At 49.0% G+C, this 59136-nt stretch overlaps 1 protein-coding gene across 1 annotated transcript; it reads right to left on the reverse strand.

Annotated features, from left to right (window-relative positions):
• Nucleotides 1–7411: 7411 nt before the first annotated feature.
• On the reverse strand, nucleotides 7412–54277 carry ZMAT4 (zinc finger matrin-type 4). The gene is made up of 7 exons (XM_063420108.1): nucleotides 54109–54277; nucleotides 39558–39659; nucleotides 28635–28724; nucleotides 24424–24580; nucleotides 18860–19087; nucleotides 13376–13472; nucleotides 7412–8330 (listed from the first exon to the last, which is right to left on the reverse strand). The coding sequence occupies exons 2-7, from the start codon at nucleotides 39657–39659 to the stop codon at nucleotides 8315–8317; spliced, it is 690 nt and encodes a 229-aa protein (XP_063276178.1). The 5' UTR covers nucleotides 54109–54277; the 3' UTR covers nucleotides 7412–8314.
• Nucleotides 54278–59136: the final 4859 nt, after the last annotated feature.

Consider the following 59136-nt stretch of genomic DNA (forward strand, 5'->3'; position numbering starts at 1 on the left):
TTAAGGTTTTCACTTAGGTCTTGAAAACCCCTTCCCCTACAGAAGGCAGCACACTTCCAACTCAAAGGCATCTCTTTTGAGATAACTTTGTTTACTACACAAAAATATAAACTATCCCAGAAAGCTGCTCGGGGTGATGTTTAAGGGTTTTTTACCTGTCAAGCAGGTTTCTTGGAAGGATTTCACTATGTGGATGAAAGACTGTTTCCTCCACATATTATTTGGAATTTATCCCTGTGCTTGCGCCGTGGAGAACTAGCAGATTTCCAAAAAGTGAACAGCTTAAATGCTACTGACAACACAAACACAATAATTTAATTTCAATGAGCTGCCAATTTAAAAAATGAAGTGGCATGAAGTACAGCAGGAGGGAGTCTGGCCTCAGCAGGGTGGACAGGGAGATTTTCCTGTTAACTGGAGTCCTTCCCACAGCCTGGAGGGAGGTGGCATCTTGAGTTATTTTTAATCTGCTCAAATACACTATTTAAATGCTGTGAACTTTAGGTAAAACAGGAGCATCTTATAAACATTAGAAAAACATGCAAAAGGCAGCTGCTGCAGGCAGATGAAACCATATTCTGGAGATTACCAGCACCTGAACTTTTGAAAAGCTGCAGTCAGAATGGCCATTGAGCAGTTGTTCCAGGCTGTGCTGCCTTGTACCTTGTTTTCTGTTGCCTGAGCGGCCAAGTCAGGCTTTAAATAGGTGTTTAATCGGTTGGTAAATGGGGCAGTTTATTACCTTCCTGCAATTCTGCCTTTCACCTGCACTGCAGCAGAGCAGCACGGCTGCTGTAGCACAGACCCTCTGCACCTACAGCACCTCCTGGAGCAATGCCCAGGAGAACGGGGCAGGGACCACCCTGGGCACCCTCACTTTTCTCTCATTAACTTGGGACTCCTCCACTTTGCTGAAGCAGTCACCCAGAGTGATGCCCCACCCCATCACAGCGTTTTGCCCACACTCCAGTTTGACTGATCCACACAGGACCCCCCAGATGCTCTGGGAGAAGCTCCCCAAAGCAAAGGGAAGGCTCCCAAACCTCCAGGTCCCACCACAGTGGGACACAGCCACAGCCTCCTGCCCGGGCCTTCCTCGCTGCTGGTGATGCCAAGGGCATGGGCAGTGCCTGGAGAACAGGCAGCTCTCCAGACTGGATTCTCATCAGGAAGGTGTGGTTCATTAACACAGGAGGTTAATTAGCTGATATTTCTAAGGAGCTCTGAGAGCCTGGGGTGAAGGATCCAGACAGGTGTAAAATGTTCCTGTGCTTCAGGTTCATCACCGAGCGCTCCCCTCTCCCTGGGGTGGGGATCTCCCCTCCTGCCCAGCCCTGCTCCTGCCCCAGATTCCATCTCCCTGCAGGGAGGGTGGCACAGCCTGGCGCTGGCACAGCCCCCCATGGGCAGGGACAGGGCTGGGGCTGAGCGGCTCTGGGAGCTCTGGGGGCACCGCAGCGGGCACTGACACCGCCAGCAGCCTTTGCACTCCGGTACCCCTGATCTCCGGGCTGCTTTTAGTATGTGCTGAAGCCACGGGGAGCTTTTAAGGCAAACTCACCCAGTTTATCTCATGATGGGAAGCATTGGTTCCTCCCACGCTTCCTCCCAGCTCCCGCCCGGTTGGGCTTTGCTGAGCCCACTCGTCTGTTCAGGACTCATCGGGCTTGGCAGGAGGAAAACAAAGGTAAGGGGCTTTCCACACGGCAGGGAGAGGCACCTGGGAGGAACAGGGAGCGTGAGCTTTCATGGATTGAAGGGGCACAGAGCAAACCAGGCTGCAGAAACTCATTTTGCTGTGTGGACAAGTTTTAGACTGTAGATTTACAAATTTGGATGCCTAAAAACCAGTAAGCATTAATGTTGCTTTCTCACACCCCAGCCATTCCCTAATTCCTCTGTAACTAACTCCAGGTGTTGTCACTGGTGCTCTCCTGCCCGAGCCAGTGCCTGGCTGCAGTTCTGTGGCAGCGAATTATGGCGAGGATAGACAAGAAACACTCCATACACGAGTTCCCAGAGGGCAGGTTCTCTTTCTAGCAAAAGCCCAGCAGAATTGCCTGTGCCAACGGGAACCTCCAAGCGCCTGGCAGGCACCCTGTGCTGCCCATTCAGGGGGATAAGCCAGTTAATGAGAATTTCTTTGTACAGTCGTGACCAACGTGGCACCCCCTGAGAGTGCTGTGCTCTCACTCCTGAGTGACAGCAGAGACTGACTTCACAAGGCCACCACACACAACAGGTCTGGCAGAGATTTTGGCTGATTTGGATTGTAAATACCATTGCAGCTATTACAGCAGTGTTAAACATGCAAAATAATTTTCACAGTTTTAAAGCAGGAGCTGCTGGGGTGGTCTGTGCATGGAGGCTGCATGCTTGAGTCACTTGTGCTGTGCCGTGTCACCGGTCCAGGCTGGGGCACTCTGTGCTGGGTGCACTCACACAAACGCTGCACTCTCACCCAGCACAGCCAGAATGCAGGGCAAGGAAAGCCCCCCAAGAGGCAGGGAGAGGACCCCTGCTCTGCCCCTACAGCTACTGCAGCCCAGTCTCCTCTAGACAACAGGAACAGGAATGTTTTGAGCTGATGAGCAGGAGACTGCTGAGTATCCCCAAAGTCTGCTATTTTTGGCTGAGGCATGGTTAAACACTAGCACAGACAGCACATAAAACCCAGCACATTTTGCTCTCTGGATTCATTCTCTGGCTGTTTTCTCCACACAAGTCACCCAAGCTGGTATGCAGGAGGCCAAGAAAAATGAGGAAAAGTTTGTGGGGAGAAGGCCTGGGAGATATTTAATCTCCCAGACTGACAGTCTGGCCCAGCTCCAGCCCTCAGGGGTGCCCTGCTCAGCAGTGGCACGGGCAGAGCCACATCATCCGTGCTCTGCCACAAGAATAAATCTTCCCAAGGGGCCAAATGACTTAATAAGCCGTGGGTCCTTCTCAGCAGGGAAGGGGAGGGACTTGCTCTGGGGACCAGCATCAGCACCAAGGGCACTGCTGAAGCCATTGCCAGCTGATTGCTCAGCAAGGAGACAGCAGGACCCTGGTGACACATGGAGGGGCAGAGGAGCCACAGAGCATCCCTCTGCAAACTGTATATATTCTTTAACTGCATGTTTAATTAAACAGAATGCTCGTGTTTTATATTAAACTCACACAGCAGCTGATTATTTAAAACACACATATTGAAGCCCGCCAATAGGGAATGGCTCCAGAGCTGTTCTCTAGACTGACTTCCAAGAGAAAATTCTGCTTAATGTCTCTGAGGCCTTTCCAAATACCCCTCCTGGGACAGGAGCCTGGTGTTGCTATGCAGAGAGATGGGTCTGAACCATTGGGTTTGAATTTAAAATATTACTTTATTACTCACCGTGAATATGCTGAGGTAACTGGCAGAGGGGAGGCAGGGCTGGGTGGGCTGTCAGCACGTCTGTCTGCCACGGTGCTCTCAGCTCTGAGAGGTGGTGGAGCATTTCCTGAGCTCCATTTGCTGTTCCCAGCACTGCTGTCCCCTGTCCCCTCGCAGGGACACGCTGCCCTGGGCTCTGCTCTGGCCAGCCCTGTGCAGGTCCTGCCACAGCCCCCACTCCCCCAGAGCTGGCACAGGGGATTTGGGCTCCTGTCCTAAGAGGAAACCTCAGAGAGAAGCAGGTGGGAGAGGGAAAGACTGGTGTGACCCAAACAAGCATCCTGCTGTGCCAGAGCCTCTCTGAGGTGAACAGGGTTTGGCTGGGGGAAAAGAGATGCAACTGAAATAAATCCTCAAAAACCCAAAATTAATCCAACTATATAGCACAGTCTTAAATAATTTATTTTTAACATTCCTTTTGCAATGCACGTCTGTGTTTGTGCTTGCTTTAGAACTGGCACAGACAGAAATATCCTGTTCTCAGAACAGAAATCACCACGTTGGGCATTTTCACATACAAGTGCACTGAATGGCAACAGAGGGTTGAACAAGCCCCCAAACACAACCCTCAACATGTGCAATTACAGCTGGTAACTGGCAGTTCCAGCTTTCTATCCAATGCAAAACAACAAATTAATTTCAACCCCTGTGAAATTAGGTGATGATTATAACACTATTTAAACCTCCCAATTCTGAAATAATAAATTGGGTACTAGTTAATTTTACAGGGACTTACTACCTTTTCCCCCCACACTGATTTGTTGCCATAATTACATTAAATTGAAGCTGAATTTTTTTCTAGTCTAGATTTAGCTGGAAGCTTGTTGTTCCTGTTCCAGATCCAAAGAAGAATCTGTTGCCCTAAAGCCCGTCTGGTTTCTGAATCTACTGGATACTCTAATTTCATTATAAACCTTATTATCCTATAGCCTTAGATCCTCACTACTACAACACTGACATTAGATTACCTAGAACTAATTATAAGGGTGAAATAACCACTTGAGATGTGCCAGAGAGAGGAAAACAACCTTTGGGCACAAGACCAGAGGCTGATTTTGCTTTCTTGTTTCCAGAGCCTGTAGGCACTCACTGGTCAGTGGCTCAGGCCAAGAGAGCAGGGGGGAATTGTTTGAGTTTTATAATTAGCTTTGCCTTTTTACTGATCCATTTTAATGCATCACTGCACTACTGAACTAAATATCTGCATTAGAAAGTGAGTCATGGTGGGAGCAATCGAGACATCACTCCCGTGGTTTAGAGGTGCACGATGTGAGCTGGACTCCGGCCAGACCTTTCCAAATTTGCAGCTGCCTAAACCTGCAGGAACAGCCAAAAGCATCGCCTGAGCAGCCTGTGCCACTCCTGAGGGCAAAAAGAATCCACAGTGGTTCCTGCTACAACCAGAGCCCTGCTCCTGGCAGCCCCAAACGCCCAGGGGCACAAACCTCTCCATCTTTGTGCTCCACAAGGCCAAACACAACGGCAGCATCCTCACAGCCCCCACCCAAGGGTCCCACTCATCCCTGACACTGCACCATCGTGGTTTTGGCACTAGCCAACACCTGTGGAGCTGTGAAAGGCTGGAGCTGTCACAACAGGCACAAAATCCCATCCTAGTCTCTTGTTAAATGAGCCTTGTTTTAAGGGTAAAAAAGAACTTTAATGAATGCATCCATATGAGCCATTAAGAGCAAAATAAATGCAGAGATAAAGGAAGATAGAGACAAAGAATGGACAATCCTCAGACATGTTTTCTGCCAGTGTCATTCTTTACATAATAGATGCAGTTTCTTTCTTTCCTCAGATGGGAAGATGGGCTTGACACCATCTCATCAACAGCAGCTGTAATAACAGCTCCTTGCTATTAATATGCAAATTGAAATGCACACACTGATTAAAAACATGTTAGACAAAGGCTTTTGTCAGAGACCTGCAAGTGGGTGACAGGGCTCAATTAGGGAGCAGTGGCCCACTACAAAATTTTTCACAAAGTCTCACACTTGAGCCCAGTGCAGTAACTTCAGCAGAACACACTGCAGGGTTAATGGACATTTGCTCTCTCTCGAGCTCTCAAACCCTCAAAGTGGGTCCTGCTTGTCTCCTGACCTGCTCCAGCCCTGGGGGCTCCCCACAGCCTCTTGCAGTGGGAGCAGGCTGGCAGCTGGTCGGGTCAGTGACCTCAGACAGGGGCAGGAAGCTGCCAGTACAGCCCAGAGGAAGAATCAGACTTCCACATACTTAATTTGAAGATTATGGAAGGTGGTTTTAAAGGTCAGGACTAGCTAATTAAGTTGATGCAATAGGAACTTAACAAAAGAAGCACCACTTACGTTCCAGGAGCATTCTTCTCCCCTGATTAATCTCTGTATGGAGCTGCATGTCTCAGGACAGCCCCACGTTACACCCTGTTCCCACAGAGCTCCACTGCCTCCACATAAGGAGCCAGACAAAAACATTATTTGTATTGAGCTATGTCTGAGCATAAAACACCACAGAAAGTCAGTGTCCTGCCCCTGAAACACAACCTGACACACACACACACACACCAGAATCTGGAGAGCTGCATTAGTGTGGGCTACAAACTCTTATGGAACCCGTCTAAAACATCCCAGTTCCAGTGCAGGCAGTCACGCTTGCAGCTGTCTCCCACTGCCACCTGTATTCCAGTTAGCACTGACTGTAAAGTGAGTCTGGGGACAGACCCAACCAGACTGACGATAAATTCTTGAGATTTACTTTCTTTACAGATTGTCTTGCACAGAATTTTAAACCAGTAAAACATTTGGCCAGAAGAGACAAAATTAAATAGTTACGTACAGATGTTCTGCATGAAAAATGCTGAGTGTGTTTATGGGTTTTTTTTAATGAAGAAAATATATGCAAATGTTTTCACTCTTCAGTTGAAAGTAACCTAGGGGGACGCAGTGGTTGTGCTGAACCATTTTCAAAGCTCTCTAATACATCCTCTCACACATTTCAGCCTGGGGCCATTGGACCAGACTTGACATCAGAGATCTGGCAGTACTTCTACAGGGATCACTGACTTACCATGAGGAGATTTGTCTTTTTATGTCTTGCTTTGAAGGCCTAATGAACTTAGGAAAAGCAAGAGATTAAAAGGATTTAGGGACCAAAGCCTGACTGACTGGACCTGGACAATACTGGCAACAAATACTGCACTGCTGTGTCACTGCAGGCAGAGGCTGGGGAGACAGGGGTGTGATGGGGCACCTCACCTGCCTCCCACTCACCTGGGCTGGGCTGTGGGGATCCCATCAGCACTGCTGACCCTGCTGCTCTGCAGTGCCACTACATCCACCCAAGAGCTGCCAGAGTGACACCAGCTCCAGGCCAGGCTGGACACCCAGGGGAGAACAGCCAGCCCAGCACAGGCTGGGAGTGGAGCCTGGGTCCAACCCAGCTCACTGCAGAGCTGTCTCCACACCTGCCTGGGGAAAGAAATTGTGTTTGTGCTGTAATTAATTTGCTGCTATTAGCTTGTAGTGATTACTAGAGCACACAGATTTTTGGGTTTGTCTCCTGACAAAAACGCCTCTGCAGCACCCTGGATGCTGCTTGGGGGAGGGCTCCTTTGGGGAAAGAAGGCTTGGAAAAGTCAGGCTTGAACCCACATGACTGATGTGCCCTATTTCTGTAAATCATTCTCTCTGTAAAGAGGCAGTTTAGCTCCAGGAACACTGACGGCTTGTGTTATTACCCAAAACACAATAAATGAAACCGCCCCACAGCTATGAAACCCAAGGAGATGTTTACTCATCTGTGAAAAACCCATTCTCCTCCACACATGAAAGGCATCGATGCAAGAGCACAAATTAATCACACACAGCTTCTGCAGTGGCTCTGAGTGTCCCCACAGAGTGAAGGAGGTGATGCTGCAGCGCACCCGACCTGTCCCTGCACAGCGCTGGAGGCTCAGGTCCAGCCCAGGGGGCTGAGGCTGCTGAGCAGCAGAGCCCTGGGCAGCCCCTGGGGTGCAGAACAGTGAAGGTCTCTCCTCCGACTCGGCTGCTTCTCTCTGCTCACATTCCCAAAGCAGGCAGAGGGAATGAGCTGCTGCTGGCTGGAGCAGAGCTGCAGCAGTGCAGGGTACCTGTGTCTCCACTGCCTCCCTGCAGGGGCACAGTACCAGCCTTACCTGGGGTGGGATGGCCTGGCCAGCTCAGCCCGTGCCAGGCTCTGGTGCCTCCTGTGGCTCCCGGGACGGCCGGAGGGCACAGCAGTACCCGGACAAGGGCTTGCAGCAAAATCAATGAAGCAAACAGCTTCTCTTGAGCCTGCAGGAATCCTACCAGCAGGAAAAGGAATTCACACTTTTTTTTCAGTGTTCTTTACTCATGGAACCATTTGTTTCTCTAGAGACAAAGAGGGAAGGAAGAAATTCATCCATTACACAATCCCCACGATTCACTGCTGGTGCTCTGTATGTGTTGACACAAACCATGCTGGAGAAGGTGAAGAGAGTGTGTTTATTTCTGATTGAAGACTGATTACATCACTATCATGGATCATGTAGTAGAATAATCTTATACTCTTGGGAGAAATCTAGGAATAAATATGAAAAAGTAAAATAGTTTGTTTCCACTGTCCCTGAAGATGACTGATGAGTAAGTGCTGTATTTACAGGATAGTTATCATACTCTAGACTCTGTGCTGAATAAATATTGTCTTGAAAGGGTAAAAAAATCCATCGAAATATTTTAACTCACCACAAAATTAAAAAAAAAAAAAATCCATGTATTTGTCCAAAGCGAAGGTTAGTTACATGTTAATTATTGAATCCACATGGGATTACTGTCCAAGAAAGCCTCCTCTTCTGCTGACCCGCTCCCCTCCACAGAAGCAGCGTTAGTGCTTGTCCTCTTCTCCACTGACGAGCTACTATTGGTTCTTCAGGCTGCCAGAGAGAAACAGAGCCCAAGTCACGCACCATCCTGGTGTATTTTATGAAAGAAAACCACCACAGCAAATTGGGAAAAGTCTCCTTTCTTTAGATCCTAAATTTGAATTTAAGAGCCTCACAAATCCTGCCCAACTTGCCTCCTCTATGGCCCAGCACAGCTCATGTGTGGCATTCCTCAAGATGAGGAATTCCTCATTGCAAATGGTGTTGGCAAGCTGAGGTTTGTGCTTTGAGCAATTAACCCAGTGCTTGGGTTTTATTTACATAAAAATAATTAATCTGTACACTCAACACCACAACACAGAGCTGTATGGGCTGGTCTGGGGCTTTCAAATTATGATCAAAACAGAAGATATCAGAGATATCTTTATTTTCACTTACATTAAAAGGGAAGGGAGACAAGTTAGATCTATAATGAGGGGAAGTATTACATTCTCTTTCTTCACAGGCAGTGTAATTATTCATCGGCTCCCTTGAACTGAAACTATGACAAATTAAAAAGCCTATCAATTCCATCTACCTTTTGTAACTATTCATCTTCTGGAGTTGTTACTGCTCTAAAGGCTTCTTTCTGCATAAGCCACTATATATTACAAAAAGCACACAGAAATGCTACTATTACCAAGTGTTACTGTTACTGTAGCCACCAAGGTAGACCAAAATCATTTGGCTTGGGTGTAAAGTGCACAATACAACTCATTTACTCTAATTTCCAGAAAGTTACTGGAAATCTTCTATCAGAGAACACCTTCATTCTGAGTGAGGATGTGTGGAAGGAGCCCAACCTTCTGGCACCAGGGACAGGGCTGGAAACACCCAGGAGAAACAGAAACACCATTTGGCACTAAATCTGACTCGAGTGGAGCCGGGCCAGGCAGCCCCAGAGCTCCCCAAGGGTTGGCTGTGCCAGACACGCAGACCCTGGGCCAGGCTTCAGCCACAACAGGCTGTCAATATTTGTTCACACCTTTTACATAGATGGGAAAAGTGATGTAAACGAAACCATGGGAAAGGGTGACATTTCTCCAGGCATGATATTAACAATATTTTGATTAGCTCATTCCTGAATAGCCAAGCAGCTTATGTTGATAAATACCCTGTTCCAACTAGACATCTGTGCTCTCAGCCTGAAAATAAAAAAAGAAAAGAGGAAAGAGCCCACCCAGGCCCAAGCCTGCTGTCTCTGCTCCTCAGCAGGACATCAACCATCTGGGCTTCCACAGGGCACAGCCCAAAGTCAAGGCTAAGAGTTGTGCAGGAAGGGCTGCAGAGCCATCTCCCCTACAAAACATGACCATTCTTAACCCCTCAGAATTAATTTTGACCATTGAATTGGTTTTACCTCAATGATGGCTGCAGGATTGGGTCCCCTCTCTGCAAAAATCCTGATATTAACCAGGAAGCCTGAGTCTGAAAGGGAAACCCTTACATGTATTAGCATCTATGAAAGTGTAAATGAGTGATTATAAAACCCTGGAATACATTTGTGAGCTCTAGATGTGGCAGAGAGGTCTGGCTGATCAAAGAGACGAAATGAAGGCGAGAAGACAAAATTCTTCTTTATGGAAGTGGGAATCGTTATCCCCCCACAGTCAGACGCTTAATTACTAGGGCTGGATCCCAGCCTTTGGTGGCTGACAGCCTGAGCAGTGGAGCACAGCTCTCAGCTCTCACTCTCCAGTGCATTTACTGCGGCGTGTGACAGACCCACAGCTGGCCCAGGGGTGACTCCTACCCCCAGTCTGGGCTCTCTGCTCTGCAAAAAGCTCCTCTGATCCTTCCACTCACATGCCCAGAGGAGGTGCCTCACACCCAGATCCAGGCGCTCTGGACTATCCTCCCTAAAGGCAGCTATTTTCTCCAGGCTGTGGTGATGCCCCAGCCTGTTCCCAACCCCTCCCCAGGTAGTGCTTTTTGCCAAGCCCCAGGATAACATTCTGCACAAGCATTGTTTTGACCCCAGACACTGAATATCCTCTGTCTCCTTTCATAACTATCTGGGACTATAACCCCTGTTGTTTGTTGCAAAACACTTTGAGCAGTGATTTTTCATCTTCACAGTTTCATCTTCACATAAAGCAGAAAAGAGGGAGGTTTTGTTTCTGCCAGCCCATGGAGGAGCGAGGCTGGCGTGTGCCTCCCTCCCAGTCTGTCAGAAGTAACATTCACAACTGGGATTCTGGCTGCTGCAGGTCCCCACAGGAAGGGGCTGTTGGTGCCCACCATGGTTCAGCCAAGGCGGGCACTGGCCCCTGCCTGGCACCCTGCCCAGCACTGCTCTGTGCTTCATGGGGGGAGGAGAAAAGGAGAGAGGAGATTAAAACAAACCCCATCTATTTCTGGAAAGCAAGTCAAACAATGACTCAATCATCTCTACACAGTTCATAAATCCCTAATTAAAGGTTTAGTGCTCCTCCCCGCTGCAGATGTTCCAGAGTCCACATTCCAAAACTTGCTCTGTGCCAGCACGTGCCCACAGCCAGCAGCATCACCCACCAGAGCCTGAGCTGAGCCCTGCACTCCCCACACATCAATGTGGCATTTAACCTTAATTTTCAAATTAAGCTCAAGTACCTGCACCCTGGAGAAAAAAAATGGAGCTGGCAGATATAAATGCTTTGCATATGTATGGGCTGGAGGGATAAGCACCAGCTCAGTATTAGCTCCCTCTTCCTGCATCTTTTATTCAGCACCAAAATACCAGCCAAGATACTTCCAGCTTCCTTCCTAAGCCCTATTTCCCCCCTCTTTTGGTCAAACAAATGCAGTCAGAAGCACTTGAAGTAGACCCTGAAGTTCCCATGAATGGTTCGTCTCTCCTGGCCAGACCACTCAAGGAAGAGTAGCTCAGCTGCAGGGTACCAGATTTAAATTGTGTGCTGCCCAGGGAGCCCCAGGATGCCCAGCCCTCCACAGGGCAGTGCCAGGGCCCTGGTCAAGCTCATGGTGTGTATGGTGTGTATGGTTATTTAAGGCAGCTCTAACTGGGGCTCTCAGCATGCTGCTCTCTGCAGAGCTCTCAAGAACAGCAATAAATAACCACAGCACAGCTCATTCCTCATAGAAGTTCCTCTCTCCTGAGCTCCTGAAGCAGCTTTCCAGGAAATTCATCTGCCTGGTATCTTTTGGGTGGTATTAGCTTCCATCCTGCAATCACTGTTCCCTGTTTTGCTCCTTGTCCCAGAGAAAAACCCCTGTATCCCTTCAACCCTGTCCTTCACAAACTGCCCCTTTCTTCAGGTTTGTTTAGTCTTTAACTATATGAAGTATGACAGCTACATAAAATGTTTTGTTGCCTTGGCAACTGCAGTCCAGTGGCTTCAGCCTGAGTTACGAGGCACAGGACAGCCTTGACATTAACCAACAATAATGAGAACAGCAGAAACCAGTGGGGGAACACTGGCTGAGGAACGAGTAGGGGACAATCCTCACCTGCCCCCAGCATGGGGCACACCTGGGGGCCGTGGCGCTGCAATGACCCAGGGGGACATCACGGCTGTGGAAACTCGGCACAGGACCAGGTCTGCATTTCCAAAGTCCCTTTCTTTGTATAGAAGAGGTAATTGCTTGGAAAAGCTAGAGAGACACAGATGTAGCCCTGCCAAAATCTGTTTGTGCTGCCCAGCACATTCCTTTGCACTGAGAACAGGCTGAGCCCAGGGCACGCGTGTCATCCGTCACTCCTACCACAGTCAAAGCACGAATAAGTTCCCAAGGTGTCCATTCACAGCACCAGAAATTTAGATTTCTTAATCTCTACTAATTGTAGGAGACTGCACAACAGAGCAGAAGGTGTGGGGATAACCCAGAGGACCAGGCACCCTTCTGGTGTGGGGAATTGGTGACACATCTTTCTGCACATCTCTGTCTCCCATCCATGAAGCTGCTCTGGTTTGAGATAGACTCCTTTATCCTTCACAATAATACCAACAGCAACCACAGCAGTAATCACACAGACTTAGAAGGACTGGCAAGGGAAGGATGAATTACAGCTCTGGGCCAGGACAGCATAGCACAGATGCTGTCATTCCAGGTTTCCAAGAGGAAGAGCTCTCAGCTCTGTTTCCCAGCAGTGGGAATTTGTTGCACTGGGTACGGATCCCAACCCCGTTCCAGCTGTTCCCATATAACGTGGCTGGGCAGGGATCCCCTGTCAGGGAGATTTGCTGAAGAGCAGGAGATGCAGGCAGTGAAGGTCACAGCTTGCTCAAAGCCACGGCTGGCTCCCTCACTTGGCCCCAGCCCACTCCTCACAACACACCTGCACTGGCAGGTGTGCTGGATCACTGCATTTGGAAGACATTCAAATGCTCCCTGAATAAATAGGACAGAGCTAAAATGAATACCAGGAACCTGTGACAGTCTGACTTCAGCTGGGGAAGGGCTGGGTTTATCCTTTACTGGCTTAAGCACAATGAGCTATTAGTACTCATTGCTAGTTCTGCTCATCCTGTTCGCTTTTCAGACTACCCTCAAAGCTACCTGAAGCACTCCAGGTACATCCCTTTATATTCCACTGCTAATCTGGGCAGTTCCAAGTCATTCAGCCTGAAATGGTTCCCAAAGCTCACATTCAAGTGCATTAACAGCAATTAGTTCATTAATCTAGTCTCTGGTATTATCTATCTCCATCACTTCATTTTAATAATTTGTAGTAATTGACAGAGCAGACTCCTCCCAGTTCTCATAGCTGGGTAACACATAATTACTCCAAATCACAGCAAAAACTGTTTCACTGGGAAACACCTAATCCCCTTAGGCTCATGGTGTCTCTTCTGAGGTTTCACATACGAAAGAAGCTGCAAACTCAGTGTCATTATCCACAAGTCAGTGGGACTCCAGCAAGCTCATGAGGGTTCAGCCCTGCATTCCTCAACCTGGAGGTGCCTCTGGTACCTGTGTTTTCACAGCACCCAGAGCACAGCTTGGTCCCTGGAGCACAGCCCCCAGGGCTCCTCAGCTGACAGGGAGTGCCAGGCACTGTCACAGACTGTTCCATCTTGGCAGACACACACTGGGAGATGCACCATGATACTCACTTGGTCTGGTGTTTGGAGCCCTTCAGGTGTGCGTGGTACTGCTCTATGGAGTTCAGGGTGACGTTGCAGATGTTGCAGGTGTAGCTGCGCTTCAGGCCTGTGAAGAAAACCCAGAGTTAATGAACCCCTGGCTCCGGCCATGCTGCAGAGTGAGGGCAGCACAGGGCTGCGCCAGGGGAAACACTCCTGTGCCTGGGCTGTAGACTATTCAGAGTCAAAATGGCAGCTAGAAAGTACAAATAACTGAAAATGACTGAAGAAAGAGGGAGAAATAGAAAAAAAAATAGTAACCTATGCTCCAAGCAAACTTCTAGTTAATTAGAAGGTACTTGGATCCCACATTTCATTTCCAGTTTCACAGACATTTCTCTTTACAGTGACCCATCTATTTACTTTTCCAGTCCAGGGTATCCAAGCATTAAAGAAAGCTAAAGGAATATTTTTAGATCGGAGCAGAAGAAAGCCAGGTTCAAAGGCTAATCCCTCCTGAGAGTGTGGTGCATCTCTCCTGTGCCCTCCTCAGGGCATCATCACTGTGCTCACACTAACAAGCATTCAAGGCATCATTTATCCCTCTGGTTTTTGGTAGTGATCACAATTCAGAGCAATTCCCTGTTAGTACATTCAGCAGCCAGATCACTTAGGAACTCCTTTTTTCCCCAGAGGGATCCACTCTGATTTATCCACCCCAGTGAACCAGCCAAGCACAGATGCTGGTCTCTGGCAGCCTACACTCGGCAGCCTCTGGCTGAAGGTCAAGGCTGGCAGACTGCAGGGGCACCAGGCAGCCCCCCAAAGCCAAAGCAGGAGCTCTCTCACCTGTTGGGTTGTCTCTAGGCTATGGTACAGACTGTCTCCAGCAGAACTAAGGGCTGTGTTTAAAACCACTGGATGCCTAGCAGGGACTGCTGTGCTCCTTAGGAACAGTTCTGATGTTCCTTGTAACAATCTATTCTGGCTTTCTACAGTATTATTTCTTTGTCAAAATTGTTATAACAACTCCTTTAGAACAAATAATGTGTTTAATTCTCAAATTCGATCAGTCCATGCTCACCATAATTAACTGCACAGGTAATAAACGCACTGACTCCTCCCCAGCTGGACCTACAGGCTCTCAAAATATCCCTTGTCTTGTTTTGCACTCTAGACACCAGCTACACCAACAGCCTCACTTTTCTCAAGCACTTCATAATATCTCTCACCCAGGAATTTGGCACAACATGAAAATCATCTTTAAATAATATTTCAAAATTATTCAGATGAGTGCTTGAAAACAACAACCCAGCAACTGCAGAGGTATTTAAGTAGTTTCTGTATTTCTATGTCACGATGTGGTACAGAACAAAAAAATCAATTTGCAAATGTGCATTTAGGTTTTCTCCTTACAGAATTTATTCTTGACGGAGCAGTGATGGTTTTACAGTCACGCCCTTTGTTCACTGCTGGCAGCTCCTGTTTCCTTTATTAAACCAACAGGCATCAGAAGCCACTTGAGTCTACCAGAAAGCAGGTGAAGGAATGGGAAGGGAAGGAATGGGAAGGGCAGCACATGGCTGGCATGGTGTGTCAGCACATTGCAGCAGACTGAGAACTTGGACCTCACCAGGATCTCCACATGGCAGAGAGAGATTGGGGAACTAAGAAACAGGTAATACTTTAATTTAAGGTAATAAGGTTCTGCTGCTCAGCCAATTTAGCAGCAAGTTAACAGCAGCCTCAGTGAATCTTAATTACTGGTGTAGGTGGAAACGCCTTCAGCGAATGCAGCTCCTAACTGGGGATGATGATTTTCTCCCTCAGCATGTCAAGGCTACTCAGTGATGAACCAGAGGGAACCCTGTTCCCCCTCCCTGTGTTCTGTGTAGGGAACTCAGTGCTGTTCCCTGATGCAGCTCTTACCACAGGCTGGAACATGTAGCCACAGACTGGGCTGATTCCATGAACTGGGATGGAGATGGAGAGAGAAAACTAGCCTCAAATGAATAGCAGGATGAGACCCCAGGCAATAATCACTTCCAGGATATAAAAATTACCAGAATCTGACCTCACTGGAGCTCATCAAAGCTGTTACTTGGCTGAAACTGGTTTCCTAAAACTCCCCAACCAATGTGCTGGGGTTGAGCTCAGCCCCACAGGCCATCTGTGATGGGAAGGTGGTCCCAGCCTGAGCAGTCCACACTGGCAGCTGTTGGGCTCTGGCTGGATTCACATCCCCTTCTGCATCCTCAAGACATATCAGCATTGCCTCCCCTGCAGCATGACATGCATTCATGTAAAATTGAATGTCCTCCTATCCCCATTCAATAAAATATTAACAAGTCAAGTTATTAATGTCATCCTGCATAAAATGCATTTAAACCCATTCCAGGGGAGTTCTTGTTAAACTGCTTCTTACTAACCATAAGCGACAGCACAGAATGAGAAGTATTTATAAGGCATACAAAGAAATTAGGAGCTGAGATGAAAAAGGAAACACAGCTCTTTGCCTGATTCTGGAAGAAAGCATCTGCAGCACCACCAATTTACCTGAGAACACAAAGGCTCCAAGTGACATCATCTCCATGCCCTTGTCCATCTGTACTGCAGTGGCTGCTGTGCTTTATTTTAGAGATTCTGCACCTGTTGCAGGGTTTGGCTCAGCTCCAGCACCAGGCAGAGCCCATTACCAACCACCTGCCACTGCAGAGCCCACCTGCCTGGGAGAGGGAGCTGCAGAGCTGGGCCACCGGGGACACCAGACATGAACTAAAACTGCTGAGATGTGACTTGGAGGACAGCTGACATTCCTCCTTGCTGTGCCTGGTACAGGCTGGGGAGGGTGAGAGCTGTCAGATGGAGCCACCTGGCTGCCTCCAGTCGAGCTGTGGCCACTCCATGCTGCTGAACAGGCACAAGTTGTCCGAGCAGAGCCTGGAATCTGGGGGTTGGTACCCACCAGGTTTTGTCTTCCTGTGATCTGTGCCAGGGTGGAAGGGCAGCCAGAGGAGGCAGCTCTGCAGGAAGAAAATTCCCAATTTCTTCCTCTTTCAGGGTGTGTTCCCATGCTTCCCTGCCCAGCAGGAGCAGCAGGGTTCCAGGTCAGCCACAGAGTGGGGTAGGTCCCAAAGCAGCTCTGCCACAGCTGGAAAGCCACACAGAACTGCTCTGACAGTGGGCTGGGCACTGCACTCTATTGGCCAGGGAAAAGGGATCTGTGTGTCCTGTGCTGCAGCTTTAACTGAACACAGACTGCAGAAACAATGCTCATTTCTCCTTTTTTGTTTTTCCTCTCCTCGTTCTTATTTCTGAGAAGAAAATAAGACTTCAAAATTGCGGGATGAGCACTTGGTGAGAAGAATCAATGTTTTTGTTTCCTATAAATATCAATTGTCCAAAAATATATCTCTATTCTTATTTCTCCAAATATACATTCATATTTATCAATAAATATTTTATTACAGCCATTATCAAAACATCAAAGGCTGCTGAAATGTTGTACTTCAACTGACACTGCCTATTCCAGGCTCACACAATGCATCAAATGTTCATCTCCCACACTAGTCAAAATAGAATTAATATTTAAGCTGTGATGGGAGAAGCCACCAGGGATGCAAAGGAAGGAGGTGACTTTGCAATCCAGAGAAAACTGAGGCAGGAAAGACAGTGTGGAGCAGGGAGAGTGTTTGATGTTGTCCCCACCGCAGCCATGTCCTGCTGCCACTGTTACCTTGCAGGCAGACATGATGTTACCTGCCAAGGTGAGGCTGTTTGCTCAGGCACAAGCTAGAAATCATTCTGTGTTTGCCACTGCTTTCCACACCTGTAAAGATCTGCTCTAATCCTGCAGGTAAATGCATCCAGGAGAGCATCTCTAGATGGACACAGATGCTCACAACTTAGAAAAACTGAAAATGCTTTCCCAGCTTGGCAGGCTCAGAGACAGCCCCTGTGGCTCCCTGGGCCTGACTGCACTTTGCTGGTGCTGTGGAGCCCTGGGCACTGCGGACTGAACCCCTGAAACAGCACCCTGAAATGTCCAACCAGAGCACCCCACCCGTTCCCCTATGCCAGGCACACACACAGCCTGGGTACAGCTCTGCTGTCCCCTCTCCTGTCATCCACAGACACTGGGAGGACCACACTGGATCCAGTGCAAACCCCAACCATGCACAGCACCACCGTGAAGGTAAAAACCAGCAGCTGATGAGGCTGTGAAGGCCTCCAATTTCAACTCTCCCAGGAGCTAAATGAATAAAACACTTCCCAATTGATTTATTTACAGTTAATGACATCCTTAGCCACTCCTGAGCTTGGCACAGTTCAAAGAACTGAGCACTTCCATGTTATTGCCCTGGGTTTTATTCCCATATATTTCCAGCAGCGGGCAGTGACTCAGCCAACATGAATCATTGATGGCACTGTGAGTCACACTAGGTAGCACAGGAGGATCAAGATAACCATTACAAGGTTTATGGGAGATCAAGAAATGTACAATATACTCTATAGTCATTAGTATCTAAAGAAAAATTATTTCATTTAGCAAGGAAGAAAACGCCAGGTGTACCAGAACATTATTGCAAAGTCTCACTGGCAAACTAAAGCTCTCCCACATAACTCAGAATCAAACTTGTCCTTCTTCTTCCTCAGCTGCCTCAGTCAGGTCCCTGTGTGTACATGGGATCATAACCCACACTGTGGAGACAAAAGGCTCGAGCCTCTCCTGTGCCTACACCTCAGAGTAAACAGGTGCTTGTCAAGATTCAGTCCTGGACACATCCTCAGCTGACACAAACTGCACCTCTCAAGCTCAGGAAGGCCGGGGGTTGCTGAGGGAGCTGCTGAGACTACTGGCCTGGCTGTGGCTGTGGCTCTGCTCGAGGGTGGCTCCCAGAGGGATGCAAGCCCAGGGCACAGTTCCCACAGGGACCCCGCAGGAGCCAGAGCCTCTCCCTGTGGGGCCACCATGGATGGACTGACAGACAGATGAAGAAAACCTGCTCTGCCCTCAGCAGGAACCCAAAAAACTTGGGTTTAACATCCCTGTGGCAAATGCTCAGCGCCTATCACTGCTGCTGACCCAGGGCCATCATAGCATTTTACAAACACTAATTAAATCATGGAAGACAGTTGTCCCACTCTCCATCAGGGAGATGTGAGGAGTGCTCTGCCTACAGAAACACCCTCCTGTCTGCACTTCTGCGTGGGGCTGAACTGTAATGTGCTCTCCTCTCCCAGGGACAGGACACATTGCTCAAGGACAGGTGTGCACTAATGGAAAGGACTGTTTTAGGAGGAGGCAAAAGAGATATCTAAGAAACAATTTTAAAGGATGCTGCTAAAGCTGCAGGCTGACGTTTCAGAGCAGGGAATTTTTTTACACAACTGGGAACCTCGTGAAGCAGTACCAGCATCTCAGGCTCCCTGCAGCACTGGTGACCACCGTGGCCAAGGGTCACTGCATCCCACAGGGAGCAGGTGCCCACTCTCCATGCGCAGGTCTCTCACCTCGCAGCTCTCCCAGGTCCAGGGTCTTCCCCAGCTGCTCCAGGAGGTCGGCCCTGGCCGCGTTCTTCTTGTGCTTTTTGCCGTCGTAGTGCTGCTGTGCCATCAGGGGGTTGTTGAACCAGGCCGCGCAGAGCTGGCAGTACCGGTCCGAGTCCCGGCGCTGCGGCGGCGGCGGCACCGCCGCGGGACCGTCGGGGAGCGGCGCCTTCAGGGAGCCCAGAGCAGCTTCTGCAAAAGGGAACGTTCACACATGAGCTTTCCTAGGCTCGTGCTGCCTGAGGAACGTCAGACCCTGAGGCAGATCCCACATTAGACACAGGGAATAATTAGCTGCAGTTACAGGGTCCCAGTGGATATTTTGGATGGTGCTGCTTGGAAAGCTACCATTTCTCATTAAAAAAAGCATCACGAAAGGACAGCCCAGGACTGTTCCTCAGCTTTCTGCATTTCACTAACAGGGGAAGGAGGATGCTCTCGGTGCAGTTACACATCTTATTGCTGTTCTGACTGAATTTGCTAAACTTATCCTGCTTGAATTGCTACTCCCAGGAAAAATCGTCAGTGGAGAATAAATACACCAGGCAGAGCCATCTCTTTCTCAGGACAGAGAGACATATTTATCATTATCTCAGGATTCTTAGTTTTCAATTTATTTGGTCTCAGAAAGAACAGGAAAAGCCATAGTCTCTGCAAACTGTCACAGATGAAAAAAAAATACTCAATAGTCAGTTCCATCCTTCAAAGATCTTCACATAATGAATTGTCGGGTACCAGCAACACACGACCTTTATTTAAATCTATTTTCCTTCAGATTCATCAAAAGCTCATCCACAAACACAAACATGACCCCCAAATCATTCCAAAGAAAAGTGAGTGATCAGTCTTTATATAATGGAATGCACTTTGTTCAACAGAGTTTCCCAACTTCGTACAATACAAGTCACAAACCCATGGAAAAAAGAGTTTGAAGTAAAATAAAGTTCAAGGAACACCGGAATACAAAAATATACAATCACTAGCAGTTAATTATCACACCTCATTCAAAAATTCCCTTTTATGTGGCTTTCTTTTTCTTTTCTTTTCCAGATGAAATGTCTGCTCTCTAAATAATTAACAAGCTGCTCTCCCCATGGTACTGGAATAGACACATTTGGAGGTGGCAAGAGGTGTGTGGTGGCTGTCTTTGATCAGGAGATGATCCAGCTGAGCCCTGATGAGCACACAGGGCAGCAAATGCCAAACCCACCTCAGTGTCTGACACCAGGAACAGCAACATGGGGATATATTTAGACATATAATTGTGCCTGGAGCCCACTGTGATTGACTCCATGGCTTGAGAAAGTTAATATTGTTATAAATCTTCTGCTGACCTGCTCAGTAAGGGACACCCTTCAAGGAAATTCTATCTTACATATAACATTACTTACAACCTTATCAATTTCCAGGGGTTTATAACCTTCTATTGTTTTTGATGATGACTGCCAAGGTATCAGAGTTCCAGCAGTGATGAAGCTGCCTCTGAAGAGCTGCTCCAGGCAGGGTCATGCAGGGTCTGGCTGGATTTTGCTCCTAAAAAAAAGTCTTCTCTACGGTTCCAGCAGGAGAGACTTAGCCCAGCCCCTCCAAGGTGCATGCAGCAGAACTGCCAGTGTGAGCAAAAAGCAAAGCCAGCGGCCAGCACAGTCGTTAGGAAGAAAATTAGGGAATTGCAGTACTGCCTGTTCAAACTGGGATTACACTGACTTTGCACGTGCTTGACTCATGAAAAGCAAGCACAGCTTGCTTCTTGCAAACGTGTTCCAGCACTCCTCAAGGAGCCTCCCTGCAGGAAGGGGTCCATGCTCAGAGCCCAGTGATGCCACAGGCACTTGGACAGCCCTGGTAATGCCAGGGGGCCCCAGCCCTCTGCAGCCCCCCTGGACAGGGCTGAGTTCAGGGAACCAGACTGAGCTGCAGAGATGTTTGGAGCATTATAAACAACCAGCAATTTCGGCAGCCCAGGAACTATGCAACAGATCTGACTTGCTGTTCCACAAGCCCCAGGCTATAAAGTTAAATCTACCCAATCTTTTGGCCAGCTTTCTCCTTGTTTCTCTGCACACTGCTGCCGGAGGGGGACCAGGGAGGCTGAAGCTCACGGAGCTGGTGATGTCCACAGGAGTTACATCTCCTGCTCACTAAGGAAACCTGACAGAAGCATCTCTGCTTTCAGCCACCAGCCAGCCCAGCAGCCCCGTGCCTGCACCTCTGAGCCCCTCTGCATGAGGCTGGTGGCTTGTGCTCCCCCAAATGCCACGCAGGAGGGAGGCTCCTGGCACTCCTGCTGCAGGGGATGGCACCAGAGGCCCCCATGGCCACCCCAGCCCTGCTCCAAGCCCACATCCACACCTGGTTCCCACGAGATTGTGAGCTACAGCTCCATAGCACAGACCCCCCCTGCCTGCATCACATGGGGGTTGCCACGGGCAAGGATTTCCTCTTAGCACTCACAGTACAAAATATTTTCTTTAAAGTCACATTCCTCAGGTCCCACTGACAACACCCACCAGTTCCAAGGTATGCTGAGCCCAGCCTGGCAATTAATGAAAACATCCCAAATCTACCAAATTTTCCCAAAGAGAAACAGATGAAAGTTGACTTCTCCACAAATGTGAATTCGTCATTTTGATATGCACAACATAACTGCTACAGAACAGCAAATGCCATCATTCCCTGAGCAGCGACATGAAAATTAATAATAAACACTCATAAAACGTCAAAAGTTAAAAATGTTTCTCCATCTAAAACACAAACATAAAAGCTGTGAGTTTGACTATTTCAAGTATTTCAAAATGCTAAATAGCTCATGACAGTCTGCCTTACGTTCCCTTTCGCTGTGGGAGGGAAGTGAGAAAGTCTTACTTTGCTGCAAGAAGCAAAATACAAAGTTAGAAACACTTTAGCACTCTGGCAATGAACTAATGTTTGACTTCTTTCTCACATCCAAAGCTTTTTATTCCAAGCTGGATTTAAATGGCACCCAACTTTTTCCATAGGCACACTCCAGAAACTCAGCATGAGGACGAGAAAGTAAGTGAGCCACAACAAGGGGGCACTGAGAAACTCAGCTTTCTTCAGAAGAAATCCCAGAAATGTAGGACAAAGACTCCAGCTGCTGCTGGACAGATCCTTGCAACCAAACCAAAAAGCCATTTACTCATTCCCTTTTGATGTCCCAAAGCCAGGGCCATTGCTACTTTCCTGGAATGATGCCCGCGGGTCCTCTCACTTGGATTGATGAAGACAGCAGCTATTTCCCCCACAATTCTTTGGTTTATTACTCATGGTGATGATGGGATGCAAGCTGACAGAGGATGTAGGAAATGACTAGAGGAATCCGTCAGCAATAGTGGTGACATAAAGCCTCTGAGGGTTACAACCTTGTACAGCAGAGCAACAGGAAAGATCCCAACTATTTTGCTGTCACGATGAGACATCGTTTTTGTGTGAAACATGACTGCTGGGCCACTTCTTCTCCTGAAAGCACTGTCACAGAATGGGACATCTGTGTTCCATCTGGATGGTAACCGTGAAGGAGAACGTAGATGTAAGGGGTCTAAGAATAGATGTGATTTTCTTCAGGACTGATGAGACAGAAACCCCAGAATATCAAGCAGCAGAATATCCTCCCCAGGAGCATCCAGCACGCTCAGGGCTCTGCTTCGTTGGCTCTCAGGACTCACAAGCAGTGGAGTTTCTGAAGCTCTCTGAGAGACTTAATGCTCCCTGGTGCCAGCCAGAGAGGACTGGGAGAAAAATCCAGTGAAAATTGCTGGGTGACTGTAGGAAGCCCAGAAAAATGCTGTGTCCAAAGGGCATATTTCAGAGAACTCCTGGAGAGCAAGGAGGTGCTCATTAACGTATTCCTGAGCTCAGCTTCATCTTCCAGATCAAGTGCCTGTAAGAGCTGATGAGTCCTTGAGTTGCTCCTTCCTAGTGATTATGATGGCTGAAGAGCCCATTACTCCAGAGCACACAGCATGGCTTACTTAGAGCCTTGTGAGGCTGATCCAGATGATTAAAAAGTGAAACAAAAACCACATTGCAAGGCTGCAGCTCTTAGCAAGCCCTACCTTGGCCAGGCCCTGCGGCTGAAGGGTGAATCCAAATTGTCAACTTACACGGGAATCAGTCCATGCACTATTCCAAGATGCAGCACTCCTGTGAACATCAGCTCACCCAGACTTCACCAGGAATATCAGAGTTTGTGGCAGGTCCTTTGGTGCCAGAGGAGGAGCTGCTGGCAGGCTGCACACGAGGGATGGGGTTCAAGCTCTAACACAAGCCCTGGACAGATAAACACCAAGCCCAAGTTCCCTCTCTGTGCCCTTGCTGCTGTGTGCCAGCTGCACAGAACAGCCTGAAGAGCCCGACACAGTGAGGTGTGAATGGCCATGATAGCTCCTGTGAGAACCTTCCTCCTGGCTGACCCAGGGGGGGTTCCCCAGGTTGCCACGGCTTTACCTTTGCCTCTCACAGGACACACTGGTGCCCCAGCATGGCCAGTTAAACTGAGCAAATCACCACCTAACACAATTCCCCACATTCCCTCAGGCAAAGGGGTCAACAGATCCCAAGCTCACCCTGGCAAAGGACAAACCACATTCTCTGTATCATCATCTGCAGTCTGTGAGGTTAAAAATGTAACAAAACCACACACACAGAGTGCCAAACCCCCGTTATCTAATCGCATCTAGGATTTAAATGCTAGGCAGGGTCCAGTACACACAGCTCCCATTTGTATTTTGTGCTGAAGGAAGTGTCACTGGCAGCAATTCTGGGTCACATCTGTCTGCACGACCTCAGCTCAGCAATCCTTCCTGGAGAAAGTTGAATGCTTTGTTCAAACATTTTCTGCTTCCACAATCACAGAGGATTTTTTTTTTCACAGATTTTAAGTAGTTTTTGGGGACTTTATGGTTAAGCAAACAATAAGATGGTTAACATGTCCAGTTTCAACATTTGACTTTTTAAATGTGCAAGTTAATAGGCTGCATTGCTAGAATCACTGTGGAGGAAAGCATGAAATCCATCTGGGTAAAAATCAAGAGACAATCAATCCAAGGGTTTTTAAAGCCTGGATTTCCCTCTAGTAGTAAGAGCAGTTGATGCTCTGTACTGTAGAGTAACACCAAAGGTTTATTAAACGTATTAGCTGAGCTGATAATTAAACTGCTGATAATTAAAGCCAGGCTTGGCTATCTGCACCCAGTGGAGACATTGTCTTCCACTGAGGAAACTCTTTGGAACTGTGGAACCAGAGATAGGGCTCTGGCAGCAGGGCCAGTCCCAGCTGATAAACCCCTAATCTACATAAACAAAGCAGACAATAATGAGCATCAGGAATTTTTAAAGGTTGTTATGACAGCAACACAAATGAATAGCTGCTTCTGCCAGCCGCCACCGCTCAGCTTTCCATGTTCCATCCATTTTCTGCCCGCACACTCCACACCTTGGCCAAGCCCCCTGGGCCCCGTGAGCCCACACCACTCTGCACCAGCCCCTCCTGCTGCCTCTGGACCTACCTGTGGCCTTTAATGCTGGTTGTTCCCCTAGCAACAGTTTTAACCTTTTGGCATGGATTTTCCCTTGGTAATGTGATTCCGCCACCACCGCTGAGGTAAAGGACATGTTACATAGTGTGCAGCATTTGTTCTTATCCACTGAGTCACCATCACTGCCCTGGGTGGAGACAAAAACACAGACAAAAAAAGAGGTGTATAAGCGCACTAAGCACAGTCACAGAGGGAGAACAATAGGAGGGAGGAATCTAGGTTGTTATGCCAAGGCCATGGCTGCCAAGGGGTTTCCCCTCCTCACCTCCCCCAGCCTTGCTCCTGCCTCATCCCAGCCCTGTCCAGCCTGGGGACACCTCCAGCTCCCCAGCACCTCCACTCTGGTCTGCACTGGGAGCTCAGCCTGTCACTGTGTCTCACGTAGCCTCCTCTTCTCCAGCTGAGGGAGTCACACATACCCAGAGCCTTCCCTGCAATCCGACACTGATGCTTCCTCCTGATGCACTTTTTTAAGAGACCCCAGAACATCTAGGGGGACACAACTGGGGGGCACAACCTGCTCTGCAGGTGGGAGAAACAAAGGAACTGTCTGAAATCACACAGGTTCCTCCACAGGATCCAACACCAGCCTTGGGTGAACCCAACACAGAGTGGACACCTGACCCACCACTGAAGGTTATTTTTTTTCCCCCAAAAAAGCACTTTTAGAAAAACGACCGATTTTCATAGCTTTTTTGTTGTTGATAACTGTAAATCAAACCTTAGGGAGGAATCTCAAGAGGTGATTAGTACTGTTCTGAGTGTAATTTGCACTTCTTTTAAATAGCTTTCTCTCAAGATATTTTATGTCTTCAAAGGGAAATCACTTGAAAGTTAAGAGCAGAGAAGAAAATTTCCAGTATCTATTGATCATCAGTGGCAACATATAAAGAGCCTCCAACAGAGCTCGTTTGAAAAGCTGATACACTTCGGTATTAATGCACCAGGGTCTCTTCCTCTGCCAGGGCAGCTCTTCAGTGACATTTTTTCCTTTCTAACCTACTTTCTCAGCTAGACTGAGAAAGCAATTAAAAACAAAAAATTAAAACCCCCTCAAAGAGCCCTCCAATACCTCACTGTAGAGTTCAGGGTCCTATTTACACTGACCCACAGTTCACTGTGCAGCTCATCTGGCTCACCCAAGTCTCTGGGTGAGTACCTCGATGTGTGGGTAGGAGTTCAGCCACCAGCAGGACAGGGGTGTCCCCAGACTCTTGGTGGATCTACAAGCCCCTCTGCACATGTATGACAAACCTCTGCTCCCTAACAGCCAGTTTTATACACCAAGTGCCATTAGTTGTAAGTAGGATGCACGAGGTATTTGGGCTCTGCTGTTGTTAAGCATTTACCCAGGTCTGCATCATCCCTTAGCAGCATCACCTCCCTTCCCTCCTCCACCAAGCCAACTCCTGCACAGAGCCAGAGGTGTTCCAGGCTGATCCGGCCCTGAAGGGTAATTATGCCTTCTCATTTGTCAGAGGCTGTTTTACCTGAAACCAAAGAGGCTGGGGAAAGCCGATCCAGGTGTCTTTTGTCACCCGCTGAGTGACACTGCGCTGACAGGATTGTGCAGGTGGTGAAACCACACGTTTGGTCACCCAGGATGCCTCAGCTGGGGCACAGGGCTCCACACAGGGCAGGTGGCTGCTCCCTGGGGATGTTCTGCACCCATGTGCACCCACCCATCCCTCCTTCACCACAGTCCAGCTCCCGGGGCTGAAACAGTAAACAGGCACTAAGAACTCTGTTGAGCTTCTGTAAATCCACTGGCAGCTCCTTAACCCCGTGCTGCCAGACCTAGCCAAGGAATATTTCTACATTTTGTTTCTGCAGCTTTCTCCAGTCAATCCTTCCTTGCAAACCTTCACTACAATGCAGCACAGAAGCCACTGGCTTCATACAAACTGAAGCACAACAGAACACATCACTGGCTTGGAGTTAAAGCATCCATCTCCCAATACTGACACCCCCACTCTTCCCTCGCTCTGCAGTTGTGCTGAGAGACCCTCCTCCACACCAAATTAAACCAATAATGAAGAGCACAACAGTCCAGTTGTTATCCATTGGAAGACTACTTGTATAAGCCTTCTACTTCTAACTCCAAAGGGCTAATGGGTGTTTTGGAATTGGAGTCCTTTTGCAATCTTCAAACAACAGCCAACCCCTCCCTTCGCCTCACAGAAGGTCAGGAAGCAAATGCTGTTTCCAATCCCATTGCATTGAGTATCCACAACTGCAGCCACCTCTCCCTACTGCTGCCACCTGGCAGAAGGACAAGGTGTTAGTTCTATGGTCAGCAGAACATAAACCAAATGGCATACAGCCATGTAACAGTTTTGATGAAAAAAAGGCTAATATTCCCTTTTGAGTTGCAGATGCTTCTACACAAGTTTAACTGGTTTTCACAGTTTGTTTCTAATACTCATTAAAGTCACTGTGCCATGCCCTGAGTGACACTGCTAGAATAGGGCACTGCACTGCATGTGTACATGGTAGGGATGCTATTGTGCAGCATTAGAGATGTCCTAAATAGTTCTGTTCTCTCTAAATGAAAAGGCTTGTATAATATCTGATCAGCAACAGGCTTACTTTGAGCTGTAAATGTTGGCAGATTTTCCCTGCTGTATTTTTATAACACAAATAATTTTAGAATTTAGGTCTGGCCTAGCCTAGCATTCACCTAGAACATGAGGACGCGTTAATCCACCCCCACTAGGGCTGCCCTTGGCAAAAAGCATCAGCAAACACAGAATTACATTCCTGCTCCATATTGCCTTTCACAAAAGCAGTGGGAAATCGTTCAACTTTGCCTTATTTGAGGTCTGATTGGTTCCCTGTCCTCCATATCCCATGCTGAGGGCCACATGCAATATGTGGTTCCTTGTTAGACATAATCAAGCTCCTTAGAGGACCCTGTTCCCTGTCTGCATGCACCTGTGCCTTGCACTGCCCACACTGTCAATAATAACTCAATAAAATCACTGCAGGATCCTGCTTTGGAGGGGCAGATTGCATCTGCAATTGGCCTGTGTGCAACAGAAATGTTCACTAGTGTTTTAATTACTACGTAAATGAGCTTTCAGATTCCTTGGGCAAAACTTGCATGCTTCTCCCTTTCATTACAAGCTATCACACTGAATATCAATGCACTCAGCCCCAGTCACACTGAACTGCTTTGGATGCTGTGTGCAGGGAACCTCGCTGCAGCTCTGATACAGCCCCAGAATGCAGGAAGGAGCCGAATGAATAATTCCCCATGAAGCCATCTCTTAAAAATTCAGTCTCCTTCTATCTACTGCCTGACAAACGGCTGTGACCTGGTCCAATTCCTCATCTTCATTTGTTTATCTGAACACAGCTGAGGAAACCAATAGCCAATCTTTTAACTGGCAGGTTGAGGGCAAACAGGGGTGAGGAGGCTTTGGATAAAGCACATCAAATCCCAGAACAAGTCCACAGAGCCCTGGGGAGGTGACACTGCTCTTGGGGACCTCTTCGTCACTGCAGGGGTTTTCAGCCATGACACTGTGGTGGCACCACTGGCATCCCCTGATCTCCTGCAGGCTGGAGGGCCTGGCACTGCATGGCACATGTACCCAGAGCAGCTCTGTACGTGGCACTACGCGCCAGGGGCACACACACGGCTCCAAACCCACCACTGCCACCCCACACTGCTCCCCAGACACTGTCCAGGTGTGAGTCCTCCCATCTGCCCAATGACCCTCACCCCTGAGAGTGGTGTCACATGCTGCAAGTTGGGTGAAGGGGTCTGGAGGTGACCCCAGTGCTGCTCCACTGCCAGCAGCACCCCAGAGTGGCCCTCACCCCACGCCTGGAGGCACGAGCTTCCTGCAGGCATTGCTCCTATCACCTGTCCCAGCTGCTCACCAGCAGACCCAGCCATCGCACAGAAATGGAGCACATCCTGAGTATTTCATATCAGCATATTTTTTCCTATGAAAGAACATTCAAATAACTAAAAACGCAATTACTGTTGCTGATGCACATAATAATTCTTGTGTAGTTTATTGAAAATTATTTCCAGTTACTTTGCATTTCAGCTAATCTAAATGTTACCTCTGGGCATCTGATCATCTGTGGCTGTAAGAGACAGAATGTTGTAGCCCAGAGTCAATGATTCACAAAGCAGCTGTATAAACAGGAACTTGGATTATACCCACATTTTCTGACCGGAGCTTTTTTGCCGGGCAGCCTCCATCGATGGGGTGAAGCATGTAGTACAGGCGGACTTTGCTGGCATGCTTCCGACTCTGGAAGGCAAAAAGAAAAGAAGAACTGAAGTTACAAGGAGCAAGAGGCTCAGTTGCTCATTACACCAACCCACAGTCAGATTTCACATCCCCTTGACATACATATCCCACCACTGGAGGAGAAAAGGGGGAAGGATCCAGGTGAGAAGCATTTGCACTTCTCAGAATTTTCAGACCTCTGCACCCAGCTGAAATGAGCTGTGGGAGAAAACCTGCCATTAACAGAAGAAATGGTCCACCCTGGCCCCTCTCCAAGTCCTGCTGCCTGCAGGCTCTCCAAGACACAGCAGGGATCAGACAACAAGGGAAGGACAGCATTTGTTATTAGACCATTTCCATGGGGGGGCAGATTGAAAGATGGGGGTTACTGAGCTCCAGCCAGAGATATAACAGCATCCTGAGGTGTCAGTGGCACACACACAAACCAAATCCACAGCTCCTATGCTTCTAGAATGATAAAACCTAAGAAGGGTAAAAAATCTCCCATGAGGGAGACATGGGCAGGTTTCACACTGCCTTTGGGGCACAGCTGGAGCTCACCGGCAGGTGAGGGTTAGAAGAGACAGGAGATCCCCCAGTGACCTCAGCAGCAGCAGTCAAAGCAAATCCTTGGGACTTAAAGGAAGATTCTAAGGCTTCTACAGCAGGAGCACAGACAAAAGCCTTCAAAACCTTGGCTTACATCAGGTCTTGTCTTCCACCAGATGCAGGGGGGGAAAGTCTGCAGCCACAAAAATACCTGCACCCAGCATACGGGCAGCAGACATATGGGGAGCTGTTACCATGCAAATGTTTCCTTTGAATCACTCTTTCCAACTGCCCCACAGAAGAACATCCCTGTAATTTTATAATTTCAGATCACAGAGCTGCAATTTAAAAATATTAAATTATCATTAGCATGTTCTGGAACATTCTTTTTCCTGTGGTATAAACTCGGAGCTAAATTTGAAGGGAGCTATATTTGTATTTGCATGCAGAAATGTGACTATGCAATAATTTTTTCCACAGAGCAAATCAGTCAAGATAAATAATGTCAAATATCTGTCCCCAGCTTGTCTTCCTGCTGCATTTAGCAAATGTGACCTTCCATGGTGAGAGAGAAGTGCATGAAACCCCAAAGCTCCAGCTCTCAGATGAGCAACCCAGACAGCAATTGCGTAATTAGAAAATGACAAAATAGATGTTTGAAATGCACAGGACAGAGGTGCAACGCCACTCCTGGTGCTTGGCTGCAGTCCCAACTTCCTGCCTGAAGTGATGCTTAGCAGGTCCCTTGCACCACACAGGGCCAGTCAAACATACTGTAAAGGCAATGTGGCCAGAGATTTTCACTTGAATTTCTTCCCTGAGCACTGACACCCCGCAGAGCAGTCAGCCTCCCTCGAGTCATCCTCCCCATAGTCACGAGGCTCTTCCCTCGGTTGACTTCACCCAGCACGTCACGATGCCCACGCGCAAACAGCCACAGCCTGCTCAGTTTAGAGGGTAAAAAATTTGGGAGGGGTAGCTGAGTGTGTGTAAGCTGCAAAGATGTTAAGAGGAATCATTTTTACAAATCTGCTCCATGGCACTCAGCTGGACCATAAACGGTGCCCCGATGTCAGCGTTAAAAGACAGCAAAGCTTCAGCCTTTTGTAAAACACCTCTCACCTTTCTTGGCGCATTTGTCTAGGTTTGTGAAAGCCAAGGTAAAGAAATTACTTATGTTTGGTATAATTTAAAACTACACAGCTCCTTATGCAACCTTATTATCACACGGTCATAAAAGCAGAGCTTAAAATCATCCCTGGCCTCCACGCTCATGTGGTGAGCATCTCCTTCCCTCTGCGGAGCAGAGGAAGCACAGCCCATTTGTCATCCATTTTATCTCTGGCATTTTCTACATTTACATGTGTATTTATCATCCCAACACCCCAGCAGGAGCACGGCAGGAGCACAGCAATTATTCTTAGTGTGCGCTCGCAAACAGCACTGCAGGTTGTCCTCTCCCTACTGGAAACCTGCAGCTTCAAGGCACAAGGAGGGCAAGTACCAGACACATGGCGGGCCAAAGGAAGAACCACAAACAGGAGCCAGAAAACTGGGATAAACTGGGATTAGGGCACCTCCAGCTTCTGTTTTGACCCATCTCACCGCATGCACAAGCCTTAGGAAAGACAAAACCTTGCCACACCTGTAAATCCACAGTGCGGAATGAGCACACGGCCTTGTGGAGGCACCTCCAACAGCCACCACAACCTCATTTTGGGTGCAATAAAGGTGTTTCTGTGCCTGTGAATATTTCTTTTGTAGCTGTAGAACATGTTATGCCAAAGGCATTTTCACTTTCCTGCCTCTAGTGTGAACAGCACCTTTTAAAGGCACTAAGTCTGGTTTAATACTGCAGGCTTGAAAATCAGCCCTGACTATGCAGGGAACTCAGAGTCTGTTTTCACACAGCTGCTGCAGAGTTCTGCATTGCAAGCTCATTTGCTACTGTAAGGCTCATCAGTAGAAGTAAATAAATGGATCATTTATATCTCTATCAAATCTACTCTAATACAGAAGATCGTGGCAGACACACCAAAGTTCTGGCAATTCAACCCTAAAACATAAAAGGGCAAAGCAGAGCTAAATTGTGCCATGAAATGCAATTTGGTTTTGCATAAATTAGGTTTTGCAGCACACTCTGCCTGCAGCAGCAGGGAGGTCTCTGTGGGAGCAGTGGCAGCTGGGGGGGCCCCGGCCACCTTGGGACACGCAGCCGTGGTCACCCTGTTCGATGAGGGGCTTCTCATCCCTCCTCTGTGGATGCACCAGCAGCTCCGGGGAGGACTGACCCATCACCTGCATATGGCCAGAAGCCGCCAGCTGAGGCATTATAGCCCGGGGGTCACCAGGTCACACAGACACATACAGATCTTTCCCTCCCTGCATTTGCCCAGGGGTGTGGGAGAGGAGTCCCCTCACCAGCTGCATGAGCTCAGCACCCCACCATGGCCCCGGAACGCTCCCACTTAAGCCATTGATTCAAGCTGATCCAGCAGTCTTAAACACTTTGCTTGAGAAGGCCTTCTTCCCGTCTCCTGTCATCAGGTTCAAATCAACTATCTCTGCAGCTTCCCTCCGGCTGTGCTAGCATATAATCTCATTTCCCTATTCCCCATATATCCCTTCATCAATCCTTGCTCCCTCCTGTGCTGGCAGCTTTATGGTTTTGGGCAGTTTAGCTTTCCTCTCCTGTGTCTCCTTCTCAGTGACCTCCAGCCAAAGGCCAGGGCCCCCACACTGGGGAGCACATGGCTGCACCAAGCACCAGCAGAGACACAGGTGCCAGATGAAGGAAGGAACCACCACGGCAGCCCAAATGACTGCAGTTTCTCTTAGTCTGTAATAAATTCTTTTTCAGAAGGCCATTGGTTGGATTTTAGTCCTTTTAGTGTACACTCCGTTGATTTTTTTGTGTGCTGGCAGTTTCTTAATTAAATTGCCATGCAACACGCAGTCACATGATTACACCAATTTTATTATCTATATTGGCCCTGCTTTTAATCTCATCAAAAGAGAGAAAGTTATTTTGGCTGGCCCAGTTCTCCAAACCTTGTGCAGAAACCCAGTTACATCATCCTCCAGCCCCTTTCCTGACCGTGCTGTGCCCAGGAGCTGTGCCAAGCTGGGCAGCTCCAGCTCCCCGCACGGGACCTCCAGCACTGCCCTGCCTGGCTCTGTGCTTGCTTCCTCCTGGAAACTTCCTCCACTTTCCCACACCCACAGAGGGTCAGCAGTGACAGTGCACAGCCTGTGGCCACCACACTTCAAGCACCCACTTGGGAATTACTGGACCTGCTGACCTCAACGACATTATTCTGGAATTTGTAATCGCTGCTGAACAACCTTCCAAGTTTCTACTGGAATTGAACCAATCTATTTCTTCCTCTATGATATAACAACATCCCCTGCGTTTTTTAAATAGACAGGAGAAGTATTTTCAGCAAATGCCTTCCCTTTTCTGCCTCTACTACCCACACAACAAACATTGTCAAGATCCCCGTGGTTTGCTGCAGAGCTGAACTCCCCGGCTGTTATTCCAGACACTGCTGGATGCCAATGTCCTTTTTCTCCCTTTGTCATTTTTGAAAAGCCTCATTTATAATTTATGGTCATTTCTATTAACTTCCCCTTTTTCCTCCATGAGTTAATTTTATAAAAAGTGTCTACTCATGCTTTTGCCTTCCTGGGCACACAGATCTGTGTCTGCAATTCCCGAGTGCTCAGCTGAATTCGCACCCCCATCAAACCGGATGCTCCAAAGCAAAGAGAGGCACATTACTCGTTTGGACATTGATTTGTTTATACATTAAGGCAACTACTGAGGATCTATTCAGCCAAGCAACCATGAGCTCCACTCCCTTACATCTGTGATCATCCCACCCAGCTCTCCAGGCTGACTTCAAGGCAGGATCCTGAGCATGAATTTTCTGTCCCAGGAATCACAATTTCAGCTGTGATCTTTAGCTTTACTGCTTCCTATATTGGTTTTGACTGTAGTCAAAGTATCTCTTGTCCAACACACTGCTGAGTACCCTGGGAGAGGAAATAACTCTCCTCAGAGGCTGTTGCCAGAGCAGCGCGGCAGGAGCAGCTGGGCTCAGCACCTGGCTCACATGGTGCTGCCACCCACAGACAGGGCCACCACGGGCACCTGCTGCTCCCCAAACCCGCTGGCAGCCCCTTCTTAAATCACTCCCTGACATTCCTTCTGCAGATGGATCTACACTACTGCAACCATGCATTTACTTCTCCGTGGGTATTATGGGATTCTTCCACCTAATGTACCTCCCTGAGCAACCTGATTGAGCTGGAGGTGACCCTGCTCTTGGCAGGGGTTGGACTAGACCTTTAAAGGTCCCTTCCAACCCAACCCATTCTACGATTCTGTAAACATGCCAAGGGAAAGGGGATGCAGGGACAGAGTGAGCAGGCTGGGAATTTCTGAAATGTCCGCCACACAGCAAGCTAAATCCTTGCTGCTCACCTGCAGCTCAAGTCCCTCCTCTCGGGCCACACTGCTGCTGGGTACTGATGTTCGAGGTCTGGGTGGGCTTCACCGCTGGTACAGCCCTCCCATGCCAGTACCAGGTAGGCAACCGAAGAGTTAACACAATGTCTGCTGAGCAGCAGCTCCACAGCACGGCAGCAGCAATGCTGCTGCTCCCATTCCATCTCCACCGTGCGAAACAAATCCCTGCTGGAGCGCGTCAGTGCCAGTCACTCCCGAGAGCCCGTCAGCCCCGAGCGCACGGGGGCGGGTCTGTCACAACACACCACGGGAACTAAAGACTCTGCTTTCAAACACCCAGAACCCCAACCCAAACATGGGTTGCAAGTTTAAAAGATTGAAGACAAGTAAGAGTGAATACCTGGAACAAAGAGGTGCACCTCCCAGGCAGCAGGATCAGGAAGGAATGATGTGGAAGAGCAAGAGCTGCAGGAACACTGGCCAGGGTGAGCCAGTGCAACCTTTCTTTGCTTTCATTCTATGTAGCTTTAATGTGACACCCCTTATGCCTCTCCATTACTGCTAACCCTGGGGTCCCATTTTCCCAGTGTGTTTTACTACTGCTCTGAAGGACCTTTTAACTTCAGCTATTTTTAGATAGCAATAGGCCTCCGTGCAGAGGTACCTGGGAAAGGAGCTGTGCACTGGGCTTCATCTGCTCTGCTGTTGCTGCTGTTTAGCAATAGATTTTGACACTGGGAGTGCATTAAAAATAATGTTCAGCCATTAACGTTGACAACTGAGCAGTAACATAGAGCCTTGTAAAGTCCCATCCCCACTAGTTCCCACAGCCCACTGTGATGCAGCAGCTGCTGCTGCCCTGTGTGCAGAGAGGAAGCACGAGCCTTGTGCCCTAAAACCCTGGCCCTGGAGGTATCTCCTTCATATGCAATGGGTGGCCACATTTACCTCAACATATTTTAACTGGGCTGTTACCACGACACAAACTGCCAAGGAATATCCGCAGCAGGCCTGCATGCGCACACAAAAAGAACAGAGCAGCACCTTCATCATCTCTGCAACACAAATGTGCTCTCTTTAGCTTTTTCTCCTCAAGCCAAGGTTCTTCTATCAAACACCCGCCGATCTGCAGGATAACAATGTTTACGCAGCCACCAAAACCTGTGAACACCACAGCAGAGCAGATTCCAGCAGTGGTGGGGAAAGACATGGCAATAACGGGTAGGGTGTCCCCTCCTCCTTCATCCTCTGAAGGATTTACATGTCACTGCCACCAAAGCAAGACACAACATGGCAGGTGAGCAGCAACAGTGGCAGAACATACGAGAGAGATCACGGCCAGTAAACGTCATGTTCCCTTCCATGATCACTGACATCAGCAGAACCTGACACACAACAGCCCTGTGCAGCCTTTATTTTCAGCTGAAGCACATCCTTTCCATTCCTCCATCCTGGAAATGCTTACAGCATCTCACACAGGGAGCTGGGAGTAGAAACCTAACATTCCAACTCCTTGCTTTCTAGCATAGCATTTATTTTGTTAAATAGAGTATGTGCTCTTGCAGCACATTAATATTTCAGACACAGGACTGCCTTTCTGAGCACACACATCTTGATCCTTAAGGCACTAATGTGCCAATAGTAAACAATGTTTATTATTCCTTCAGACAAGGCATCGCCTCATGCCGTTTCCAGCCAAGGACAGCCCAACTGGAAGCAGCTTAACTCCAGCACCACTCCAGCCCGTGCAGACAAGCAGTATTGATGAGGCTGTCGATACTGCTCGCCTGCTTCGCTCTGGAGACAGAGTGAGCAATTCCGCAGCGCACAGCTCCGGAGAAGAGCCAAAGGGCATGGCACTTGATTTGTTTTCTCCAGTTTCTTCTGCATTTGAATTTTAATACACTTTGCCCCTGCCTTCCCCTGCTGCTCTACCACAAGCATTCAAACAGCATTCCCTCATCCCATAAGGTGAGCCGACACTTGCATGGCCCCCTCCTGGGCTGCTCTTCCTCCAGACATGGCATCTTCCTTCATTTTAAATGGAAAAACAAAGCACTCTCCAAACACCTGAAGCAATAAAGATTATGGAGAAAATGGAGAAGAGCATTAGAGCAGCTTGAGGAGCAAATGTGGTGATGAATCTGCAGCTCAGGGTGAAATCTGAGAGCAACTTTGTATATGAGGTAATTTTCCTGCAGGATTTTCAAGGGGAAACATGAAAATAAATTGTAACATCTTCCTAATGGCTGTGAACACTTCCACACAGAGATGAGGACTCCGAGCTAACTAAGAAACCTTAACACTCTTTGTTTTAGCTTTTTAATTTACAGAACAGCTCACCAAAGAGATTAACACAACCTCTCTCAAAGACAGACCTGGAATTAAGTGTTAAATTACAGGTAATCCAGAGAGAATCCAGCATCAAAGAGGCTTCCTGCTCTAGAGGAAGGAAAGATGCAGAGATACAGAAAAATACCCTAATTTATGAGGCACAGACTTCCAATGGCATTGCAGCAGCAGCACATTGTTTCTTGCCCTTGCAAGAATTCCCTGACAGTGGAACAGGAGGTGTGAAATGCCCTCCCCACACTGGCCATGCCCCGTGTTTGGCCACCTCCCTCCTGGCACAGCCAGCCAACACCTGCAGCGTACGGATTCTTCACCCAAACAGCCACCCTGTTCCCTTTTGTTCCTCCCAAGGAGAAAACGGGAGCCAGGGCACCTCAGGGATACTTGGCATGGCACAGCAGCACAGTGAGGGTCACCCAGGGATTGTCTCAGGCATCCGTACTTCACTGCTTTATTCCAGAAGCAGAAGTGGAAGACAGTTTCCTGATACTTCAGGGGACAAATTAAGATATTAATTTGCTTTAAGAATTAAAATATGCAAATGCACACTCTTTTGGGCATCAACACCAACCAGTAAGATTTGCCTCATCTCCTTCTCACGGCTGTGCAAAAGCTGCCCAGCATCAACCCCTCGAGACGCTCGGCACCGCAGAGTGCACTGAGCTCGTTAAGGCATTTCTCATTTGGGAGCATCATCGAAAGTCAGTACCCCAAGGCAGCTACTGGGCTCAGCTCTGTCCTGGGGTGAACCCTTGAGAGGAGGACAGGACCTGGCAGTTTCACCAGGATGGGAAGGAAAGCCAGGGTGCATCAGACTCGTCAGACAAAGCCAGAAACACAGTTGCACAAAGCACATGTAATAAAGGCAGTATTTGCTGTATGTCAAGTTGGAAACAAAAAATGCTGCAAACACTCTGCTCCTTTTGTCATTTTTCCACTACATTTGCCCTTGGAAATAATATCACTTAATACTGCGTGACTGACATAAAATCATTTTTTATTCCTGGCAAAGTAGCACAGAAGAAAAGTTATTGGTTGGTGATTTGGAGAAGGAGATGAGACAGCGATTGGAACTGACTATTCCTGTTTGGCAAGATAAAAACGTCCCCCTTTCATAGGCTGTTTCCCTCTATTTTCTTACAGAGAAATGTCTTATTTTGCATGCACAGAGAGCCAAGATTCCAGTCCCTGGCACAAGGGCTGCAGAGCTCACTTGACTGCGCTAGGGAGGCAGTGGATCAATTCCCTTTCTCTCCAGGCTCGCTCAGGAAGGATAAGGGCACTGCTGACCAAAACAAATCCAGACAGAGCCCTGGCACCCAGCATCCCCAGCTGCACCATCACCAAGGGCCCTCAGCACCCATGGGCATCCAGGGCTCCTGAAAATGGACTTTCAGAAAATTTAGTCTCCTGAAGTTGATATTTCCCCTATGAAAATAATCAATTTTTAACTATACAGCACTTTCTAAAAGTAAGAAGGAATGAAAAGAAATGTGTGAAAATTATGAACAGCTACTTTGATATTTAGAAAGAAACAGTGAATTTTACATTCCTGCTATTAACTAATGGCCTGCAGCAAGGGCTGCCAGCTTCATGCAGGATGGAGCCCCCAACTCCACCTCCCTGGAAAACCTCCAGGCAGGTTTTCAGTCTCTCACCATGCCTGTGGGCTCTCGGGACCAGTGTTCCAGGAGGTTCCAGGAGGTTACCAGGAGAATGAGCATCACACTCGGGAGTGGTGACCAGAACAGATGCCCCAAAGGGACACTGCTCCCTGTCAAGAGCAGCAAAGCGTGGCACAGCCACAGGGCAGGGGCACTCCCAGCTTCTGGGCCACCAGAGGGGATCCTAACTAGTCTTTGCAGCTCACTCCAAGCCTCTGCTCTGTGTTATGCAACCCAGCAGCAAGGTTTGGGAATGACATTATTGTGCCGAATGTCTACGGCGTCTGCTGGGATTTCACAGCGGATGACAAACGAGCACAACACCTCACACTAAAATATACAACAGAAAACAGTGTTGTTTTCCACATTTCAAAAACATCTGCTATGAATTAATGATTCAGCTCATACCTACAATGACAGGCACAGAGGAGACGAGATTGGCTGAGCACCCTGTGGCTCACCAGGTGCTGCTCCTGTTTCTGCAGCAATGCTCCTGCCTTCTGTGGGAAAAAAATTGGCATCTGGGGTGCCCAGTACCAAGACCTGGAAGGCATCCCTAAAACTGCAGCCTTCAGCCTCACAAAGTTGCCAGGGATCTCTGCTGCACACAGAGGGCAGCCAGAGGAGCAGTTCAGAAGAGCTCCTAAGAAATTCACCAAAACAGACATGTAAAGTGCCCTACAAGCAAACGTACATTCTTGTTCCCATTGTTAATTAATGCAGCACAGCATCCTCAGATCATGTACATTAAGCTTCCTGCACATTCTCCACTGGCCACACAATTGTCTCCCTCGTACATCAACTGCAAAACACTCGACTCAAGAAACGCTTAGTGTAACTTCACCTTCCAGGTCCTGTGCACAAACTCTGCATCTGTTGGAACTTTGCAGACACTGGTAGTCTCAACGTAACCAAAAAACAGAAGCAAAACTGTAGGTGCAGAAGACCCTCATCCCCCAGCTCATCACACAGAACGACGGAACCATTTAGGTTGGAGAAACCACCAAATCAAACCAAATTATTCCATATTATCCAAATATCTGTCTTATCTCTACATTATTTATGATGAATATGCAAAGTTAATATAGTTTATGCTATATACACAAACTGTGTAATATAGATAATGCAGACATGCATCACTTCTGGAGTCCTCCAGGACAGGCTGAACCATCTCATATGCCCTCAGGGGAGGACGGTCCCTCGTACACAGCCACCACACAGTGACCCTGCACCTCTTCTGCTTTTGAACCTGAGAATCTCTGTTCTCCCATTGGGTGAACACCAAGAGCCCCAAACCGTGGCAGGATCTACACCCAGGCAATGGGTTTTCTTCCCTGAAGGATTTTACAGCATCATATCCCTCCATGATTTCCTCCTTGTTTAATAGGAAAGTATTTAAGTTTGTTTTGAAGATATGCAGTGCTGTTAATTGCTGTTCTAACATGTCTCTAATAATCCATCCTTTCTAATTATTCATTGCTCGCTACCTCTTAAGTGCTTAAATACATTCACAAATTCTAATCTATTCTCTGCACAATCAGTGATTCCTACTCAGCAAGCCACAGTGCAGCACATTTAATACAACCTGAGCTTGTTTTGCTGCACTCTTAATTGCTCTCCTTGCTAACTGTTTCCTTCAGTCCTGATCAAATTGCAGGCTGACTTGGCAAAACCAGAGGAAAAAGCCAGACATGCAGCAGACACCGCTGCAGTGACATCACTGAGAGAGTAAGATGCCACCAGTAAAAACAGTTCTTCAAATGCTGAGTCTTCCAAGCAGAACTGCAATGGTGGAGTAAGAGACCAAGAACATCCTACCTCGTAATGGGCCACGCGCTGGGACTCGGAGATCAGCTGAGCACTGCACACCTTGCAGTAACTTTCAGTGAACAATTCTTGGTCAATGTCAGAGGATTTCATCTGTGCATGACAGAGAGAAGAGACAAGAAGCAGAATCAGTTACAGAAAGCAGGCAGATGTATCTGACAAGGCTCCTACAGAGCCAAGGGCAAGGCAACACTTGAGGTGAGCAGCTCTTGTCACCACGAGGGAATGAAACCAACGTTATACAGGTGTAAATGTGACACACAGACAGTCCCCACCACATCCCCAATCCCTCCCATTCAGAGTCCCCCAGTTTATGCACCAACAGCCCATGCCAAGTGTTCATTCCTTGCCCTGGGCAGTTCCTGGGTGCTACTGGGGACCACAGCATGGCCCCTTCTCTGAATGCCACAGATACAGCACAGGTTCCATGGCACAGCTGTCCTGCCATGACATCCACGTGTGAGCTACTCGTGAACAGCTGTTCTTCACTACCTTTCCTATCTAGAAACACCGTGCACAGGACCAGCTGTGGCAGAGATCACTCATGGCTCAAAACATGCTTGACCATTTGTTATACAACATAAAAGAGCTTAAAGACTTTTATATAGAAGGCAAACAGCATCACAACCTGGAGGAAGGTGGTTTTAAGCTGGAAGAGCACTCTGTTGTATTTCCCAATTTAGACGTGGAAGAGAATTGTTTGTATGATTTAGTGGGCTGTGCTGTTTTCCAACAGCTGTTTAAATATTTATGTGTTCCCCAGAACTTTCTACGAGGACACTTGCACCTTTAAAACCAGCTTGCTGAGTGCTCTGATTCACAGGAACACATTGCTCCTCTGTTCATAGCCTCCTCCTTGTGCCACTGCAGGTATACAGATCTGAACTCACAATCAAGAGGTGTATCAGGAAAGTTGAGGATTAAAACAGACTGAACCCAAGCAGAGCCAGCAAACAACAAAAGCAGCCACACGAGAGAATATTTAAAACCAACCCCTATGCAAAGTAAGAGGTAAAAGAGAGGCTGGTGCCTTCTCATTAATGCCCAGATAAAATCTATTAAATCACAATCATAACAAACCTGAGCATAATGAAGACTGATAATACAGGTTTTATAGAGTTCATTCCACTGACTGGGAAGAAAAATAACATGGAAATGAACAGGCTATGAGATCTCATTAGCAGACAAAGTCAGGTGGAGAAAGGCAGGTCACTGCTGGGCTGTGCAGTGGAGCTGGAGGTGGTTATGCCACATCCCCAGGGTCCTGCCATCCCACGGTTATTGTGGTCTCTGCATATTTTATGAAAACAAGCAGCTGAGCTGACACCAGAGACTGCCAGCCTGGAGAGACCAGCTGGCCTTGAGTTCCAGGAAAAGGTTTGCTCAGGTGTTCTGGTTTACCAGACAAAAACACAAATCTCAGAGCTCCTATGCTACTGCGCTTGCTCTTTGATTCTGTAAAGACATTTGCTTGTTTTCTCTTGCTCTCTGCCTAGTTTTACTCTTCATTTACACTGTCCAGAGAGATATTGCATTGAGAAACTTTCAAAGACACCAAAAGACCCTTTTAGGAATACAAGAAGCGTTGCAAAATAGCATCAAACGCAAAACAAAGTGGGAGGAAGAAATCTCACTTAACTCCAACAGATTGACACAAAGCAAACCAAAGAAGCTCATTAAACTTCAATCTGGCAACCAAGACAGAGACAGGTAACATCACCTTCATTTGCATGCAGCCCGCAATGCTAGTACAAATCCTCATTGCAAAAATCAGAGTAAATCAATGGCTTCTCAGTATTAGTTTAGCATTCTGTGCTCTGATGACAGAGCCCAAGTATATTTTCCTCAGACAGAACTGTCTGTCCTCCTTTATAGCAGCAGAGGCTGAACAGGCTTACCCAGGAACTGGATCTCAGGCATTTTCTCTAAGCAGTAAGTTCTGATACAGGTGTGGGATGTGTTCCCCTCAATATTGCAGGTTCAGCACCAGGAGAACACGGTGGTTCTGCTGATGATGTGGCTGTTGTGCACCATGATTCATGTGTAGATATTTGAGTTACTTAATAAAAGCCTCTCTGGAATAGGAGACCCTCACATAACGCACCCAGAGCACAGTTACACGTGACAGAAGCTCCCACTCTCCTGCCCTGCTCCCAAATCCTGGTGTATCGTCCCTGCTGGCGGAACCACGCTGCTCTGCCTGGCATCACTTGAGCACCTCAGTGAGGCACAGCTCCTGGCTGCCTCCATCTCCCTCTCTGCAGAGGACAGCCTGGCACTGGGTTGCTTTGAGTTCCCCAAGCAGCTCCTCAGATCCCTGTGCTGTCTCCAAATGGCCACGCTCCCATGGAACCACTGGTGGAAGGATGGGGGGCACCCTTCTCTCCCAGGGCAGTTCAGGGACCAGCTCTCTTTGCTGGGATGCACAGGTGAGCAGTGGCAGGTCCTGGTCACCTGAAAGCTCCCTGTGCCCCAGGAAGCACAGCAAGCCCAGGATTGCCAAAGCCTGCAGGATGGCAGGGTCCCCTTGTCCAGGTGCAGAAATGTAACTGGGTGTCCTCATGCCTCTGGCAGAGGGTTTCAGTGTTGCTTTTTCCAGGCACTGCTTTTTCATGGTGATGAAAAGTACAGCAAGGTAGAGCAGAGAGGAACGGGGATTAGGAAGAACAAAAGAACAAATAGAAGCAATACCTCCTTCATGCTTTTGCATGAATATATTAGGCTAAACTGTTATGAGGATTCAAGCATGTGTAAGCTTGGCTACTTAAAATAATTAGAAAGCTCTGGTAACAATAACTGCTCCAGGCAAAATTAAATTTTGACAAAAAATAATAGATTCACCTTAGCAAGGAAGATTTCCTCACAAGCAATCCACTACCGTCACTCATTTACAGAAATCACCCTTGCAAAGTTGCCACTGAAACTAAGACAGCCCCAGAACAAGTTTAAATTCAAGAACCAGTCACTGACTTGAGAAAATGGACAATTACCTGTCCCACAGAAACGCAACAGAGGAGCAAAAGCCTCTTCCCCTCCTCAGCAGCTGCCAAAGAATGTCCAGCTAACATGCAGTGAAACAAATGCCCCTCTCCACCACACGGGTTTTAAAGCTCCTACAGTCCCCAGGGTGGCCGTGGCACACAGACCTCAGGGAAGGTTCCAGGTTTCCCTGGGGATCTGAGCAGGAACCCCATTACATGCAAGAACCAAATGTACAAAGGGACTGGTGCAGAGATGCCACAGCAAGGCTGGATGATGGCTTCTCCGCATAGCTGCAAGGGCTCCCCTCTGCAGCAAGAGGCAGACTCCACACATGAAACCCTGAAACAGAACACAGCCTTGTGCAGTGGGTGCCCAGCCTAAAACCAGCACTTCCTCCTCTCCAGAAAAGCTTCCTTGCCTGCTTCTGTCTCATCTTTGATACACTTTGCATTACCCCTCTGTGGGTTAATCTGAGCAGTGATTTATTAACTTCTTCTGCCTGCAAGTGTGATAAAGGGAGTTCATAAGCAATTAATATTTATGTATTTTTAATCGCTTAATACCACTCTGACTCTCTCCCTGCCCACACATGCCTAAGTACTCCAGGACTGACCAGCCCTCAGCTGATTTCACCTCACAGCCCATCTGTCAAAATGCAGCACAGAAGGGAGGGGTTTCCCTGCCAGCAGCATGTCCTCAGCTGTGAGGGACACTCAAGGGCAACAGCAGGTGCTGAGCAGGGTGGGACATGTCCCTGAACACTCTCGGAGACTTTTCTTGCTGAGAATTGAAGAATTAACATGGGGTTCATAACCTTGTCACCTGGACATAAACTGTCATGCTGAGGAGAAGCATTGGTCTGCACACCGGGGTATATCTGGAACTCCTAGTGTCCCCCTTCTCAGGTGGGGACAACACAGGGCCTCTGCCTAAAAAGACAATCACTTTGTGTCCTTCAGTAGGGTTTATTATGGCTTCCTGTGCCACACTCCAGTGCCAAGCCCCCTCCCTGCTCCAGATCCATGGCCTCTGCCCACGTCAGCTCAGCATCTCCAGGCATGGCTCACTGTGTCGTAGGAGACCTCGTCTGCAACACCTTGTGCCATCTGGTTGTGATTCTTCTCAGCAGTTTCAGTGACTGTAACAGCCCAATGAAAAATCAATTTGATCAGACTGATGCCAGGTTTTGGCAATGTCCAGAAAGGTGCTAACTAAGCTGCACTAAATTTTAGAGGACAGCAATCCACAATTGACATCAGAGACATATGTAAAGCCAAATTCCTTTCGAAGGAAATGCTTTGCACCAGCTGAATCCCTCCAGGTGAGGTCACGTACTGAATGTGTCCCTGCCACACAGGAGAGTGGTGGAAGTGCCCTGGAATTCCTGTACACATTCATTTTTTCTATTTCCCAATTGAGGACAAGGAGTGCCTTAGAAAACACAGGGTTGAGCAACTTGGTTTTGTCCAGTCAAGAGGACAGAAAAAAAAGTGTGGTCTCTTATCTGATTTACTCTTGAAGGCCTATAATCACTCTTTACAAAGTTAACAGCCTCCAAAATCTCCACACTGGGACACAAGAGAAGCCGCAGCTGAGCATGTGCACGAATGCCAAATGCAAACAACGAGCCAAAAATTAAATGTCCTGATTTTCATGTTATGAATTATTTGTGGCTCTTGCTGCTGTCACTCTCCCATGGATTAACATCTCGTGTAACACCTCCTGTTTTCGTCTGTTGTTTAATTTGTCTTGCAATAAAAGAAAAAAAGCCTTTACTAATAATTAATGTGCTTTGAGCAACTCTGTCACTGCACTTACTTTGAGGCATCTGAAGAAATGCAAAACTGCCTTTTGAAGTGCCTGATTTCCCAGCACGACAAGACAAAGCCTGAGCCTGTTCCATGAGTGCAATTCTCCTCCTGCTTTTATTGCCTTGAGACAGTCTGGGTGCTGGAGGCCACAACAGCCAGGAAAAGGGCTGGGATGGGGCAGCTCAGTTCTGTGCTGCTGGCTCTCCCTGGCAGCCACAGACAGGACAGGACAGACAACTCATCCCATGGTGATGACAGAAATCTGCAGCCCACTCTGTGCTGGTGCAAGAGTCCAAATGGCAAAGATCCCCATAGCCATGGGATCTGCAGCTTCAGCCTGTACCAGCACCTGAATTTCCCTGCTGCCCCTCCATAGTCCCAGAGGGCTGGAGCAGGGAAATGTAACAGAGCCCAGATAACCCTGTGTCCCAGAGGCCATGGTAGTGTGCCCCTACCCACAAAGAGCTCCCTACGAGCCACATCCCAAGGGGATGTGTGTGCTATTTTCAGGTTTTCCCATTCTCCTGCCAAATCAAAGATGTTCCACGTCCCTCCAGCTGTGCTGCACATCTGCCATCTCTACCATGCTTCACCTTCCCTGCAGTTCTTGTTCGGTTTGGGGTTTATCCCAACTCTCTCCATTCCCTAAATCCTCTACAGAGTCAATTTGCTTCACTTCTGCACTGAGCCTTTGATGCATTTTGACACGCTTTATTGGAGCCTTGAAAATCAGAACAAGATTGTGCGTGGCATGAGCTGGGGAGCAGGAGAGATCCTGCACATGGCTGCTGCATGTGTCAGCACAGAGAGGAGAGGTTGTGGAGAACAGGGAGGAGACAAAAGTGCCCAAGGGGCCAGGCTGGACAGGCCTTTGAGAGACTTGGGCTAGTGGAAGGTGGGTCCATCCACGGCAGGGAATTGGAACAAGATGATCTTTAAGGTCTTTTCTAACCCAAACCATTATGGGATTCTGTGTTTGCCAGGACTAAGAAAGGTACAGTTACACAACAACAGTGCCCTCTCAATGGCTGGAAATGAAGAGCGTCCCAGCTTTTCATGCCACTGTGGGGAGGAAATTCCCAGGGATGTCTCACTGAATTCCCAAGACTCACGAGCTCTGGGCTAGGGGGAAAGCTGCCAGATGTTCCCATCGCCTCACCTAATCATCAAGGTACCATTTATATAAAGAGAATCAAGCAAGAAAACAGCCTGGTGAACACAGTAAAAGCTGTGCTCTGTGGCAGACTGAAGTCAGGAGAGACAGGTAATACCCTCCAGGCAGAACAGCAGCAGGGCCAAGTCTCCAGTGTGCCTCTGCAGCCCCTACCTGCACCACACCCGGCAGCACAGCACCCACCTGATGGGGGGAGCAGAAGCACAGGACTCGAGGCACTAAAATCCAGCCAGTGACTTTTTGACCTACTGCCTGTTTGAAGTGGGAACAAAAGGCAAGCAACAGAAATTACAGACACACAGAATCAGAGAGCAAAGGACAGATCTGGGCGTGCAGTGGAGACAAGCCCTCCATGCCCCAAAGAGCTTCAGGGGACATGAGCGAAGGCCACTGCCAAGTTTAGAGGGAGCCACACTGCAATTCTGAGAGCAGCATCACTCCTGCCCTACAAATGCAAGTATCCCATTAAGCACATGAATTTTTCTAACTATTCACGCTACATCACGTAGCAGGGTTTATTTGCAAACGTGCTGATTTGAATAAAAATGCATTTTTTAAAAAAAGATATTGATATATTGTGACTGTTTTAATACAGTTTGTAGGAATTTAAGGGAGAGCAATCACATTTCATGCCTCAGGGTATCGACTCTGTGTCCTGCACACTTCAAGGACGGGGCTCTGTCACTCACTCCAGCATAGCCAGGTGACACAGCTCAACCCTTAGCAGTGGGGACAGCCCAGAAACCTCCTGAAATAGGGGTTAAAACAGACCTGTGCAGGCTTCGCAGAGACTACACTCAAGACAGAGGGACTGCAGGGGTCAGATGCAGAGGGGAGGGGATTGGCATGGTCAGCAAAAGAGGGACCTTGATCTGGGACCCAGCTACAGCAGGCACCTCTCTGTAGGAACAGTTTCCCCTTGACTAAGCCCAAGCCTCCCCAGCCTGGGGAGGACGCCTAGTCCAGCACAGCCTGGTCTGAAACCCTGGCAGGCACTCCCACTCGCACTCCACTGCTCTCCCCTCTGCATTTCCTCCCATCCCACCACCCAGAACGTGTTTCTGGCAGCTCTCAGTGCCCCCAGTCATGAGCACCGGCTGCTGCGGCCGCTCGGGCCCGTCGCTCCCCAGGGCCCTGCCAGGCCTCAGGGTGTCGCGGGCATGAGCGCAGGGCGCAGCGAGGCGCCTTGCGGGCCACACGCCGCACAGCCAGGGCTACCATGTGAGGCTCACGGTTGCTAGGGAAACGGTGGCTTCTCACAAAAAGACACAGAAATAGTCTCGGCACTCGCTGAGCGTGGGCGCAGCCGGGCTGGGGGCACCCCGGTGGCAGGGGTCACTGCTGCCCGGCGCAGGGGGAGCGCGCAGCGAGGGGCTCCCGCACAGCCCTTCCTGCGGTCACCGCCAGGACCACGCGTTTATTTGTGGATAAGCAGGACCTACTTTTTCCAGTGGCTCCCTAATAACATACAAAATGGCAGGAAGTGAGGCAAGCTGAATCCCATGCCGGCAGCCCGTTGCCTCTGGTACTTTGCATAATCAGGGCTTGTCAGTCCCCATCAGCTTCAGCTCAGAAACCCAAGAGGAAAAGCCATGTAAGGTGGCAACAGACTTAGACGAGGCCGCCAGAGAACAAATCTGTCCACCGCTGATGGGGGATTATTTTAATTCTGGATCCCTAATAAAAGCCTGCATGCTTGCCTGGCTGGCTAAGCTAAAGCACCTCTTCCCAAAACCACAATCAGCCCCTGCAGCACTAACCCGCTCACTGTCGCTGCTGACAGCACTGAACACACCCTGCCCAGCAGATGTTAACCAAGTTAGAGACAGCAGATGCAGAGATGCTCCTGGTTATCCATGAGTTTTCAGCCAAGGTGCAGCTAAGCTCCTCTCCCCTCCCTAGCTTGGTTCCTCTCCCACCCTGTATTCGCCAGGCAGAGATGACTCACCGAGTGCCACCTGGTGAGGATTTACAGGAGCTCGGGTGCCACCATGGCAGCTGAGCAACTGGCCAGGGACCCTCCCTCCCTGCCTGCGATGAATGATGGACTCTGCTCCCTTCAGCCACAGCTCCCTGCTACAGCAGAGCTTCTTGTCATCAGTGAGATGATTTAGAAACAAGATATCAGGAATGCAAATGTTTTCAGAGTCCCCCAGTTAGCACAGAGCAGCTAAACCTCTAAAGGGTATCGGCAGATTTCATCAAACTCCTTCTTACGATCATGTCATCTGCCAATTAGCTTTGTGAGCACCAGCAAACAAGGAGCTTTATCTTAAGCAAAACATGAAACATTTACATCCTTCCTACAGCACCTTCTTTATCTTTGCCCATCTTTGATACAAAAAAGAAGAAACAACCCCCTCCTTTTGTTTGCATTTGCTCTTTTCTAAGAAGCAGAAGCATCTCCCACTCTCAGCCACACTAAGCAGAAGCATGCTGGACTCTTATGTCAGACCTGTCTACCTCGTGCTTGGGAGCATCTCAGCAAGCCACTGGGATAATTCATGTTTTATTTTCTCCTCTGGAAAAAACCACCATTCTGTCCCTTACCAATAGATGAGCAGTGAGAAATGGTTCATCAATGCCCACTGCAGTGCTCCAGTCCCATGTGCCAAAGGGTCTCCAGAAATGCAAACTGCTCTATTTTTGTGAGAAATTAAACTGCCATTGCAGAAGAGCTGGAGCTGGGCACGCTTCAGGGCGGGCACTGGCTGCTCCTTTCAGAGACCAGCTCTGACTCATAGGTTTGGAAAGGTCTCCCTTTCCCTGCATAGTCTGGGGACTCCAATTCCTACAGTATTTATTACGCATCCCCTGTGGTACTCATCAGCAATGGAAAGGCATTAAAATAAGTTAATGTGTTTCATATACTACCTGTTTTCCAAGTGGAGCTTGTAGGTTATCCTGCACCCTTGGCTGTCAACCTTACAGTCTAGCTAGGAGGAAAAAGGGCTCAAAAATGCTCCTCATGTGTTCTGCAAAGCCAAAAACATCTTGGCTGCTTTGTAATGTCCTGTCTAACCCACTGTCAGAACAGAGCACTATGAACAGGCTCCTCACATCCCTCTGTCTTCACTACCCTGTTCCCATGTGTGGGGATCTGCTGGGACCCCCCAGCCTGTGCCTCTGGGAGCAGGCAAGGGGAGCAGCCCCGCACCTCCTCACAAAGGCACAACAAGCTGAAAGTGCAGTAAAAGCCTCTGATAATTAAATACAGAAAATAACGGATCCCCACACTCTGTGTGGCTCCTGTCCCCATCAGACTACCATGAACTACAGCTGTGTGCTTGAAAATTAGATGGATTAATTATTGCTACAATTAGTAGTATTGTGAATCATCTCTGGTGGCAGGAAATAATATTGTCATAAACTTGTCTAATTGCTCAGTATTTTCAAATGAGCAGTTGAATCCTCAGTTATAATCTTGATGCTTTCACTAGTGACACTGTAGGATGGAAAACACAGAATTGATTAATTAGTTTTCATTTTAAGTCAAACTAAACTCTGGCTTCCCTCTGCCACGTGCTGTCACCGAAGCCAAGACTGAAGCTCGGAGGTGGCAAGCACAGACGTGGAAGACACCACCAGCATCCTGAGATCCAGAGTTACAGCTGAGAGCAGGGGAACTGCCAGCCTGAGCACCGTCATCACACACCAAGGCCACAACAGTTTCTGCCTCCAATACAATCAGCTCACACGTGTTTATTATATATCAAATAATAGAGAGGCTTGCACAGCATTCTGCAAAACAGCAGGTTTAACCGACTAATTTATGGTTTCAGTGCAGAGGATGTTCAATTCCATCCCATTCCTGGGGGTTTCTGGCAAGCCCCTGTAGGTGCTGCAGATCCAGCACTCCAAGCTTTTTCCATTTTCTCAGTGAATTTTGAAACCAGAGCATGTCTCACCTTCACAGCTTGCTGCTGGGTGTCATGTCTCTGGCTACATCCTTCAAGATAGCTTTAAATACCAATGTCTCACTTCACCACCAGGTCCACCCACTGTTTTTAAGTGGCTGGATCAAATTTAGGAGCAGTTTTGAGTTCACAGTGCAGTTCTCCACGTCTCCTCATGGTTCATGTCACTATCTGAGAGCTGTGGTGCAGCTCCACCACATCCAGCTCATGAGCAGTGGCGACCTTGCCCAGGTGCTCTTTGTGACGCACACAGGTAACACATATGTGATATATAAGCAAGTAGATCAAAGCAGGAGGCAAGTGACACCTCTAGGGCCTCAAGTGCTTCGGATGATAAACTGGAAAGGTTTATTTATACTCTCCCACCTTCAGGATTTGTTTCACCAACAAAGATGAACTGGCAAAAAGCAGGTCTAACCTTAACTATACCTTCTACACCATTTCCCCTTAAACAAGGCAACTTAAATATATTTCTGCTTCAGAATTAAGAGCAGCAATATTCTTCTCCCCTATTGCTTTCTAAATGAAGCTCCTGAAAACCCTTTTTGAAGCTTCCCAAATTCATTTCCAGACCTGCACCCCGCTGTGCTCAGGAAAAATGGATTAAACAACCTTTTTGAAGAGCAGCTGCCCTTAAGCTGCTCTGGGGACAGCTCAGCTCAGCTTTTTCTGTGTCTCCTGGAAGCAGGACAGACACCAAAACTCTCAGGACCAAACCTGCATGTATAGGGAAAATGCTGCCATTTAGTGAGCGCTGCACCCGAGGCTTGAGTCCCAGGCAGCCACGGCTGGCAAAGTCACCCGGGCCCCTGACAGCACAATAAGGGCCTAAAACCTGTCAAGCATTGCACAACAGGCAACTTTTGATATTGCAAATATTCATCTCCAGCCATTTCTAGTTAATGAAACAGAGCAAACTGTCGAGGAAAATGGGAACATTACAGTAAAAACAACAACAAATTAAACTCTAATGCAATTAGAGAGTAATTAGGGATCTATCCTCTGGGAACATTTTGGTACTCTGGGTCTTTCTCAAAATCGGATCCCTCTGCAACTTTATTCCTTTCTAGTTAATAAGGAAGAAGTGAGTGGCACGGCTCCCCCTGGTTCCCTGCAAAAAGCCATCTTCTGCTCTGCAGGAGGTGGTGGCAGGTAAGGCATTCACACCTCCAGGCCAAGGAAAATGCAGGTGTCAGCAGAACAAGGTGCAAAGGGAGAACAGAAACCACTGCCTGTGTCTGCTGCAAGGTGACCAGAAACACAAAGACCCAAATGCTCTTGTGTATGAGCGAGGCTGAGCAGGCGCAAGCCGACAGCAGAGCATAAGCCACCCCAGAAAACCTTTTGTTTTCCTGTGCACAGCTCTGATACAAGCCACAGCCCAGAAAAATATGTATTTAATTCCTCAAGCTTGCTGCAGGACACAGCAGGGCAGCCTTTGGGCATCAGTCCCTGCAGAGCCCAGGGCAGGGCACAGGGAGTCCTCAGCACCCACAGGTGCCCCACAACCTGCACACTGCCTGGACAGCCTCCCTGACAGCCCAGAGGGCAGGGGACATGTAGTGTGGTACCAACAAAGCATCCAGGAAATAACAGCAGAACTGAAATGAAGAGGCAAAGATGCACTGTCCCATTCAGCCATTTCTCCATCCAGGCTCATCACCATGGTGCCTGAGGGTTACAGCAAAGCCTGGCACTGTTAAATCTTCCTCTGGGGGATGCAGACACAGTGAACACTCTCTCTTCAGAGAGTGAGGTGGTAGGGCATGAAGAAAAGCTTTCTCTCCATTCCCTCAGCCTCCTGCTATTCCTGGGGGCAGCCCCGTCTTCATTTCACAGCTCCAGTACTTCTCAGCAAGGGGTGTTTTTCATGCTTTGAAAGGAGTAATAAAGTTATGTCCTGCCATATGTCCTGCTACCTGCCCAGCAGATGTCAGGGAGATAACCCCCTCTGTGTTCAGCAGAGGGAGGCATCTGTGCAAGGAAGGGAGGTGGGAACCTTGACCTTCAACTGTTCCTGTACCCAAATCTGCCCTTGGGACACCCAGAGCCCCATTCTGGCCTAGAAATTGGCCCAGTTCTGATCTCTGAAACCAGTTCTGGATCTCAAGTTGTCACACCTCCTTCCTTGGGAGCTTAACCCAGATAAAGTGAGAACCCCAGATCCAAAAGTGCCCAGGTCACCAGTACAAGGACCAGCACCAGCACCCTACAGCCACTTCCAAGAGGGTTTGAAGAGCCCACCTAATCATGAAAGAACACCTTGCAATGGAAAAGGGTGTGATTAGACTCATGGGTCTCAGAAAGATGCCAACTTTTGGTCAAAAGTTGCTTCTTGCAAAGGAATAATTCTCAGCAAACCACCACTATTGTTGCCTACCCTTAGACACTGACATGAGGGCTGTTTCTCAGGAGGCTTGGGGATCTTTCCTCCCTCCCTGCAGGGAGGGATTACAAATCCACCACCAGACCAGGCATCAGCATTCCCAGGTAAATCCCCAGCAAAGGGGAAGAGGTGGTGCAGGAGCCATAAATCCCCAGAGAGGAAGCCAGCTGCTCATTGTGAGCAAGGTGCTCAGTCAGCAAGCACCAACTGGCTGCACCAATTCTTGCAGGAAGACCTGCAAACTGGAAGCAGCAAATAAAGAAATCCAGGCAAATATCAGCAAAACAACTCCTTACACAGACACTTTTCAAGTGGGGGCAGTCAGCAATGCTGCAAATAGCTGGGGAGGCCTCTCAGGGTACAGCACACCTGGAAAAGTGAAAGGCAGCAGCACCTCCTCTGTGCCGTCCAGGGCAGGAGAAGGCAGAAAAGCTCGAGGGAGGAAGGCTGGATGCAGAGGAAAAGTTAAGACTGAGCAACTCAGAGGCAAGGGAAATGACTTCTGAAACACCAGCGAGGCACATGCAGAACCATGGTGCAATGTATGGACAAGGATCACTTATTTGGAGTGACTCAGGAGTGACTAAGAATGGTCAGATAAAATCAATTGTGATTGAATTTTGACACTGTCCCACCACAGGATTTGGCCCAAAGGCAGGGTCCTCCCCAGGGAGAGGAATGCAGGAGGTGCTGGTACAGGAACACCTGCATCAGGAGGTTTACAACCTACAGCTCGACACTATTCTGGGAGTAATAAAGGATTCCTGACCTCCTGCTTCTGATAAAATCAGGGGGGAAACCCCATTTGTACTCTAGAAAGCTCCTGTACTGCCTCTTCTTCCTGTCCCTTCCTACAGTAGATGAGTCACTGTCTAGAACCTTTAGCAAAACACCTCTTATTGTTTATCAGGTCCCTGCTGCTCCCTGCCCCACAGCACAGTGCAGTTTCAGGCAATGCTGCAGGTCACTGTCCCCTCCCTATGGAATGACGAGGGCCCCAAAGCTGAAGCCCCCCTGTGCAGTGTCCCCCTGTCTGAGCTGTTCCTCCCCAAGAGCATCCCCCTGCTCACCTCTCACCTTCTGGGGCCGGTGGTTGTGCTTTGCAGAGGGACTGCACGTGCTCCTGCAAGAGCAAACAGCACAACCTCACCAAGAAAATGCAAACTGATGGTTTTTAACTCAATGCTCTGCGAATCTTTTTCTTCACTAAATACCACACACTCAGGTCACTTCAGCAGCACGGGACGTAAAAAGGAGTGTGTGGCTGCTTCAAGGACAGCCACCCAAACATGATTGGCATCAGGAGCTAGGGGCTCTGCCCAGGTCCGGTATCACTAACTGAGGTATACGAACCGCTGGCAACCCAGACAGCTCAGGGCTGCCAGAGACCCTTCACACGGCCCAAACCAGGTGTCATTTCGCTCGCGCTGTGTCAGGGACAGCTTTGGCTGGGCTCGGACCTACGGACACCCCCGGTGCAACACGTGGGGCCGGGCAGCCCCACGGCGCTGCACGGACCGATCCCCGATCCCCGATCCCCTCCGCCGGCCGAGCGGCCGCTGCAGTCCCTCACGGCTGTCCCCAGGGACGGCGGCCCCAGCCAGCGGCTCAGCGGCCTCCCTGCAACCCTGCTTTTGGTCTCCGAACCCTGGTGGCTTAGGAAGTTCTCCAAACTTCACAGAGTTCTCCAAACAACACAGAGAACAGGTTTATTTTCTTGCATGTACAAGACATCCACGCTCGTACCCCAAGAGCCCCGGGAGCTCCCGTTCCCACGGCGGACCATGGGGACGCCTGTGCAGAGTCCACGCCGGCAAAGCACCCCGAGCTGCACCAGCCACCAGCGCAGGGGCTGCTTCCCCAGAGTCCTGCACCCAGAGGCCTGGCTGCCTCCGGCCGCCACCTCACAGGTGGATGCAGCATTCCCTAAAAACTCCGCCGGGAAAACACTCCAAGGCTTGGCGCAGGTGTGCACCACTCGCAGGGCGTGCGCCGGTCACCACCGACTAACGCCGTGGGTCTGGGGGTGGCACGGGCGCAGAGCCGCCCGCTCCCTGACAGGTCGAACCCGCATCCCGGCTCCATCCGCAACAGCGCTGGCATCGCCCAAACCGCCCCGGCAGTCGCTCCCAGCCGATACCGGACCGCCTCCCACCGCCCGCACCGACACCGCTATTAACAGCCTCTGATTCCTCTGCAAACTTTCCTCCAACTCCCATCAACAGATCCCCGCAACCACCCCCGCGAGAGCCGGCGGGTCGGTGCCCGGTACCTTCGGGTCCGGCCGGTGCCCCCGGGGCCGATGGTCAGTGACTCCGGGGCCGGTGCTGCGGGCGCGGCGGGGCCGCTCCAGGCGGGCGCGGGCGCCGCTCGCCCGGGGTCCGGGGCCGCCGCAGCCGCAGCTCCCGCCGCTCCGCCGAGCCCAGGCCGAGTGCGGCGGGGGGCGGCGGGCGGGGCCGGGCCGGGGCCGCGGCTCCTCCCCGGCAGCGCCATTGGCTCCGCCGCGCTCCGCAGGGCCGCCCGCAGCCCCCGGCCCCGCCGCCCCCGGCGCGGGCAGCTCGGGGCGCAGCGGAGCCGTCCGGTCCGGCCGCCAGCCGGGGGACAGGTCTGACACGGGCAGAGATTGACAGGACGAGAGGACGCGTCTTTGAACAGAAAGAAGGGAGACTTGAATCAGATGTGTGAAGAGATTCCTCCCTGTGAGGGTGGGGAGGCTCTGGCACAAGTTGCCCAGAGGAACCTGTGGCTGCCCCTGGATCCCTGGAGGTGCTCAAGCATAGGTTAGCCGGGACTCAGAACAATCTGATCTAGTGGAAGGTGTCTCTGCTCATTTCGGGGGCTTGGAACTGGATGATCTCTGCTATCCCTTCCAACCCAAGGCATTCTGAGAGTTTACGGTTTTCCCCATTCCCCACTGTGAAAATAGAAGGATGTGTATATCTGATTAGTAAGGCAGAAGCTGTGAAGGGTATCACAGTCCCCAGGGAGAAAATACTTCCAGACTCTTACTTTTTACTCCTAATATTTGGCTAATCAGGGCAGTTATATGCCTCCCCTTTTCTCATCAAACTGCTCTGCTGTCCAGGTGTCAGCTTTACCAGAGTCTGATAAAAATGCTGCAGCTTCAGCAATCTGTTTTTGGGAAGAGATGTGGCACACATCACACAGCCATGGCAGAATGGGCCTGGGGCCTGTGAGATCTCTGCAGGCACCCACAGCCCAGCCGTGGCTGAGGGGCACTAACAGGGTGTTGTCAGGACCACCAAGAGATGAGTCTATCTAGTTTAAATTGTTTCTATTAAATATATTTTGTAGACAGTCTCAAGGATTTCGTGTGTGCAATGCAGCAGGCTGAGCCACACCTTTTGCTACCAGATACCTGGGGCCTCACCTCAGTGGTGAAATGGACTTTAAATCACCCTCTATCACACAAACATTAGAAAGAAAAGACTTCACCACCAGATTTTCCATTTCCAGCTTAATCTGCTTGACAGCAGTTTTACGAACTATCTGAGCTTCATGATCCTGCTTGGCTCTTTAACTGTAAAAAAAAAAAGTGCTAAGGAGCATTTAAGCCTTACAACTAAGCCTCCAAAATTGACACAAACCCTTTAGAGATGCCACCTGGAGTCTCAGATACTTCACTGCTAAGAAGGACAGATCAGACAATATTTGCAATGATGCAGCTACCATTCAGGGAAGAGCTCGTTCTTAAATCCTTTCCTCACATTTTTGGGGAGATTGTATAATTCTCAGGAGCATCCGATACTTACTGGCAATAAGTGGCAACATAGGTATAAGAAATGTTGGAAATAATGTTGAAAACTCAGCTTTTGCTCTATCCCAGCACCCTGCAGGGCTCAGGATTATATTTCATGGCCCTGAGCTGAGCTAACTTTGGAACAACCCAAAACACATCAAAACAAGGAGCTGTAAAGCAGCAGCTGTGATTGATTAATCGCAGTAGTGAAGCTGAAGGATTTGATCATTCTCATAAGCTCTTTAAATCTTATTCTCCAAAGAAGGAGAGGTTACCCCAGACATGGAACAAAGCAAATCACAAACCGGAGCTGATTCCTTCCCAGAAAGGCTTTGGATATGCTGTGTGCCCAGCTCCTGTGTGCATTCACAGCTCAGTGCCTGGACATCAGAGCTCACCAAAGGACTCTGCCCAAGCACATCAGCACCAGGACTGGGAGTAGGTCACCTTGTCAGACAGAGGGGCATTGCTGCAAGGAGCTGCATCTTGCACTTTAAAAATCTACTTTCTACCTCATTTCAGTAAAACAACTGACATGAGGTAAATGCCACATACTCCAGGGGACATCATTCCAGGCCTTCCCCTGGAACAATCCAACGTCAGCCTGTGGATTCAGAGTGGATTCTGAGGAGAGGAGAAATGATGCTTCGCCATGCAATGCAGCAACATCTGGTGTTCCTGACAGCATTTTCTATTTCCCCTTCCTCCCTTGGTCTATGCAGTGCTCTCCAGGTTCCATTTCCTGCACTCTCAGGCGTGGGGAAATGAAGAGGAGAGGGAACCATAGGCAAGGGCATGGTTGCTTGCCCACTGTTTATCAGAGAGACATCTTTGCAGCAAACCCTGCCTGAACTGAGACCTCATTTCCAGTGTGATGTAGGACAAACAGAGCAGCCACTAGTGCAAGTGGCTGTGGGCAGATGAAAGCTACCTCCAGTTCTGTGCCACTCCCATCCCAAATCCAATTCCTGTTTCTGTTAAGAGCGGAGATGGCAGATTGATGCATAGCACAAAGCAGCACTGGTGCTGGGCACAGGAGCTCCTGGGTTTATCCGTAAAAAAGAGACAGAGGGTTGAGAAAATTCACATCAGAGTTCCCAAACCTTGTAGCCACGAGCACACGTGGGGCTGCCCAGGGGATGCCCAGATGTGATAAGCGAGGAGCCCACCAACTCCGTGCCCGGAGAGCTGCTGTCAGCAGCCCTCACTGCCCCAGGCAGTCCCTGCACCTTTGCTACAGATTCTCTTCTGCACCTCTCAGATTCTGTTCTTCAGCACGATGCACTTTGGGCTTCTCCTTTCCTGACATTCAGCAGTGAAATCAGAGCAGGCAGTGGCAGGTTCTTTGCAAAACAAAGTTTGCTGAGCATGTTTAAAATATTCTGTGCCTCTTCACCAAGGTTTGTGGGTCCTTCTGCTGGCTCGTGCTGCTTGAAAACAACCTGAAGGAGTGGCTGACCCTGGCTCCATCACACTGCTAAATATGCCCGCGGCATGTCTCTAGATAAGTTATTTTGATTTCGTCAGCTCATCCCCAACTGCAGTTTTTAATCCTCAGGATAACAAAAGGCTGATCCGCATCCTCCTCCCAGGATCCCAGGCTCTGGCAAAGCATCGTTAGCTCTCTGCTAGAATTGCAGCATCCAGGGAGTTTGAACAAAGAGCCCCAGGCAGTCCCAGCCTGAAACACTGGGAACAATGCCATCGTTCCCAGAGAGGGGAAGATGTTTGGAAATGCAATTTCCGAGGTCACCTTTTATGATCCAGGCACACCACAGAGCCTGAGTGCTCCTTCTGACAGCCAGAGCCAGCACTGGGACTTCCAGCAATGCTAAAACAGCAGGTGCCCCATCTCCAACAGGTTCTCTCCCTCCTCCCAGCTGCCCACCTTAGTGGCAGCAAAGGGGAGCAGCTACCCACCAGGCCTCTCTGAGAGGGATTTCAGTCTCATTCCCAAAGAGGGCAAGGCTTAGTCCACTAATCTCAGAGGCTAAAATAATTTTATGCTTTCTTTGAGAAATCATTCCAGCAAAGCCTGGAAGATGCAGCGAGCCCAGACAGAAACATATTTCCCTTGTGGTTATGCTGCTGCCTGACTGCCAGCACACAGACAGGCTATTTGTGCCTCACTAGGCAAAACCCAGTGAAGTGTTTAACTTGACAACGGGAGTGTTTCTCTGAACGGTGCCTCCTCAGCTGACCCCAGCACAGCTCCACAGCTCCCCCAGCACCTCACCAGCACCCACTCCCGCAGCTGCCTGCAGCGCTCCACTCCCAAGCAGTGGCTGCCTGTGCACCAGCTCTGCAGGCTCTCTGTGTGCTGCCCAGCATCCAGCAGTTCTCCACTGCAGCCTCTTTGGCTGCTTCAGAAAGTTCTGAGTTCCTCCCACCCCTCACCAAGGGTGGGCACCAAGGTGAAGCCCAGGCAGGGGGAGATGATTGAAACCCCTCAAGTGGAAATATTGACTTCTGCAGAGGAAAAACATGGACTTTAGCCCAAGCTGAGCTGAGTCCTGGAAGCCTGTAAATAGCAGCTTCCCTTACCTGTGACTCACCGAGCATCGCCAGTGCCCCAGTTTCTCCTCTGGCTCAGAGACCTGGAGACCAACCTCAGCCCACACCACCAGCATCAGTCTGGAGGCAGAGAGCAGTATCACACCAAATAAACAGGTACAGCTGCTGCTGGAGTCCCCAGGTGGGAAGAGAGTTGAGTAAAGGGCTCTTACCAGCCAAAGCATCTCAAAAATTCCCTGATGGCTGAGCCCAGGTGTGAGGAGCAGGAGGTGGGATGGGGGTGCAATCTGCCAGCCCTGAGCAGCAGTGCAGACATGAAGGTGTGCCCCCAGTTTGTTCTACCTGCCCTCTGTTGCTGCAATGCTGCCAGCACAGGAAACGGCTGGGGCTTTGGGCAATCAGGCCAGTGGCTACCAGTGGTCTGCCAGGACCAGAGCAGTGGGAGATGCAGACCAGCTGGGAGAACAAGGCTCTCCCCAGGACCCCCAGGCCTGTGATGGTGACAGCCTGCAGGGGATGTCGAAAGGGATTCTCCATAGCCAGCCCAGAGGGTGAGATCTCAGTCAGAGGAGACAGTTTGCACTGTCTCCAGAGGGTCAGAAAGGGATGTTCCCTCCTGGAAGCAAATTACCCTCTTGATTTGGGCCCCACAACACACATGGCATCAAAAGTAATTTCCATCCCCACCTCATGCAGGGCTTTCTACCTTGCTATAAATAGTTTCTAGCACTGCTGAGCAAGGATTAATGACTTTTCTAATTATACCACCATTAGTTGGTGACAGGGGAATGATACTGTGCAGATGTCTGAGCCCACTCACCCAGCACAGGGATTGCTCTGTGCAGAACATACCTGTATGTCACCTTATAATTTCAGAGAATATCAAGTCACAAGAGAAGGAGAGAAAAAAAAAAAAAAATCTTTCTCAATATTAAATAAAAGAACATACTACAAGCCACTAAAAGGAATCCCATCAGCCTTGGGTGGCTGCAATTCCATGTAAACATCAGCTGTTATTTGTACCCT

This window comes from Prinia subflava, chromosome 29 (genome assembly GCF_021018805.1).
Source record: "Prinia subflava isolate CZ2003 ecotype Zambia chromosome 29, Cam_Psub_1.2, whole genome shotgun sequence".
Taxonomy (NCBI): domain Eukaryota; kingdom Metazoa; phylum Chordata; class Aves; order Passeriformes; family Cisticolidae; genus Prinia; species Prinia subflava.

Excerpts from the sequence above, each read along its gene's own strand:
- ZMAT4 (XM_063420108.1), bottom strand. The coding sequence starts at position 39,659 with ATGAAATCCTCTGACATTGACCAAGAATTGTTCACTGAAAGTTACTGC. Across the intron at positions 28,725-39,557 it reads AGCGCGTGGCCCATTACGAG|AGTCGGAAGCATGCCAGCAA; the intron begins GTAGGATGTTCT and ends TTTGCCTTCCAG. Across the intron at positions 24,581-28,634 it reads AAAAGCTCCGGTCAGAAAAT|GGCAGTGATGGTGACTCAGT; the intron begins GTGGGTATAATC and ends GTCTCCACCCAG.